This window comes from Neltuma alba, unplaced genomic scaffold (assembly GCF_004799145.2).
Source record: "Neltuma alba isolate B1F8T4 unplaced genomic scaffold, ASM479914v2 tig00003348_pilon, whole genome shotgun sequence".
NCBI classification, from domain to species: domain Eukaryota; kingdom Viridiplantae; phylum Streptophyta; class Magnoliopsida; order Fabales; family Fabaceae; genus Neltuma; species Neltuma alba.
In genome coordinates, this window is record NW_021633247.1 from 20 (window position 1) to 72,108 (window position 72,089).

General features: G+C 32.9%; 3 protein-coding genes and 1 pseudogene across 5 annotated transcripts; all 4 read right to left on the reverse strand.

Moving 5' to 3' along the window:
• Nucleotides 1-2,679: 2,679 nt before the first annotated feature.
• On the reverse strand, nucleotides 2,680-8,611 carry LOC114741306 (glycerol-3-phosphate acyltransferase 9). 3 transcript variants are annotated; one of them, XM_028929560.1, is made up of 14 exons: nucleotides 8,483-8,611; nucleotides 8,169-8,367; nucleotides 7,580-7,733; nucleotides 7,329-7,386; nucleotides 6,588-6,706; nucleotides 6,248-6,347; nucleotides 5,086-5,181; nucleotides 4,630-4,726; nucleotides 4,394-4,481; nucleotides 4,220-4,316; nucleotides 3,968-4,053; nucleotides 3,753-3,872; nucleotides 3,534-3,632; nucleotides 2,851-3,030 (listed from the first exon to the last, which is right to left on the reverse strand). In XM_028929560.1, exons 3-14 carry the CDS (start codon nucleotides 7,699-7,701, stop codon nucleotides 2,982-2,984), a joined length of 1,131 nt encoding a protein of 376 aa, XP_028785393.1. In that variant the 5' UTR covers nucleotides 7,702-7,733; nucleotides 8,169-8,367; nucleotides 8,483-8,611; the 3' UTR covers nucleotides 2,851-2,981. The 3 variants fall into 3 exon arrangements, with proteins under 3 accessions (XP_028785392.1, XP_028785393.1, XP_028785394.1); XM_028929561.1 differs by having other exon boundaries at nucleotides 8,169-8,391; XM_028929559.1 differs by having other exon boundaries at nucleotides 2,680-3,030; nucleotides 8,169-8,611.
• Nucleotides 8,612-10,764: 2,153 nt separating this feature from the next.
• Nucleotides 10,765-11,412, reverse strand: LOC114741318 (histone H3.2). The gene has a single exon (XM_028929571.1). The coding sequence runs from the start codon at nucleotides 11,358-11,360 to the stop codon at nucleotides 10,950-10,952; it is 411 nt and encodes a 136-aa protein (XP_028785404.1). The 5' UTR covers nucleotides 11,361-11,412; the 3' UTR covers nucleotides 10,765-10,949.
• A 20,076-nt stretch (nucleotides 11,413-31,488) lies between these two features.
• LOC114741308 (MDIS1-interacting receptor like kinase 2-like) lies at nucleotides 31,489-42,926 on the reverse strand. Its single transcript, XM_028929563.1, has 11 exons — nucleotides 42,595-42,926; nucleotides 40,662-40,732; nucleotides 40,442-40,513; nucleotides 40,012-40,083; nucleotides 39,579-39,650; nucleotides 39,359-39,430; nucleotides 39,146-39,217; nucleotides 38,713-38,784; nucleotides 36,965-37,036; nucleotides 32,061-33,233; nucleotides 31,489-31,956 (listed from the first exon to the last, which is right to left on the reverse strand). The coding sequence occupies exons 1-11, from the start codon at nucleotides 42,924-42,926 to the stop codon at nucleotides 31,601-31,603; spliced, it is 2,436 nt and encodes an 811-aa protein (XP_028785396.1). The 3' UTR covers nucleotides 31,489-31,600.
• Nucleotides 42,927-53,424: 10,498 nt separating this feature from the next.
• LOC114741309 (MDIS1-interacting receptor like kinase 2-like) overlaps nucleotides 53,425-72,089 on the reverse strand; it is a 21,116-nt pseudogene continuing 2,451 nt past the window's right edge.

Sequence of the window (72,089 nt, forward strand, 5' to 3'; positions counted from 1 at the left end):
TCACTCCCCCCCGACTTTGAGGAGTTGAAGTTCAACCATAGCAAGCACAGCAGGTGGTCACTTTAGTGAATCAAACCAGAGCAAACAAACCGCAACACCAACAACTCCCGACGTCCAATATGATTAAAGAAGTGAAATCCCATTATGGTATGCATTGTGATCGTGATCGCTAATTTAGGGTAAAAGAATCAAAAATTATCGAAGAAGAGAGAAGAACCTTTGAGAGAAACATCGATGTTTTGGTCGGCTTTAAGAAATTATGTGAAAATGACCCCAGCCTGCCAAAGGGAAGGGATAATGGGGCTTCCATGCATAATACTAAGTTGCGAGTTCGAGAGGGAGGCCCCTCCGGTGGGTCTCGAATAAGTACTGTAATCAACTAAACAACCAAAACAAAACAAAGAACATAAGTCTACCTTGGACAGGGATACAAAAATAATTAAAATTATGTGTCGTCCTGGCTAGATAATCAGCAATAATAATGTTTTGTCTAGAAGTGGGTTTAGGGGGGGAAAAATTCAAATGGGATTATAGTATTTGAGTAGGTCGAACATCAAGAAGGAAAATTTCCCAACTTTTTTAAATCAACACTCTCCCCGTTCGGATCTGGTGAAAAGGAATTGATCACAAACAAGTCACTACAGCTCGTCCGGCTTCACAACGGACAACAATCATTGCATAATGAGAGGCAATAAATTAAAGGAGCCAAAAATTAATATTATTAGTTTATTTTTAAGGAGAAAAGCCTATTAAAAATCACATGTAATTGGAAAAGTATAAATATAAATCAATTGATAAATATTCCAAATCCCTAATTAGTGCATGGACGTAATTTGGGATTTGAAAATTTAGGCATTTTACTTCATTGTTTTCTTTTTTTTTTTTTGTCCAATGACACTCTTGTTAATGAGGCAACGATTGGCTGCCACTTCGTCAGCGATTGGAGCTCCAACAACAAAAGATTGAAACTCTAACAATAATGGCTAAAGCTCTAACGACAACTTTATTACAAAATTTTTTATGAATAGCTAATAAAATTTAAATTGTTAAATTGTATTTGCTAATTTTTAAGCCTATATTGTGATTAAATTACAACAAAAGTTTATTAAAGAATTGCAAATATTTTGTTATAAATAACTAATAAGAACTTTGAATTACTAAATTGAACTTATTAATTTCTAGATTGTTTTGTAGTTGAATAACAGCAATTTTATTATGAATAGTTAATGGGGAATTATGAATCTTGTTAATTTCTAAAACAAGCATAGAACAGCATAGTATTCACATTAATGATAAGTACAAATTATGAGCATAGAAAGTAGCTGTTATAATTAAAAAAAATCAATAAGGATTAGGATATTAATTATTTTTATAAAGCAATAAAATCAATTATACTCTTCATTCTTTTTCTTTTTGCTTTTTGTGCTGGAGTATAGATAGAACATTGAAATCAATGTTTTAAAAGCTGGACTGAAAGTCAAGTCAGAGAAACTAGCGAATCATGATTCAAACAGTCGGATCAACCAGACCGGTGCGATAATTAAATAAAAAATATTATAATTTATTGAAAAAGAAAAAAGGGTAAATGAAAAAGGAGGTTTTATTTTTTTTTTCCGCTTTATTCTTTTTTTCTTTTCAATTTTTGAGATGCTCTAGTGCTTTTTGACCTTCCATGGACGCTTTTGGGATTTGTATTTATTTTTTAGTATTTCAAGATACCTCTTCCTTTTAACCATTGAATTAAAACTATCATGTAACATCTTGCAGCCATCGATATATTTTCAATTGAAAAAGTTTTCAACTCCAACCATTCACTTCAGTTTCGGCGACCTCAAGATCCACCTTCGACTGTTCTTTATATCTTACGCTTCTGGTGCAGATTTTTTTTTGCTACTATTTTCAAAGATAGATCAAGGTTTGTGGCTGAGGCTGAGTAGATTTTAGTAAGTTATTTATCATAATTTAAACTGAATTTTCTCATATAACCTTCTAAATATTTTTATCTTTCCTTAACCCTCTTCATCTTCTTTTCCATTTGACGATGGTGACGCATTCCTGTTCCTGTCTAACTCCAACTCCCGGCTAAATGGCCATCCAGAAACGGTCCAAAACGGCCTAACTAATTAAGTAATCAAATCATGAAAAACGAGCCGAAAAACTCTCCAATCACTGACAGGACCAGTCCAACAGTCCGGCTTTTAATTCATTGATTGAAATACAAAGAGAGGCAACGGACATGCAGCAGAAAGGAAAAGATACTACTATTTTTCTATTAAAAACCATAGATGCAGTGTCAGATATTAAAGGTGAACAATTCTTTTGATGAAAATTTGAACATTTATTCCCTTCCGTTCGACTCAACCTACCCCAACTTATTGGTTAATGCAATCAATCTCTCATGTACTATTTAAACAAAAGAAAAAATAACATGACATGTGGCATTAGATCCCCAATATTGGCGCGTTATGCATGCTTCTTCAACCCCTCTACTTGGGCAGCCTTGCTCTTCATGATGCTTTGAAAGAAATTGGAGTACCTACTCATTCATCCATTTAATGGAATAATTATCAAAAAGAGAGCATGGTTATTGGGAGAAAATTGACCAGTCCTTAGATTTCTAAACATCAATGTTTTTTAACAAAACAAAGAGTTTAAACGATAATTCTGGAACGAAGGGAGTATATACTCAAAGCCAGTGACTATATTACATGATAAAAGTCAAATTAAATATAATATATGATAAAATTTTCTAGGATGTCAACGATTTAAATGACATGTAAATAGTCAAAAGACTTTCAAATCAAGCTTGGTCCTGCACAATATAGCAGTTCCAAGACAGAGCAAGCATCATAAGATTAAAGGCAACTTATTCATATCAATCTGTATATATGATTAAAGGTGAATATAAAGTTTACGTCAAGGGAAAAGAAAAACAGGTTGAAAGAGTACGAAAGTAAATGCGATATACAAAATGTTGCGCATCATTTTTCCTCCAGGCGCCGTAGCATTGACTCAGCAAAGTTTTGTTGCCTACAAATGCCCAGTAACCAACCAGTAAATGCCATGACTCAGATTTCTCAAAACCCATATTTTTTTAATCTAATTTAGTATCATGATCCAGCATTTGCCAAATATAGAAAGCACAATCAATTAATTACTCTACAAAGTAACCATTTCATCTGAAACACCAAAAAGCGCAAAGTAAGAAGCAATTTACAAATCTTATCTAATATTTATGCATTCAACACATCTTATCAGTAATACAAATAGATAAAACAGTGCCAAAGCAAGAGATTTGCAACCTAGAAAACCATATAGTGCAAAACAAGATAGAACAACAAACTAACTAAATGTATACCCCAAACTAGGTGGGCCCAATGTATTCATCCACACTGTTAACGACTTATGAATTGTGAGAATTTTCCTAAATTAGATGGTTTCTACTGATATTACTATCAACTATAACACCTAGATTATCGGCCATATGATAGTAAAAGGGTGCGCCCCAAGAGAAACTAAGAAATAGAACTTACTTTCCTTCTTTCAGCTTTGGGCTAGGACGAGAATACTTCAGATATCCATCCCAAGGAACCTTTTTAAGACCAGCTCGAACTGAGATTATGTCTCTCACCCTACATTAAAGTAAAATACAGACGGTCTCAACACATTAAAGATGCCAAGCATAGACTTTCATGCACAACCGTTTGCACTACACAACTTTCTTCTTATAATTAAAGAGGAAAATTATTTACCTCTCAGCAAACTCAATGGCTGTTTCTCCTGGCTTCAGATTCTGTGGCTCCAAGTACCAAACATCACAAACAACAGCCCAAGATGTCATTAGCTGCAGCAGATGCATAGTGAATGATTGCCTGCAAATGAATGAAATCCAACCATTACTCCTCTAATACAGCAGTGGGATCCATGCAAGTATAGAAGTAATTAACATCAAAAGGCATAACCTTACTTTCGACTATTCCAAAAAGCATCCACAAATATTTTATTGTATTTTATTGCGACTGGGCAAACTGTGCAGTCAAGCTCAAATGCACCCTAAACATCAATAAAAAGTTAAATGCTTTGATGACAAATTAAGAATACAACTAGAGTAGAAATCAATGTGGGGGTGCGGGGGAGTATTAGAAACAAAAGAAAGAAAGAACGCCCATTGCATAAGCCTATATGTGTACACAACTGCATTTTTCACAGATTCACGTACCTTCTTGAACATGACTGTGTAGTGATTATTTACACAAGTTCCCTCGGGAAATATGAGAAGAGGGTTATTGTCAATTCCCTGGACATGATCCCTCAATCTGAAGAATGTAAAACAGAAAAGTCAAAACAAATGAAATCAGAGATAGACGTTTCCTCAGTTTTCAATTAAACTCACTTCTTGGCAACAATTTCTCGATCCTTTGCCTCAGAACGATTGAACCAGATACATCCTACACTCTCCAAAATGGTGCTCTGCAATAATCCTACACAAAACAGCCAATATTTATGAAATACATGAATTACTGAAACCAAATTACCCAAATATGGCTTGTCATAATACTATATATGCATAATAAATTATCATATTACATGTGAATAAACAAACAGGTTTTAATTTAGCAAGATGCTTACCAACCCATCCAGGATGCTTCTGCATAATTACAGCAAATGCAGTCATCTGTTCTAAAATAATGAAATCAATCATGGAAGTATGGTTGGCCACAAAAACCTGTTCAAGGAACTCATATTATCAGTCAATAACATTCACATTTACTTAAATACTACCTCCAGTCCTAATTATAAGAGCTAGTTGACTAATTTGAAGAGATTAAGGAAAGAAGTTAAGTTAGTTATTTGTCATAAATAGGTGTTGTCTTTTTTAAAATATCCTTGCTAATCAAGTGTATTGGCTTGAACTACTATTGTTAGAAAGACTATCTTGGAAAAAAATACATAAATATTAGGGACAAAGTAAATTGGGATCTTATATTTAGAACCAAAATAAAAGTCAAACGAGGTCGTATATTAAGGACCAGAGGTAGTATACAGATAAGGTGACATCTGGCAATCGATATATCTTAGACATACCTGCTTTGGTCTTATGCTAGGACGTGGCCCATGATATTTGACAACCCCAGTCCATGATGCAACAAAAAAACTGCACATCATCTCTACCAAAGATCTCTGAAGGACAAGTTCAATTTGCATCATATCCAATTTGATGTATAAAAGTCACATCAGAATTGTACAACAGGGAGAAAATATGAAAGACAGCAATTTGGAGTCTTGAGACAGTATGTGCTATAATATCACAGGTTGGACTACAACTAGTCCCATGCATTCCACTGTATACAGCATCCTTCAAATAGATGAGTTCATGAAAAACATAAAGTATTAATTGAAATTATGTCCGCCAATAAATTGGCCAACCTTTACAGTATGAACGATATATTATAAAAATGACAGCCATTCACTACTTGTGTTTGGTTTTGTACAAAACTTTAGATTAGTCTGATTAGTAATATAATTGTATAGGCACTTGTTTAACAAAATTATCTTCTCCCACTAGTTTAAATTGTTAATGGAAAATTCTTCGACTTCAATGGAAGCAATCAGAAGTGAAGAAAATATACGTGCCATGTTTTTCATTCTATGCGGAGCAAAATGAATTGAAGTCTACCAGGCAATAGGTACTCAAAATTAACAGAAAATTAAACAAATATTCACTAAATATTCCAATAAAAGTAGAGGCTTGTACCTCCTCAAATGAGTACTTTTAAAATATAAGCCAATTGTACATCGTTTCTCATTTTTTGCTAAAAATATAAAGGCATTCCCTCTATTTTCAAAACATACACTTGTCCAATTTTTATTTTTTTTGGAGTTGAATAAAAACAATTTGGACTAAAATAACCTCCATACAAAATAGGTAAGCGTGTCCTTTTGCCAAAATACATGAAAGGATTGATGGAGGACATTTTAATCCAGGAAAACAATTAAAACTGGATTAAAGTGTATACTTTAAGATTAAAGGGGATGCTTCTGCAATTGCAGCTAAACTTGAGATGCCTATGCCATTTATTTTTGAACTATGTATTTTAAGAACTACAAACCAAAAATTATTTTGTGCTTTAAAATTATTCAAAACAACAGTTTTAAGCCTTCTTCGTTCTTTTTATGGTATATATGAAAAACGAGGGAGAAAACTACAAATTGGATGGTATAACATTGCATGTGGGTAAATAGGCACCTCAATCTTTCTCCTCAACTTGTCATGTCTCTTCAATAGGAAATGCACAGGAATGAAGGATGAAAGAAATATTATCCATCCTATTGTCAACACTATGACCCTGTAAGTTCAAATAAGAAGTATCAGAAGGCCAGACGTAATCAACAGTAAACGAGTTTATGAATGAGAGACACAATGGAGATCCATAAATCAGGTTTAAAATGGAAATTTGATGTAATCAAAGTTGAAATTCAAATTTTATAGAATATTTAGCCAAGTGGACTCCAAAATAACAAGACTCATCGTTACTGCGCCATGCATAACATGATTGCGACTAAATATTGCAAAGGTGTACGCTAACCTTGCAGGGAACAGTATCAAATATCGAACGAAGACTCCAAAACACCACAAAGGGAACAGATAAACATTCCAATTCCAAGGTTCAGGAGGATTTGACTTGAAGCATCTTGTGAATGAATCCTATACAACACAGAAATTTCAACTTAGAGCAAACACCCGAATGTAACAAAGGTCAAAAACAAGGGATTGAAAAACATCTCCATTAGTGTGTGCGTGTGCACATACCCACACATTTTATGAGCTTCAGAATAAATTGCAGATTCTTAACGCAAGCCTAAATACCTGAGAACAGAACCCAAAAGAAATCCTAAGGAGAAGCAGTACACAAGCTAGTCCATGTGCTATTTTTTAAGCCTCAATCTGATGTGTCAATCAAAGTAGACATGGGATTAGACTTTTATTAGGTGGTTATGGTAGTTATCAGGTTAAGAGGTAGCTAGTTAGTTATGGTTGTCAATTGGCCATCAGAAAGCTTTGCCTACAAAAGGAAAGCAACTGTAGGTTAGATGCTATGCTTATTATGAGCTATTCAGCACACTATCCAGTTAGAACCCCTCTCTCTCTCGACTCTCTAATCCCATCCTCCCTCTCAAACCCCCCCCCCCAACAAAAGGGCGGGGGCAGCTTTCCTTTTCTTTCCTCGTTCTTTCTACCACACAACACAGTGCCTCATGATTTTTAATATCCGGTAATCATTCATCTAAAAATAATGGTGGGGCACCAAAGAAAGGGCAAATCTTACATCTACAATGGCACCAGCTGCCTCGGATAAAGTGGGAGAAATGTTGAGCAAGTCACGCCTGAAAACCAATAATCAAATAGCAAAATCTAAAAATGTTGAATGAACAGAGAGGAGGAGTTGAAATTTTACATGAGCAAGTAAATCTCAATGCTTCAGCAGCATCAATTGAATAAAAACTGCTCCTATCTAACAACTCGCTCTTATTTAACATCCAACTAAACAGTAGTCACACTAAAGAGAAAGAGGCATACAGGCAAAGCTTGCCATGAGGTTCTTGTTGAATGGTCGTCCCAGAAGGGAGGTAATCTTCGATGTTGGGTCGATCAAGGTCCAATTCAGAACTAGAAGATTTGAGCTTCCCAGTAGTACTCATGGCTGTTTGGCTTTCACCACTGCCAGAGATTTCTGAAAGATAAAGTTAAGGTTAAATCAGTTGATCATTAAATCAGAAACCTTATCAATCGAGTTCACCCGATAATTAAAGATTCTGATTGGATCCTTGAAAATTTTCAATCAGATTCAACTCCAGATGGAACATGTCAAGTGCCCAAAAAAAAAATGCTTACTTTAGAAGAAAAGAGTTGGTAACTTGTTTTGTTGTCCATTTACCAACTTCGACGCTAAGGTGACGAATTTCAAACACACAAAACTCCTTTCATCTTGGGCATAGTCAAAGTTCGAAGTTCGTCACAAAGTTGGTGAGCGAAAAGCACAAGTTAACAACTCTTTTCTAAAGTAAGGCATCAACTTTTTGCACTTAACATATTCCATTTGGAATTGTACAACCGGAAAGTAGATGATGCTAGGAAAAAATTCTGCTGAACAAGTAAACAATTTTACCAGTGCTCAGCCGCAAATAACTTCTACGAGTCAGAAATCTCGGACGAGAATCAAAGAAATGCTACCACTCAGTCGAGCAATCAGGCATCGCATCCCAGAGATTCACCGTCGGAGGAAGAGTTCTGCGAGATGATGATTGTTCGAAGGCAGATCAAAACCCGGCACTTCCACGCACCAACGGATAAATTTGAGAAACAACCTGCAACGAGCCCAAGGAGCGATACTTGAGGCAATGTTTCAGACATCAAAATCACGATGTGAAGCAATTGCTGATCTTAATCATGAAACCATGCAAGGCATTAGGGAAGCCACACCTAAATCCGAGAAACACCCATCCCACGACAAGAAGGCGAAGAAGCAGGTTTGAGAAAGAGTGAGCAGGTACGAAGAGAAATCGTCATGTAGAGGCTGAAATGTCAGACAAGATGATGACAACGGCTAGAGCTAGCAAAGTGGCAAAGGGCAAAGCGAGACGCAACAGATTGAAGAGGATTGATTCAACGAAAGCCTCAAATGGAAAGACCCAAAAGACTTTGTCCAAAGCCACTCACATGAAAATAAACCAACAATTGAACAAACAGTTCTTGATCATAGGCCCAACGTGAGGAAAACGAAGGCTTTAGTGATAGTTCAGGAATTGGGCTCAAAGAGGCCCATTGGATCAAAATAACCGCCAACCAGTAGTGGAGGAAATTTTTTTTCTGGCCCACTGGAGTTCGGGGATGTGGTGGTGTCAATAGCCGCCAACCAGTAGTGGAGGAAATTGTTTTTTCTTTCACATACGAGCAATTTAGCAAAACCAGCTCTCAAATATATAATGGATAAAAACAGTTTAGAGAAAAGTAATTTAGCAAAACGTAAGGAGCTTCTCAAATATATACTGGCGAAGACCAAATCTTGAATATATAGTAGAGAAAACTGATCAAGAAATATTCTTAGGCCATGGTTTTGCTAAAAATTATAAATTTAGAAAATACATTTGTCATCAGTAAAACATAAATTCTAACAATTCATACATATCCCAAATAACAAGTAACAAACAAAGTACATTTCCCAAATCTAACCAACAAAATACATATCGAAAATGCAATTTTGATTCACTCTAACATGGTTACGTTACAAGTACCACAGCATTACTGACTTGAAATGACAAAAAAATAACACCCATGATATGATTAGATTCATTGTTACTATGTTCAGCTTCTTCTTCAAGAGCGCTAGCTCCTTCTGTTGTTGCATCTACACTTTCTTCATTTCACCATACACCGCAATAATACCTTCGTTTCTTTTGTTTAGACTTTCTTCCCTCGCAATCTCTCGCATCGGCATCCTCACATTTTCAATAAGAAGTTCATCTCATGTTCCTCAAGCGCATTAATCACAACCTTCAACCTTTCATCTACATCTTCCTCGTGCCACGCAAAATACCCACATCGGACACAATATCGCAAAAAATTACAACCCATTTTACTAACCCAACAATATAAAACACACATGCATCCCAATAGTTAGGGCACCAGCCACCCATAGAATCTTCTCCCAGGGTTCCTCTCAGTCCATGAAGTCCAGCGTGGAACAGCCAAACCGCGGTGACAGTATCTCTAACCCCTTTTGTATTCCGACTCCGCACCCTCCCTCAGCATCAACGCTCTCGTCCTAATGCTTCTTATCGGGGATGACACAGATTCTTCCATCACCTTTGCCACAAAAGTCCCCCGAACTGGTTGCTCTCCTGATAATATTTCACATTTCGTGTGCCCTCGACTGAGTTTCAAATGGCATCTGTCTCTTTTAATGAATTCATCCGACAAGGCCAACCTTGTGTATTTGCTGTGTCCCCTATTGAATGACGTGTCAATTAGTTTCTTTCCAGCATGGGAGCTTTTTGACACCATTTAGCCAAACCATCTTCTAATAGGCCGAATATTGCCCCACTTGGAAATATGCATGAAAAAAATTACGCCTCAAAATACTTCTGAGTTGAAATTGCGACAAATAAAAATCCTGATTAATCGCAGTTCTACACAATGCTGGTAGAATTTTAATACTAATTCCGTCCGGCCCTGATTACAAACCCTAATTATAAAATCTTTTTTTAATTATAAAACCCTAGATCTTATTACCTCCGATTTTAATTATAAGACCCGGTTTCTAATTATAAGATCCAGTTGACTAATTTGAAAAAATTAAAAAAAAATTAAATTAGTTATTTGTAATAAATAGGTATTACTTTTCTTAAAATATCTTTACTAATAAACTATATTAACTAGGACTATAATTATTAGAAAGACTATCTTGAAAAAAAATACATAAATATAAAAGACAAAATGAATTGAAATATGATATTTAATACTAAAATAAAAATCAAACAGAATCTTATATTAAAAACCGAAAGAGATAGTATTAATTAAAAACAAGTGTGATAACAATCTTCTTCCGCAATTCCTAGAGGAATCTTGAAGATGCACGAATCCCAATTAACTAAAAACAGAGGTACAAGCGAGACAAAATTGAGAATCCTTACCCCGCCTTACTGATTCACTATCACCAGGTTGCATTCCAGTCAACGATGAATCATACTAAAACCCCCAAATTCTTAAATTTTCACATAGCAGAAGAACAGAATAAATTAACTGAACAGAACATCTTGTTTTGATTCATAAGGAAACTATTACACCGGCACTTGCTTACAAAAGCTCCAAAAGGTAAACCCATCTAAGTCAAATTAACTATGCCGATTAAGCATTAGGCAGCCCACGCTATACAAATCTAACTGAATGCTCAAGCACGCTCACCCCTAATACGCCTCGCCAGCTGAATATCCTTAGGCATAATAGTGACTCTCTTAGCGTGAATAGCACAAAGGTTAGTGTCTTCGAAGAGTCCGACTAGATAAGCCTCAGCAGCTTCCTGAAGGGCGGCGACGGCGGAGCTCTGGAATCGGAGATCCGTCTTGAAGTCCTGAGCGATCTCACGAACCAGACGCTGGAAAGGAAGCTTACGGATCAGAAGCTCAGTGCTCTTCTGGTACTTTCGGATCTCACGAAGCGCTACCGTACCGGGCCTGAAACGGTGAGGCTTCTTCACACCACCAGTGGCCGGAGCCGACTTCCGAGCAGCCTTGGTCGCCAGTTGCTTCCTAGGAGCCTTACCGCCGGTGGACTTGCGAGCCGTTTGCTTGGTTCGTGCCATTGCAAGGATTCGATTACAGCGCTACCTTGACAGAAAGTACGATCAATAAGGGGATGGTGGTTCCAATCTTGCAAGGGCGTCCTTTTTATCCATAGCCGTATGCAGAGCATTCGACCGGGAATTTTGCGCGCCCATTTCTAGATGATGCAGACCGTTGATTCCATTGATGAATCGACGGCCTCTGTTTACTGAAGGGCGGATAACTGCGGATCACAGCATTTGCCTGCTATGGATGACCGTTGATATTTCAATGTACGGTTTGGATGAAATCTTGCCATCGACAAGGATCGATGAGTTGGCAATGCGGCCCGCTCGACTCAATCGAGGAATCATTTTTCTAAGAGAAAATCGGATAATCAGCTGGGTAAATGTTAGGAGAAATTGCAAATAAAGGCCCCTAATATGTAAAATTATGATTTGGGACTCTAATTTGAAAAATAGCAAATAAGAATCCAATTTTATTTTTGCAAATATGAAATGTATGTAAAATGTCTGAAATACCTCTTAGCCAAATTGTGATTTGTTCTACTGAAGTTGTCATTCGCTAAAATGAACTTGTCATTTCCTATAGTCAACTTGTCATTTGGTATACTTTCAGTCAAGTTGTGATTTGGTTTATTGAAGTTGTCATTCACTAAAATAAATTTGTCATTTCTCGTAAGTGAACTTGTCATTTCTTATAGTCAACTGGTCATTTGACATACCTTCAGTCAAGTTGTGATTTGGTCTATTGAAATTACCATTCACTAAAGTGAACTTGTCATTTTTCATAATCAACTTGTCATTTAACTGAGGGGTATTTCAAATATTTTACCATGATTTCATATTTACAAAAATAGAATCAGGTACTTATTTGTCATTTTTTAAATTAAAAGTTTCAAATCATAATTTTACATATTCAAGAGTCTTTATTTGTAATTTTTTCTAAATGTTATACAGAGACACACATATATATATGAAAATATGTAAAATCTGAAAAAAATTATCTATAAAAGTTTTTAAAAAAAAAGAAAATTAATTTGCAAGTCCTTCTAGTATAAGTCAATTTTGAATCAGGTCCTTATAATTTATTTCTTTTCAATTAGACCTTTATACTTTGTTCTGTTAAGTCCATCCATCTTTTAAGAGTTTGAACAGTTATAACACCGTTAATGTTAATGAGTTGGAAGCTGACATGGCAGCTAGCTAGATTAATCTTGGTGCTTGGGGATTATTATGTGATCTGGAATGCAGTGAGGCATAATCACTTGAAAACATACACTATTGCGGTCTCGTTCTCCTTCTCGCTGATGGCTAGGGCCTGTTGCAGAAGAGGACGAGGATCGAAGAGACCAGAGTGGAGGAAGACGACCACGAGGAGAAGGGACAACAGTGGAAAGAGTTAGGAGTTAGCAGACCTTCATCTTCACGATGACGAGGACGAGAAAAAAATTGTCTCTCAACTTGATTAAAATAGCTTTATTTATCAGTTTCATGTGCTTCGTGGGAGCTACCTGCATCGTATCTCATTACTATCAATATTTTCACTTTTCCTATTCTTGGTCGTCGGAAGCTATTCCCCATTATTTCTATACCTGCCTTGTTGAAGAATTCTAACTAGCTCACCAGCTCACCCCCATCTATGATTGCTAGAATTATTTTATTTGTAATTTTTTTATAACTTTAGAAAAGCAATTGTGGATTTCATTCTCATCGATTCTGTTATTCCTTTCAAAGCACTGGTTCGGAAATGCAGGAAATTGCAAATTTATTTTCTACTTATTCATTGGAAATGATTTTACTTTGGTTGGCTCCTTTTTCCTGTTGACCATTTTAATTTTGGTGTATATCAAATTATTGATTTCAATCAAAGGTTGACTATTTTAAGCTTCTTACGGGAGCATAACCATATACTTTTACTTGCTCTGAAAGGTGAATTTGCATTGCTTTTGGACAATCAGTAGGAAAGGCTTTATATGCTATGGACTGGCTTTGAAAGGCATGATATAATTGCATCTATATGAAGCAAATTTTTGTAGTCATTTGATCACTTTTGCATAATGCTACTACTCATTCTACCCACTTTGTTACGTTCCAACAACTGTAAATCCTACAACAGCAAAAGACCAACAACACTTAAATTATATCATGCTTCATTCTCTCCTTTCAGATGCTTCATTCTCTCCTTTCAGATGCTTCATTCCCTTGCACTATCTTTCTTCTCATGCTTCATTGCTCTAATTCATTCTCTTCCTTCAAATCACAACACACAGAACCAAATCATTTCTAATTGTGGGAGATGCGACTTTCTTTGGCTTTGGAGTCAAAACAGAGTGCTGTAACAAGTATCAACTCGACAAAGTTAATAGTTCAGTCAAAAACACACAGAAAAGAAAAGTAAAAGAGGTAAAAGGGCAATGTGATAACAAGGGAGGAAACATAATTGTGATAACCATATTCTTAGCCTCAAATGAAAAGGAAGCCACACACTTTGAAAATGAAAAGGACATACAACGAATTTACAAGGACAGTTTTGCAAAAATCAATGCGTTAGCTGATACTATTAATAAAATGCTCGTTGAATACTGCTCGGCTAGGTAATAGGAAACATGACATATTCTACATGCATATAACGCTGACAAAGGGGAAGCCCAAAATACAGTTAACCTCTTTCAGGAACGTTTCATCAAAACAAAAGTTCAACCAATACAAACAAACTGCAATGAAATGTTACAAGAAAAATATTATGCTATCAAAATGTATGATGCTAATGCTAATCAATAACCATACCATCTCAAATAGCTCTTGCTTTTTCTCTTCAAACGAAATCTAGATAGTGAACACTCCTTATTAGCAACGATAGAAATTTAATAAAAGAAGTACAAAAGCCAAGCTCCTTTCAAAACAGAACAGCTTGACATACCACTATTCTAACCGACAACTATTGAAAAATACGACCAATTCTTACCTTCCAATAATATTCAATCACAGAACCCCTAGTATTCTTCTACAACTTCACTAAACTAGTAATATCCTGCAAAGAATCGATATATTAATTCACAAAATCATGAAAGAAAGACTAGCAACTTGGCAGTAGAAAATTAAGACAGCAATATCATAAATATGTTGGTCAAGGACTTCCATTCACTTGCTTTATGGTTTGAGGGTAATCTCATTTTTCAGGAAGGACTTGACAACGCGATTCAAAGGCACAAACGTTTGAGTAAAGTTTCTAGGTGAGGCACTCAAGATCAACATTAATGAGTTTACCATGTTAAAACCTTGAGGACATTTTTCTTAGTGTACATGTTCCTTTTCAAATCTAATAATTTTTTTCCGTATAATTGTAGCTTTTATCACCATCATTTTCTCCAAACACTGAATAGTGGCGGAGGTTTCATAGAAGGGGAGCTAAGTATCTCACAAGCTTGGATAGATTGGAAGTTTTATACACACTCTAACTTCAGCGTTGCGTTCTAATGATTTTCAAACCAAGGAGCACCCAATTTTGATTTTCCTCATCCGCCTAAACCCATTTCCCTCATTGAAAAGAAGAAGAAACGACGCCATAAACACTGAAAGAGCATGAAATTGAGGCTTACCAGATTGTGTGCTTCGATAAATACTTTGAATTGAAATGTACGGCAAACCTCCCCGCCGTCGAGACCTACGGTCTCTCGCTTGCTCCTTTGCATTTCGCTAGGGCTTGGGTCTTTGCTTTGTCATTATTTCTGAGAGCTTCAAGTCTTCTTCTGCTCCTTTCAGCGTCAGTCCTCATTTGCTCGTTCACTCGCCCTAGACTGTTTGGCCTTGGTTCGCTGGTTCATTTTTCAAGGTGTTTGCTCATTCATCTTCTTCCTGAGTCGTGCTGCATTATTTCTTTCTTTCTTTTTAATAATAATAATAATTTTTATTTCACAAGGGTAAGTGAGGAGTCTAGTCACAACCTAATTGGACTTATTTATTCACATATGCGCAAAATCATCTATCGCCTCACTCAAAGCAAACGGTGGTATTACATCTGTTAGTCTTGCATTAGCGGTCTTAAACTGCAGGGATGGATGCCGCCAACAAAGTAAAATATAAGGATCTAATAAAAAGAAAAACAAATTGAGGGACCTGACTCAAAATTCAGTAAAACTGCAAGAATCAGCATATTAATTTTCCCTAAATAATATTTTTTAAATCAAAATAAATTATTTATTTTTTTTACCAGCAAAATAAATTATTTATTTAGCTTCTATATTCAAACGAAATCTAATGGAAATGGGGTGATCACAACATGGGGTTTTGACCCTTCTCCTTCAACAGACACCATGCTTGTACATATGCAAGGCTCTGTTTGAAGCTGAGGCTGAGGACTAGGCGATAACTATATACGAAGTATCTGATAAAGGTTCATCGATCTTTATATCATTTACAAAAGAAGTTATGAGTCCAACAGTTCCGAGTTTTTCAAAAGTTGGCAGGTTTTCTTCCATATGGGAAAGTAAGCGGTGAAAAGTCATGTTGATATTCATCAGCGACGGACAAAGACGATTCAGAATATTGAGCGAAGCCAACACAGATTTCAATATCATCAATCGATTTTTACTCTTTTGATGGTGAAGCGGTCAAAATTAAACCAAGTTGGTCTCTGCTTTCTTTTTGTGTCTTAAGAGGAAATTAAAGAGTTTGGGAACAATTTGGCTTCGGGTTTGTGCTCGGAATATTTGACAAATGATAGAAATATTCATTTGGTTCGTTGAATTTATCGTGACTTGCGCGAGGGACAAAAAAGTTTTTTTCCCCACTTTGAAAACATGCAAGAACATTGTTATTTTAGAAATATTATCAAATGAATTCTTTTTTAAAAAAACTTAACCCTATACTCCTCCGGTCCTTAATATAAGACCTATTTAACTAATTTGATTAGATTAAGGAAGTTAGGTAAGTTGGTTAATCATAAGAAAAGTGACACATTTTTCCTAAAACACCATAATCATCTTTCTTAATACCTCATCTCCCTCTTCTATTTGATTATGATTGAGAGAGTATCCATAGGGGTAGTTTAGAGAAAATTGATAAATATGAGAAATGGGTCTTATATTTAAAACCAAACCTAACTCAACAATTGGGTCCTATATTAAGGACCAGAGGAGTATTATTTTTCGACTTCTAACGATATTATTGAAATATTACAGAGAAGATAGATAAAGCGTGGATAAAAACAGGGTCCACCATATCCTATATACATGAGGCGCCTTCTAGAAAGAAGGCATGGTGCACCATATTATACCTTATACTCGTGTCATTTGACGTACAAGCCCGGCGTAGCACTATATAATTCCTCGTATTAAAAATAGTATCACCTCTGCTCGTAAAGAGGATAATACATGCAAGTATGAGTCGTTTGAATCTCGAAAAACTTACTTATATAAAAAGTTATTTCTTATAACTGTTTCTAGAAATGGATTAATATGACCTAAAGATACCCTGACTCTGCCTAAAAAATGGTATCATCTCGTTTATTTTGTAGGAAAATGGGCCAATCTACCACCCAAGCCCATTAACTTTGGGGCTCTTGTGCAAATAGCATAACCAGTGAGTCTCAAAATGGGATTTTCTCCTTTTAGTTAAAATGAGGATAAGACTGAACGGATACGACGTTTTTTTTAACTGATCAGTTTTTCTATTAAGGAAACAACTTACCAGAATAACGTTGGGTTCTTTTCGTTTTGCTCTCCTGTTCTTCCTTTCTCGCTCTCTCTCTCTCTATCTTTACTCTTTCCCGGTACATTTCCTGTGTAACATCAATCCGAGTTTGTCGTTGTGACTGAATCCCTGTGTGGCTATCTGAAGAGACTTGAGACACTCCAAGTACGTCTGAAAACCCATTACATTTAATTGGTGGCGCTTCAAGATTGAAATTAATAACCATAATCCCAAGGCCGGACTTCTTGCTAAAAGGCCCTTGGCAAGTTTCTCTTAAAAGACAGATTAAGTGTGTATGAAATTCTATGCTCTAAGAATATGCCGGATAACTGGAGGAGAAGCATTTTAGTTCCTATTTACAAGACTAAAGGAGACATTCAAAACTGTGCAAACTACAGAGGAATAAAACTTATGAGTCATACAATGAAGTTGTGAGAAAAAGTGATGAAATATAGGTTGAAGTTGGAGACTTCTATTTTGGAAAACCAATTTGGATTTATGCCAAGGAGATCCACATCAAAAGCAATCTATTTACTAAGGGGGTTAATGGAAAGATATAGAAATAAAAGAAGAGATTTACATATGGTTTTTAATTGACCTGGAAAAGGCTTATGATCGTGTGCTAAGAGAAGTATTGTGGAAAGCTTTGGAAAAGAAAGGTGTACGGGTTGCTTATATCAAAGTCATACAAGATATGTATGAGGAGGTAACTACCAGTGTAAGGACACTTGAGGGGGAGACAAAGGACTTCCCTATTAAGATTGGCCTACATCAGGGATCCTCTCTGAGTCCGTACTTGTTCAACATTATTTTGGATGTTCTAACTGAACCTGTTCAAGAAAGAATCCCTAAGTCCATGCTTTTCGCGGATGATATAGTTCTCATGGCGGAATCAAAAGAAGAGATTAACACTAGATTGGAGTTATGGAGAATGACTTTGGAGTCGAGAGGTTTCCGCTTGAGCAAGAACAAAACAGAATATATGCATTGTGATTTTGGAGGGAGGCAAGGCAATGGGGATTTGGAGGTGAAGGGGGAGCAAATCATTCCTCAAGTATCAAAGTTTAAATACCTAGGATCCATTATACAGAAGGATGGGAAAATTGATGGAGACATTTCCCATAGAATACAAGCTGGCTGGTTAAAGTGGAGGAAAGCTACTGAAGTTATTTGTGATAAGAAGGTACCTGGGAAACTTGAAGGAAAATTTTATCGGACTGCTATAAGACTAGCTATGATGTATGGTAGTGAATGTTGGGCAATAAAGGGAAAACAAGAGCACAAAGTCGGAGTAGCAGAAATGAGGATGTTGAGATGGATGTGTGGTCATACAAGAAAAGATAGGATTTGAAATGAAAAGATCATGACAAGAGTCGATGTGGCACCTATCCAAGAGAAAATGGTTGAAAATCGCTTAAGATGGTTTGGACATGTATAGAGAAGGCCTTTGGAGGCCCCAGTGAGGAGGGTGGATCAAACAAGATAGAGTCCCATAAAAAGAGGCAGAGGAAGACCGAGAAGAATGCTTAATGAGCTCATTCAACGAGACCTCCTAGTCAACAATATATCTAAGGATTGGGTTGTTGACAGAGCACGATGGCGTCGTGTGATTCATGTAGCCGACCCCACCTAGTGGGATAAGGCTTGTTGTTGTTGTTGTTGTTGAATATATGGAGTCTTACATTGGAAAAATGATCAATGCCAGATCATCAATATACCCCACCAATGATGATCCAAATTTAATTATACCAATATTGCTTCTATGATTTTTCAGAAAAGGAAGGGAAATTTAGTCTATAAAAGGATCACAAAATAATTATAAGAAGGGAAATATCATTGGTAAATGAAACTGCATACAAAACTCAAGATACCAAAAGTGTTACAGTATAATGATATCCATAACTTACAGACCTTAAAAATAAGACTGAATTAGGAGCTAATACAATTTTATGAGATCCGACAAAGCCAGGCCACACTTTTAGCTGTATAGATTCCAAAACAAAGTTGCCCATGTTGTGTCGTAGGCGATGAGAAAGGATTCCGAGCATATGCAGTAAAACAAACAAACTACTTAAGATTTAAGGATTTGCATTTTGATGGATCAAGACTTGGCTGATCAATTTCTCTTAGTTCAAATAGGAAGAACCAGTAGGAGCAGTAGCTTTTTTTGCAATTTGTTGCAACTGCAAGACTTTGTTTCTCATCTACTTCCCCTTCTGTTCTTCCTTCAAGTCATTGAGGACCTTGTCCACCATTTCTCTCTTCACATTATTATCAATCTCAATCCCTATTCCCATTCTGCACAAGCATACCTACAGTTAGTTTGTTGGTCTCCATAGAAAGGCCAACAAGCCATTGGAACACCTGCGCAAAAACACCCTATTATGGAGTTTCATCCACAATGTGTTAAAAACCCTCCAACTACTAAGGGGTGGTTTAATACTTTCTCTTGTTACACCAGCTTGCTATAAGGCCTCTTTCCTTGGTCTCACTCAGAAACTCAGAAAATAGAATTACTGAGCCACCATTCATAATGTCAGGCTTTATGATCCACAAGAAGGGTTCGTTACTCTTGGCTAAAGCACAACCAAATTCATGAAGTTATTATGAAGACATAACCGTGACGCTTCCAAAGTTCACATAATAAACTACAGATTTAAGTTTGTTGGATTCTAGCCAATTGATGCATGTGGTTTCTTCTTTCCTTAGATTGAAACCAATGGATTCCAAGGTTGGCTAGGCTGAATTTCAGATTGAAGCAAATTGGTATGGCCTATGGTGTAAATAGGAGGGAAGATGGAGCATAAAGTGTTCAACCCATCACTCTCCAACTCACTGAATGAGCTGAAAATATTATCACTCATTCTCAATGTAAGATTTACTCTAATAAAAAATAAATTATAAAGTAAATTTTATATTAAGAATCAAAGGTAGTATAAAGATTTAATAAGAAAAAAAATTAGTGTGCAAGATACTTATAATAAGTATAGTGACATTAATTTAATTTTATGTAATTAATTGATAATGGAATGCAGGCATTTTGCTTTTCCCCGCTATTGTTTTTTGGCGATCTATGAGGCCACACCCCGCGTACTATTACTGCCTGTGTCCTTCGGTGAGTAGACTGTATAATTCTGCTTAAAAACGGCACACTAATTTATGCATGTGCGCCCCCCAGCACTTTTAAAGATTTTTTTTTTTAAAAAAAAGAAGGAATAAAACTAGAAGAGTTAGGTGTCGGTCACATTATTTAGAACAAAGATACTCCCTGTTATAAGGCACATTTAATTACATCATTGAAATTAATAAGAGATGGTTAAATTATTAATTTTGTTTAAAAATAAAATAAATCTGGCTAAAGTATATATTTGGTCTTTTATCTTTATGCAAAATTTCAGTTTGATCCTTTAACTTTGAAAAGTATACTTTTAGTCATTTAACCCAAAAGTCATTAGCCTTAAATGATTATTTTTTGCAACATTCATAATTGCTTTGAAAATTAACCTTAAAGGAAAATAACACTTATACTTGAAAATCTCAAAATAGTCATTTGAATAAGCAAAATCCGAATTAGGCATAAGTGACCAAATTGGGACTTGCAAATTTACTTTTTTTTTTTTGGATTCACGACTTGCAAATTTACTAAAATGATCATATTACCCTTTAATTTTTTAATTTTTTTTTTAAAAATGAAACAACCTCATTGGCTAGCCAGTCACAGGAGCTCTGGTGCCAGCAGTGGTAGCTAGAGTTTAGGTGGCCACTGTCACTGGAGCTCAGGGAGCCAGCCAACGATGGGTCGCTGGAGCTCTAGTAGCCATCAACTATTTTTTTAAAAACTTTTGCAACTTCACTAACATAGTTAATAAGTTTTGTAACAATATTAACAAGTACAGTATAGTAGTTAATAACAGGTTTTTCAAGAAATTAAAAAGTATTTTTGCAACTTCAATAATCACTACAAAAAAAATGCTATTATCGGCAAAATTTAGCGACGGAATTTTTTATTTAGAGACAAATTAGTGACGAATTTGTTCCGTCGCTAATTCCTTTGTTGCTAATTGGATTAGTGACAAAATTAAAATTATGTCACTAATTAGTCATGGATTAGCTGCGGAATTTTCCGTCACTAATCATTGACAGAAATTTCTGTTGTAAATTAGCGACGGAACAAATTCCGTCACTAACCCGATTTTTGAAAAAAAAAAATTACAATGCCGCATGGCACCTCTATCAGTGGCCATGTCACTACCAGTAATCACCTCTACATGTTCCTATCACCTCGATGATGTTACCACTCGTCGCTGCCACCTCACCTCTGCTTGCCTTGTGTCGATGCCACATAATTCCCTCCTCAAAGTGACTTCTCTATGGCTTCAACCCAAGACATCATCCATGTGTGTGCGGCTTTAGTAGTTGAGTTGCAATGAACCTATTGACTTATTATGCAAAATTAAATATATATATATATATATAATATATTCTTTTACACAAACAATTACGTATACATATATATTATTAAAAACTAAAAATATATTATATGATAATGTTAATCATAATTATTTTAATGACAAAATAATTTTTAAATATTTGTTTTACTATTTATTTTATAACATTTTATTTTTAAAAATTTTTTTAATATAATTTTAATTTCTAAGGACACTAATTTTGAATTTTAAATCATAAATAATTTTTTATAAATATTTTTTAAAATTTATTTTTTATTTAACATTGATAAGAGATACAATTTAATTATATATTACATTATATTATATTATCTATATTTGTTTTATATATTAGACGAAAACCATTTACAATTAGTCAAAAAATCTTGTTATTAAAAAAATAACTACTATAATAAAATCTAATAAATTATTCTATATAAAAAATTAAGTGATTTGAATAAATTATGATAAATAATATTCTCCTACTTATATACATATCCTATGTAATTTATATTCTTAAAATTCTTTGTATATACCATTTGTTTTTATATTGAAGACCAAAATCAATCTATATCATGGGGATTGATTATATCATGATTAAATTTTATTGTTTGATGATTGAAATTCAAAATTCACTTCAATATTATTATGTGTTCATATAAATTTAATTTTTGGTTTTGAATTTCTATCATATATTATATCTTTCAATATATTGTACATATGATAAAATTATTTCTTTCTTATATCAATTCGTATAAGAGAGTTATTATTATTCTTATTATATTTTTTAATTATTATTAATAATCAAGAGAAATTTATTTTAACGAAATATAAACAAGTTTTATAAGAAATTGTCTTCTTATCTTCAATATATACCTAATGATGACATGAATAATGACAATATCTTTATTAATATCAACTCCACAAATATATCAATTTATTTTATAATTAAAAAGTTTTAAAATCATTATATTCTTAATTGTTATTATATAAAGTGTTGTAAGATTATAATCTAAAATAATAAAATTTAAAATTAGTGACGGAATTGCGATGGAATAGAATTAGTGACAAAATTAGTGATGAAAACTTCCATGAAAAACAATTTAGCAGCGGAAATTTCCTGACGAAAAAAATTACATCGCTAGATATTTATTGACAGATTTTTCAACGGATAAGTGATGGAATTTAGTGACGAACAGAAATTTGTTCACTAATCCGTCGCTAATATTTTTTAGTCGCTAAATTTAGCAATAAAATTTCTGTCAGAAATTAGTGACAGAATAATTTTTTGTCGCTAATTATGTTAGTAATAAGCTTTTTTTTTTGCAGTGAATACTGTTAACAAGTTCCGTAACTCCGTTAATAAGTTCAGTATAGCATTTAACAACAAGTGTTTGAAAAATTCAAAAAGTGATAACATAATTAACAAGTCATATAACGATATTGACAACTTTAATAAAAACTGATGTTTTTAATAGTAGCTCCCTATGATGGTTGTAACAAAATTTTCCCATTTATTAGTTAATCATTATGGTTATAAGAGTTGTTGATATCGTTACATGACTTATTAACCGCATTACTAAAGTTGTGAAAATGCCACTTTTAAATTTTTTAGAAAACCTGTTACTAAATGTTATACCAAACTTGTTAATAAAGCTACAAAACTTGTTAACGACATTACTGAAGTTGTAAAAATGCTATTTTTTGAATTTCTTGAAAAACTTATTGTTAATTATTATGTTGAATTTGTTAATAGCGTTACAAAACTTGTTAACCATATTATTAAAGTTGAAAAAAATTTTAAAAAAATAGTTGCTGGCCGTGGAAGCTCCTGCAACTAGTGGCAGCGGCCACCTAAACTCCAGTAGCCGCTGCTGGCACCGGAGGTCCAGCGATTGGCTTGCCAGTGAGGGTATTTGGTTTTTAAAAAGAAATTAAAAAATAAAGAGCAATATGGTCATTTCAGCAAATTTGCAAATCTCAAATTGGTTAACTATATCTAAATTGGGATTTTACTGATTCAAGTGACTATTTTGAGATTTTGCAAATTAAATGTCATTTTTATATCATTTTCTCTAAACTTAATATGTTAATATTTGATAATGTTTTATCAATACTCAATATTCTAATATCATCATTTTTTGTTAATAATTTTAGAGTTAAAGGGCTACAAGTATACTTTTTAAAGTTTAGGAACTAAACTAAAATATTGTAAAAACTTAAAGTACTTAGAGTATACTTTAGCCAATAAATTTTTTATTCTACTCATTTAAATAGAAAATTTTTATATTTGCATTACATTCTCTCTTATGGTTAATAATAGTAATTTTAAAGATATTGTGAAAACTTGTAATTAATACTCCGTCAAGTAACATATAATAAGAACATTTTTTTTCCTTTAAGAAAGTGCCTTAAAATTTGACCTAAAACAAGAGGGAGCATAAACCCAAAGCAAACTATTTTGGTGCACAAGATAAAGTTGCTTTTAGAAGGATAGTCTGGTCCAAAATATAATTCACTTTTTCCCCTGCACAAAATATTATTTATTTAAAGAGTAATTAATGTTTATTTATCAATTTTATCTCTATAATTAATGTTTAAATGTAACTTCTTATATTTTTCTCTTTCTTCTGCATGATCTCATTTATGGGAAAAGTTAGAAAAAAATTTTCAATTATTTTTTTTCAGTTCATAAAGAAATGGCCTAAACCCAAAACAAACTACATACTTCTCTCATACCATTTGTAAGTTACCCCAACATATTTCACACAGACTAAGAAGAATTTTAAATTTTATTAACTCTCATTTAAAATTTAACAAATTTTTAATTTTATCCATATTTAATATATATTATACATTATATAAATAAAGTCAACATAATAATAAATAAATAGTAAAATTGTATATCCATATAAATTTTTTTTCTCAATACTCTATAAATAGAAAAAAAATGTTTTTTTCTCTTTACTTTGTCAATAAGACGAGAGGAATATTCCTCAAACGTGGGGATAAAGACCTCAAGACGTCATTCGTCACATATACAATCCAAGGGGCATAAAAGAGGCAATAAGATATGACTAATATATTTAATTATTTATATTCAATCTACTCCTAGGAATTCAAATTTGGCTGCTTTGACCACATCTTCGCCTTTGATCCTCCACCTTCAACAAAATCCAATGCAGAATGAAAGTGGGTAGTCAATAATCAATTATGTTTTTCAAAGGAAATTAAGAAGACAACAAAAGTAGTCAAGCAATTTATTAAAAAAATCGTCGGCTAAAATAAAAATTAAAAATCTTCATTGCACCTGATGCGCGGATCTCAAGCCGCTGGTTTTGCTGAGTTTGATTGCTGCATTGGAATGGTTTTAAATCGAAAATCTGGGAGGCCATCAAGAGCTTGAGCTCCTCTTGAGTTGAGCAAGCGCATGTTGTTGTACTCAGTGTTGACATATGTTATGTGAAAGCCTTTATAATGAATTTGGAGAATGATTTGACAGTGTTCTATTAATTGAACATTTGGATCTGAATCAGAATGGTCGTAGAACAATTCTGTTTGTATGACCTGAGTGGGGGGAATAGATTTCTGATTAGGATTAGATCTAATCTTTGCCATTGAGGTAGTTTTTGAATGGTTTCTTATTAGATTGAATGATTCTATGATAATGCACAGCTGTGGTTATTGACAGAAAATTCAAAATTGTCGTACTAGTGTCCTTACCGATTGAGTCTATCTACTTCTTGGATTACATTGTTGTGATGATCTCACTCGAGTAGTTGCATTGGTCTCTGGATTAGGAGAATTAGACAGTTGTAAATTCTATTCAGATATGTGTAAGAAGACTACATATAATTCTAAGTGAGCTAGGAAAGTAAGGTGAATTGCTAGGGGAATGACTCATTCATAGATGAAATTTTGTGTTTCTGCATTTGTAGTTAAGAATCGTAATTCTGAATTTAACCACTCAAATTCAAAATTAGAAAGGGAAAAAGATAAATACTTTCACCTTGAGACATTAACTTGGTAAATCAGTGGATTAGCTAGGAAGTTGAGACATTTCATAGGTTCCTTAGATAGATTGACCTAGGTTATGTGCATCATTAAATTATATTAATAAAGGCGACAATGAATAATATATTGTTCAATCTTCAAATTTTATCCATAAGCATGATCAACTTTATGATATGCAATGTATGATAAATTAAAAGTAAGCTTTACATGATCGTGTACAGGGATGGGTAATTTACATTTTTCACTTTAAAATAGAATGTTCCATTCTTCAACAATTATAACATTCATCATGAAAAAATATTAATTTATGGACATATTTAACAAACTTTATAGCCATCCAAATAAAAGAATGTTTTATTTTGAATCAAATTAAATATCAATAAAGACCCATTTCAATCTAATTAATGAAATTATTGAAAATATGGATCACTAAGATGTAAATTGGATTATTTTTTTTAGAAATTAAAATTTAGATGTCAGTCTAAAAGTTCTTTGCAATCAAATCCTGTGAATATGACAACTTTTTCTCAACTTTTAGCAAAATAAAACAGACAAATATCAGTAACAAAATATTAAGCATATGGCAAACTTCAAAATTCGTCATAACAAAACGGTTACCGTTGAGAGAGGGAAGTTTGCAAGAGTTAGCATGGAAGTGGATCTTAATAAAAAATTGCAGTCAAAATTCGTCATAAGGAAGAGAATCTTCACGGTGGAATATGAGGGCTTATCCACAATATGTTTCAACTGCGGAGAGTACGGTCACCGGCAAGAGATTTGCCCGAAGAAAGAAAAGGAGGAAGAATCCGGCCAGCGGAACCCCCAAGCTCCGGCAGAGCAGAGTGAAGTAACCTCGGGGAGGGTGTCCAACGGGAAACAAACATTGTTTAGTGTGCCGGGGGTGACTCTGGAAGAAGAATTCGGCGACTGGATGAAAGCAAAACACACTTTTCGACAGAAGCAGCAAAAGGGAGAGACAAGGAGGGTTGAGCAGATGAAAGCAGGAGGAAATAATCAGAAATATGGAAAGGAGTTTAAGAAAGTACCTGGGTCACGGTTTGATATTCTCGAAGAGGAAACGGCGCGGCTCACATCAACAGAACGATCAGAGAAGAAAGAAAGCCGGAAAGGGAAGGGGATAGCGTCTGAGTGGCGAAAGAAGACTGTGATACCAAACCTTCAGACAGAGGGGTCTAATGAAGTAGGAGGAGGTTTAGGCGCTGGAAATAGCACCTTTGTCTTTGGAGAGAGTAGCAAACTGGCCAGTAATGGAAAGGAGACAAGAGAGGAGGTGAGAGGAAAGGGTAAGGAAAATAAAGGGAGTAACAAGGCAGAAGGAGTGGGTCCCTCGCCCATCCCCACGGACCCAGTAGCCAAACCCGGCCCACAAAGGGGGTTGAACAGTAACGAAGGAAGGACCAAGGGTAGGAAAAGAAGTGTTATACAAAGGCCCAAGATAGTTTCCCCAATTCTCAAAAGAAAACAAGTGCAAAGAGCCCATAACCTGGTTTTTGGATCAATAGTAGAAAATGGACGGGGGCATGACTCAATTCCGGCAGAAAGACATGTGGACGATAAAATGAATAACTCATATCCAATAGTCGAGAGGAACACGTCACTTAGTGAAGTTCAACATCTCATAGTGGATCAGATTGAGAAGTTGCCATCGCCATGTAAGCCGCCAGACCCAACTTCTATCATTCGGCAATTAGAGTTTGGAATGGACACGAGTGAGCCAAGTGATCATTGGTTTGAAACGTCGGAAGAAGTCGGTGAAGAGAATGGGGCTGAAGAAAAAGGAAGACCGGACACTCAGGCCTAGTAAGACCGCTAGTCCTCTGCTCTTTCCCGTTTTAGTTTTTTATGAATTTAATTGCTTGGAACTGTAGAGGCGCAGCCTCAAAAACTTTTCTGTGGAGAATAAACGATGTTCTAAAAGGCAGGGATGTTAAAATCCTAGTTCTCTTAGAAACAAGAGTAAGCGGAAAGAAGGCAGACACTATCATGAGAAAGTTAGGCTTCAATAGATGGATTAGGATTGAAGCTACAGGGTTTGCAGGAGGAATCTGGTTAATGTGGAACTGTGAAGATGTGTCAATCAATTATGTCTCCTCTAGTACTCAACTCCTTCATGTCTTCGTTCAGAGGACGAGCACTAATGAGGAATTTTGGCTAACTTGTGTTTATGCTGAACCTTGTCGAATTAAACGGCAACGGCTTTGGGAGGACCTTATTGATCTTCACTCGGGTATAACAGGTAGCTGGTTGGTTCTTGGGGATTTCAATGCTTATCTCTTTGTAGGAGACAAGGCAGGAGGAGGCACAGCTAATATCCTCTCAATGAAACAGTTTTCAGATTGTATTGAAAGGACGCAACTCATGGAGTTAGTCTCGGTGGGTAGTCATTTCACTTGGGAAAGGAATTTTCTTAAGGAAAAGATAGACTGGGCTTTTAATAATGATCACTGGTCAGAGAAGTACCCTTTGAGCAAGGTTTACCATTTGCCAAAATTTGGGTCGGACCACTGCCCACTGTTAGTTACTTGCAATCAGCTGCAAGCCCGGCAACGATCCAAACCCCTTTTCAGATGCCAAGCTGCGTGGTGTTTGGAGGAAGACTTTATTGATCTAGTCAAAGCTGCCTGGAATCAAGGTAATTGGCTAGATAACGTGAAAAAATTTACAGAAGACACCGTGTGCTGGAACAAAACTAAAGTGGGGAACCTTCCTAGGAAGAGGAAAGAAATTCTAAACAGAATTGAAGGAGTGACTCGAGCTAGGGGAAGAAAGGACAACCAATATCTGGCCCAAGTCGAAAAGGAGCTGTGGTCAGGATATAATAAAGTAATAGCACAAGAGGAGCTCATGTGGTACCAAAAGTCAAGATGTAATTGGCTCAATTGGGGGGACCGTAATACAAAATTCTTTCATGCCTCAGCAGTAGCGAGAAGGAGAAAAAATAGAATTGATGGTTTGGTAAATGAAGAGGGAGCGTGGGTTTTTGATCAACGACAACTCAAACAGCTAGCAATCTCTTATTATAAGAAGCTGTTCACTTCTGAGGCGCCTCATCTGGATGGATTCAGCACAATGACATCATTCCCCGGACTGAATGCAGGGGAAAGATGCTGGCTCTCCAAAGCGGTTGAAGCTGAGGAAATCAAAGCAGCGGTTTTTGATATGGGGCCTTTCAAAGCGCCAGGACCTGACGGAATACAAGCCTTTCTATATCAAGAATTCTGGAATGTGATAGGAAATGGTCTCTGTGGCCTAGTGAATTCGGTCTTTGATAACCCAAGTAAAGTTGCCGAGATCAACAGTACCAATATTGTGTTAATTCCAAAAAGGGAGGAACCAGAAACTATCAAGGACTTTAGACCTATTTCCCTGTGCAATGTCAGCTACAAGACGGTAACAAAAATAATCAGCAGGAGGTTGAAGACGATAATGAATAAAGTTGTGGGATCTCACCAATGTAGTTTTATTGCCGGGAGACAAAGTGGTGATAATATTGTTGTTGCACAAGAAGTAATTCATGCCATGAGAATGAAGAAAGGAAGTGAGGGCTGGTTAGCGGTGAAGGTGGACCTAGAGAAGGCTTATGACAGGTTGGAATGGCCGTTCATTAGGGACACGCTAAAGGAAGTTGGTATAGAGGAGGAAATGTGTGAGATTATTATGTTCTGCATCTCCACTGCGTCATCCCGGGTCCTTTGGAACGGTGAAGCTACAGAAGAGTTTCGGCCAACGAGGGGCATTAGACAAGGGGATCCGATATCCCCTTACATCTTTACGTTGTGTATGGAACGTCTAAGCCATATTATTCAAGATGCAATTGAGGAGGAAGCGTGGAGACCTATAAGAATCAGCCCAAATGGTCCTCCAATATCCCACCTCTTTTTTGCAGATGATCTCATCTTATTTGGGGAGGCGTCAACCGGACAAGTTGAGGGGATGATGGAGTGTATGGAGAAGTTTTGCAGTGCCTCTGGTCAAAAAGTGAACACAAGTAAAACAAAAATCTGTTTCTCAAGAAATGTGCATCACTCTAGAGCATTGCAAATGAGTCAACTTATGGGGGTAGGACTCACCGGCGACTTGGGGAAGTATCTGGGTATTCCCCTTTTCCACGGAAGAGCTTCTTACTCCCTTTTTATGCCCCTACTTGAGAAAACAAGGAGTAAGCTTACGGGTTGGAAAGGAAAGATGCTTAGCATGGCGGGAAGAACAACCCTGGTGAGATCAGTTCTCTCTGCTCTACCGACCTACTACATGCAAACGATGCTCCTTCCCCAACGTCTTCTAACAGAGATGGAAAAGAAAAGCAGAAGTTTCTTGTGGGGGGACGATGAACAGAGGAAACTCCACTTGATATCATGGGCGACAATAACAAAAGAAAAGAAGGAAGGAGGCTTGGGAGTTAAAAACTTGAAAGCTCAAAATGAGGCCTTCATAATGAAGCTTTGCTGGAAAATGCTGGTAGGCAGGAACATGTTATGGGTCGATGTACTCAAAGCAAAGTATAGTTGTGGAACTCTGAGTATGCCCAAAGTGGAGAAGAAACGTAACTCCTCCTTGACTTGGAGAAGCATAAGTAAGATCTGGAAGAAATTTCAGCAAGGGGTGGGGAAGAAGATTGGTAACGGGGCTACTACCTCCTTTTGGTTTGACAACTGGTCTGAATTGAACACTCCCCTGATCCATCTTATTCCGGGCAGAGAAGGCTACATTAATAGAGATGAGTCGGTTAGGGATTATGTTGACCAGAATGGGAATTGGAATACCGGAAAACTAAGGCATTGGTTTCCTTATGATGTTGTTGAGCGAGTAACGCGTGCGCACCCACCAAAAGAAGAGAGAGGAGAGGATATATATTACTGGAAACCATCTACTGACGGCCAATTTTCTGTTAAGTCTGCCTATAATTTCATTTCTGCAGGTACACGAAGAGAAGGAGAAAATGTTTGGAGACTCATATGGAAGTGGCAGGGACCAGAGAAGATAAAGACATTTATTTGGCTTCTTGCACATGGAAGACTGCATACGGCCTCGTTAAGAACTCACCGAGGTTTGCTGGAAGTAGCTGCTTGTCCGTTTCAGTGCCAAGAAGATGAAGATCTCATGCATGTGGTCCGAGACTGTAATAAGGCGCTGGATCGATGGAGAGAGGTGGTCGATCCCAGCAAATGGGACATGTTTCAAAGCCTTCAGGGAGCTGACTGGATCAAGTGGAATCTCCAACAAGAGGCAGGGAGGAACTATACCAAGAAGATTCCGTGGAACTTGCTTTTTGGTTACATATGCTGGGATATCTGGGTCACACGCTGTGAAAAGTTATTTAACCCAGATCAAAATCCAAAAAACCAGACGGCCAAGGACAGTTTTTTTAGAGCTTGTATGGATAGAGACCTGATGTAGAAGTACAAATGGAAACACGGCGAGGTACCTACTGCAGGAATTCTAAGAACTCGGCAAGATGCTGATTTCCACCTGGAGTCAGACGGGTCAGTTTTAAAGGATGGCAGGAGCGGCTGCGGAGGAATGCTACGCTCGCAAGAGGGAGGCTGGATATTCGATATAGCTGTAAATTAATTTCTGTCCCCCCTGTGATTGCGGAGATCTTCGGTATCTTCTATGGATTGCAGATGTGTTGGGACAGAGGGATCAAGGATATAGCAGTCCACTCAGATTGCATTGAAGCCATTAACCTTCTGGTTAGAGGCTACGACTTGGATCACCCGTTTAGAGACCTCATTGAAGAAACCCGCCTATTACTTCATAAAGACTGGCAAGTTTATCTGAGCTATGTCCCTAGAAGTAATCTGACCTTAGTTGACTTCTTAGCTAAGTCTTCCCATACTATGGAAGGCTCATTTCGTATTCTCGACTAGCCTCCTACCGTCAACAATGAAGTTGATCACGAACAAAGCGCTGAGGCTGTAGCATCGGCGTGAGCTTGTTAGATTGTATTCAGTTTTCTGATTCAAAAAAAAAAAAAACTTCAAAATTCAAATCTAGACTTTATGGAACATCCTAATTAAAGGTTACATCAACCTAAAAAATCAAATATAAAGCGAAATCTACTAGCTTTTTATTAGACTACATGGTTTACACATTTTGATTCATTAAATGTTGGATCGAAATATCATTGAAAGGAATGGCTAATGGCATATTGGAGGATGAAAACCTTCGAGACACTTGTTGCATTGATGGTCGAGACTGGGGAGATGGATTCAAGCATGCTAATGCTATTGTGACCAAAAGAGTCACATCTCTTGCATCTTTCCGTGATGGCAATGGGATACGTAAGTCTAACACATCTTTTAGCCAAATGCTTCCAGAATATGTCTTTGACAAAGATGATATCAAATCTCCAGGATGTCTTCCCATGATTGTTTCCATTGTCACCACTCCAAAACTATAAACATCACATTTTTCATTTACAACTAAGGTGTATGCGAGCTCTGCAATGGAGATAAATATAAAAAAAATTATGTGATTGTATTGTCTAGAGGTAAGTAAATGTAAAAAATGATACAATAGAAACAAGAGAATCGAAAAAGCTGACCTGGAGCAACATAACCATAAGTACCAACTAGAAGAGTTTGATTAGATGTATTTGGATCAATGATTCTAGCAGTGCCAAAGTCAGATAGAAATGCCTCCATCTTTGAGTTCAATAACACATTACTACTTGTTATGTCTCGATGGATAATTGCAGGGGCACATTCATGATGAAGGTAAAACAAAGAATTTGCTATTCCTTTGATGGCATCTACTCTCTTACTCCAATCTAATTCTTTAGCTTCATCATCATTATTCAACACATAAAAAAGGCTACCTCTTTCCATGTATTCATAGATGAGAAACATGCATTGATTATGTAAACAAAAACCATAAAGCTTTACGATATTGCGATGTCGAATTTCACTCAACATCTTTACTTCATTGTGAAAACTCTTGGCAAAAGATGTGTTTCCATATTCTCTTTTGTGAAGTTTTTTCAATGCCACAATTTTGCCGCTAGGAAGCTGTGCTCTATAAACACTTCCATAGGCACCGGTTCCAATACAATACTTGATGTCAAAGTCCTCTGTTACTTCAATGATATCTTTATATGCAATGTTTCCATCATAATTCCATATGGAAAACAAATCCCCATTTTTTCCCTCTCTTGTCTCACTTATGGATTTCTTGTTCCTTTTGAACCATTGAAGTAAAATGAAACCGACAACAAATATGATGACAAGAAAAATTGTTGAAGGAATAAAGATTTTCAATAATAAAGACTTTGGAGCCTTAAAAGAATCATGAATCTCTGGACCAAGTAATTCTTCATTCCCATCTAAAATGTCATGGGGGAAACAACAATAAACTTCACTTGGAACATAACTGCTGAGAAGATTGTATGACAAGTTGATGTAGTGAAGTCTACCAAGTTCTCTAGGTATAGTACCAGAGATATTATTGTAGCTCAAATCAATGCTACAGTCTGATGGGGAAGTGCATATGTCAGATGGTAATATTCCATCAAATTGGTTGTGACTAAAATTACCACAAAATTGTAGAAAATTTGAAATGTATGGCACTTTTCCACTTAGATTATTTTGGGAGATATCTAGATTAGAAAGATGATTGGTGAAATTTCCAATTTGTTCTGGTATGCTGCCACTTAACTGATTTTGAGAAACATCAAAGTATTCTAAACTTATCAAATTAAAAATCAAAGTGGGGATGGCACCTGCAATGAATGAATTAGAGTTCAAATATAAGTTCCTGAGATTTGTCATAAAACCCAAAGTTAAAAGAGAATGACTCAAACTTCTCCACCAAATTCTTAATAAGTTTGGCAAGAGTGAAATGTAACATACCTATAAGGTTGTTGTTAGACAAGATCAAGTGATTGAGATTCAAATATACTAGTTTTCATAGATTTGTGAATAAATTTGTGCACAAATGTAAGTCTTTGATATTTGTCATAAAAGCCAATGCTAAAGGAGTGGCTCCAACTAGATTGTTTCTATTCTATTTGCATGAAGACAGAATGTAAGTAAGATTATTGCAATAAAGTGTAAGTCCACAGTCATTATGGAATCCTTTGATCTCTCAAAAGATGAGCTAGAAAGAGACATCTCCACCAAGGGCTCATTTTAATTGTTTACTCAATTCATGTTGTACTATTACAAAAAGTAGCTTTAACAATACCCTTTTACGGCAGTTATAACGAAAAACACCATGAAAAAAAGGAAGTGGCAATTTTGTAATTATCTGGTAGTAAAAATTACTTTTCACGGTAGTTATTTAAATAATCGCTATGAAAAGTGTGTCCTTACAGTGAAAATAATAAGGCTGACGCTTGGATTTACCACAACATTTAAAAAAATGCTATGGTAAATGCTTTTAATGGCAGTTACATAGTTAACCACGACAAAAAATCTTTCTAACCATAGTCTCAAAAATTTTTTACAATGTTTAAAGTCCATAATGTCAATGACAAGTTCTAACTTTTCACAGCAACAGTTCATAGTCCCCCATTGTCATTTCCACTCTAATTTCTTTCTCCTCCCACCTTTGCGAGCTTTTCCCCTTGTTTTTTTTCTTGTCTCTGTCGTGTTCCTCTATTGTCGCCTCCTTTTCTTCATTCTTATTTGTGAGTTTTCTACCCTTTCTTCTCTATTCTTTCCATGACTTTCATATTTTTAGTGTTTTGGTTTATTAAAATGTTGTGGTTAGTGTTTTCTTTGATTAAAAGCACGATTTTGACATTTTTATGTAGTTTTGGTGATTAATCTCATTTGTGTTCTTTCTGTGTGAATTTGGAGCATGTTGGATTGGAGATTAGAATGCTTTGATTGTTAAATGCATGAAATACATTAATTACTTGCTCTCCACGGAATGAGATGCATGTTGAAGCTTTTATAGTTAATTATATTTTAGGTTTGTCATTTTTCCTTGAATTTGCAAATATTTATGTTGAATTTTTGATAAATTTTTATTATTAATCTGTCGAGTATTTGGCCAAAAAATTTTTTGTTAGTAATTTTGATTGATGATGAAATTTCTTGTCAAATTTCATGGTAAATGGATATTATTTGGGTTCCTGATTTGGATACAAAAGTTTTATGCAAAAAAAAAGTTCTATTCACTGGTTTAAAATTGTTGTTGTTGTTTTGTCGGTTATAATTGTTGAAATTTGCCTCTTCTATTAGTTAGTTGATTTGAACATTATTGGTTACTTAGTTGATCGACTTTGTTCCTTTTAAGATAGTGCAGCATATGAACGTAAGAAATCAACTCAAAATGAGGAATGGTTTTTCATGAACATTAGTTAAGATTATGGGTTGACAAACATTTAGTGTAGTTGAAGTTTAAAATTTTGGTGCTAATAATTGAATATAGTTTTTCGAGTTGATTGTCTATTAAATTTAGTTGAACTATGATTTTATTAGTTGTTAATTATTAAGTTCAGTCGAATTAAGATTGGAAACTTTTGTTATCTTAGTATTAGATTTGAGTTTTAGTATTAAATTTATTGAATTTTAGTTGAATTTAAGTTTACTAGCAATGACGTTTTACCTTTGAATTGGTTTTGCATTATTTCGGTTTGTTATGCTTGTTAGAATTGGTTTGCTTTCATTTGGTATTACAAGTAGAGCTGATAATATGAGTTAGACCCATGGTTGGCAAAATGCCAACCTGCCAAAGTGTAGGCTGTTCTAACTTGTACCGCTTTGAGCCCGCTCCGCAACAGGCTAGCTACTTTTCTTTCTTTTCTTTCTTTTTAAATTTTTACTTTCATGCAATTTTTAATATATTATACAACATAGTTGGAGGATTTTAACCCTCAAATTCCACATTGATATTGCCTCATTCATGTAACTGCATATGTAATACACACATGAAAGATCTACTTAACTAATTTAGATTAAAAAAAGTCAAATTAATATTTAAAAAAATGTGTTGATTTTTCTAAAATATCTTTTCAAATTATAAATTAATCCTCATATTATTTTATTATAACCCACTACTCAAATTTAAAACTCCAAGTCCAATTTCAATATTTCAAACTAAGTTCAACCTATACAAATAAGAATAATTTTTTTAAGAAAATATTTAGGCGAGCCAGTGAGCTGTGTGAGTTACTTTAACCCGCACCACTTTAGCCTTACATCATTGTGGGTTGACCCATATCCGTAACGCTAGCCCATATTACCAGTTCCAATTCTAGGGAGGTTATATACAAATTAAAATAAATTTGTATTAAAAAATTTAACTTTCTATAGAAGTTAATAAAATAACCACCATGAAAATTGAACTCTTTAATCCCATTTATTGAGATCTTTTTATAGCTGTTACTTCCCAAGAATTGCCATGGAAAGTCTTTTCATGGCATTAAGAACTGCCATAAAATTCTTAATTTTTTATGTCGATAGTAATCACTTCGTCACTAAAACCACTGCAAAAGATGTTTTTTGTAGTAGCATTAGTGCGGGGGATTTTGTTTATTTCTAATGGTTACTAAGGGCTAACATATCAAAATTCTACTAATCACTCCATTCCATTTAACAGATTTAGAGATAATAATTTTCATTTGAGACAAGGTTTTGCCAACACTTTGAGGTTTATTAATGTCTATTATGATAATAAATTAAATTGGTAGAAGAACAACTCCACTTGAAAGGTTTAATAGTCAGTGTAGTTTTACATTACAGTTAACTTATATTTGTGGCTAAACATAAATTTATCTGAATTTTCTTCTTACAAGAGTGATTAACTGGACCTCACATGTTGGCCAACCATGTGTTTTCATACTCATATATATCATACTAATGCTAAGGGAATGATGAGAGTGGGTTGAGAGTTATTCTGTCCATGCCAATATATATAATTTCCTTTATTGCTTTCACGGACAAAAAGTATACAAGGAAGGTGGTGGGGTAACAATGAAGGAATATGCTCACCAGTTCTTGATAGAAGTGCGTCATCATGTTTACAAGGTATCCTTATTCATCTACTCGAAACTTTTTTATTGAATTTTCTAAGACGACGAACAAATTAGTATTGCTTATGTCTTATAACATCTACTCTATTTTTTTTTATTGAATTTTCTAGCAAGATGAACTAATTAGCATTGTTTGTGTCTTGTAACAATTTTACTGAACAGTTAAATTGCAAATGTGTTGTAGGTTATTTGAAATCTAAATTGAGTAAATTTGAAATGTGAGAGCAGAAGGTGCATAACTCACAAATAATATTGTTGTAAGACAAGTCTAGATAAGTGAGACTTGGAAGAGCTCTAATTTGTGTCGGAATAGTACATATCGAAGCTAGTCATTTGAGTTGTAAATGTAATGGAGCTTATTTCTTATCAAATAAATATTAAGGGTGAATTTCCTCTATTAAGTTATAGAGGTAAATAAAACTTTAAATTGAGCAAATTTGCAAGATTAGAGTGAAAAATGCATAACTCACCAATAAGATTGTTGTTAGACAAGTCCAAAGAGATAAGACTATGAAGAACTCCAATTTGAGTTGGAATGGTACCTGTCAAAGCAAGTCATTTGAGTTCAAATGTGCTCTACGTTATTTCTTATCAAGATTAACGTATTCTATTAAGTTATAGATGAAAATACAAATCTAAATTGAGCAAATTAGTGAGATGAGAGTGAAAGACGCATAACTCACCAATAATATTGTTGTAAGACAAGTTTAGATAAGTGAGATTTGGAAGCACCTCAATTTGAGTTAGAATGGTACCTGTGGAAGCCAATCATTTGAGTTGTAAATGTATTGGAGTTTATTTCTTATCAAATAAAAATTAAGGGTAAATTTGCTCTATTAAGTTATGGGGGTAAATAAAACTTAAGCAAATTTGCATGATGAGAGTTAAAGGTGCATAACTCACCACTAAGATTGTTGTTAGACAAGTCCAAAGAGGTAAGACTATGAAGAACTCCAATTTGAGTTGGAATGGTTCCTGTCAAAGCCAGTCATTTGAATTCAAATGTATTCTACGTTATTTCTTATCAAGGCTAACATATTTTATTTAAGTTATAGATGTAAATACAAATCTAAATTGAGCAAATTTGCGAGATGAGAGTGAAAGGCACATAACTCACCAATAATATTGTTGTAAGACAAGTTTAGATGAGTGAGATTTGGAAGAGTTCCAATTTGAGTTGGAATAGTACCTGTCGAAGCCAGTCATTTGAGTTGTAAATGTATTGGAACTTATTTATTGTCAAATAAAAATTGAGGGTGAATTTGTTCTATTAAGTTACGGAGGTGAATAAAACTTTAAATTGAGTAAATTTGCAAGGTGAGAGTGAAAAGTGCATAACTCATCACCAAGATTGTTGTTAGACAAGTCCAAAAAGATAAGACTATGAAGAACACCAATTTGAGTTGGAATAGTACATTTCAAAACCAGTCATTTGAGTTCGAATGTGTTCTATATTATTTCTTATCAAGGTTAACATATTCTATTAAGTGATAGATGTAAATAAAAATTTAAATTCAGCAAATTCGTGAGATAAGAGTAAAGGTGCATAACTCACCAATAATATTGTTATAAGACAAGTCTAGATGAGTGAGATTTGGAAGAGTTCCAATTTGAGTTGGAATGGTGCCTGTTGAAGCCAATCATTTAAGTTGTAAATGTATTGGTGCTTATTTCTAGTCAAATAAAAATTAAGGGTGAATTTCCTCTATTAAGTTATAAAAGTAAATAAAACTTTAAATTAAGTAAATTTGCAAGATGAGGGTATAAGGTGCATAACTCACCAATAAGATTATTGTTAGACAAGTCCAAATAGATAAGACTATGAAGAACTCCAATTTGAATTGGAATACTACCTGTCAAAACCAATCACTTGAGTTCAAATGTGGTCTACATTATTTCTTATCAAGGTTAACATATTCTATTAAGTTATAGGGTAAATACAAATCTAATCTAAATTGAGCACATTTGCGAGATGAGAGTGAAAGACGCATAACTCCCCAATAATATTGTTGTAAGGCAAATTTAGATGAGTGAGATTTGGAAGAGCTCCAAATTAAGTTGGAATGGTGCCTATCAAAGCCAGTTATTTAAGTTGTAAATGTATTGGAGCTTATTTCTTATCAAATAAAAATTAAGGGTACATTTGCTCTATTAAGTTGTAGAGTTAAATAAAACTTAAGCAAATTTGTATGATAAAAGTTAAAGGTACATAACTCACCATTAAGATTGTTGTTGGACAAGTCCAAAGAGATAAGACTATGAAGAACTCCAATTTGAGTTGGAATGGTGCCTGTCAAAACCAGTCATTTGAGTTCAAATGTGGTCTACGTTATTTCTTATCAAGGTTAACATATTCTATTAAGTTATTGGGTAAATACAAATCTAATCTAAATTGAGCAAATTTACGAGATGAGAGTGAAAGACGCATAACTCCCCAATTTGTTGTAAGAACACTTTAGATAAGTGAGATTTGGAAGAGCTTCAAATTGAGTTGGAATGATGCCTATCGAAGCCAGTTATTTAAGTTGTAAATGTATTGAAGCTTACTTCTTATCAAATAAAAATTAAGGGTAAATTTGCTCTATTAAGTTATAGAGTTAAATAAAACTTAAGCAAATTTGCATGGTAAGAGTTAAAGGTGCATAACTTACCACTAAGATTGTTGTTAGACAAGTCTAAAGAGATAAGACTATGAAGAACTCCAATTTGAGTTGGAATGGTACCTGTCAAAGCCAGTCATTAGAATTCAAATGTGTTCTATGTTATTCCATATCAAGGTTAACATATTCTATTAAGTTATAGATGTAAATGCAAATCTATATTGAGCAGATTTGTGAGATAAGAGTGAAAGATGCATAACTCACCAATAATATTGTTGTAAGACAAGTCTAGATGAGTGAGATTTGGCAGAGCTCCAATTTGAGTTGGAATGATACCTGTCGAAGACAATCATTTGAGTTGTAAATGTATTAGAGCTTATTTCTTATCAAATAAAAATTGAGGATGAATTTGCTCTATTAAGTTATAGAGGTAAATAAAACTTGAACAAATTTGCAAGATGAGAGTGAAAGGTGTATAACTCACCATTAAGATTGTTGTTAGACAAGTCCAAAGAGATAAGACTATGAAGAACTCCAATTTGAGTTGGAATGGTACCTGTCAAAGCCAGTCATTAGAATTCAAATGTCTTCTATGTTATTCCATATCAAGGTTAACATATTCTATTAAGTTATAGATGTAAATGCAAATCTATATTGAGCAGATTTGTGAGATAAGAGTGAAAGATGCATAACTCACCAATAATATTGTTGTAAGACAAGTCTAGACGAGCAAGATTTGGCAGAGCTCCAATTTGAGTTGGAACGATACCTGTCGAAGACAATCATTTGAGTTGTAAATGTATTAGAGCTTATTTCTTATCAAATAAAAATTGAGGATGAATTTGCTCTATTAAGTTATAGAGGTAACTAAAACTTGAGCAAATTTGCAAGATGAGAGTGAAAGATGTATAACTCACCATTAAGATTGTTGTTAGACAAGTCCAAAGAGATAAGACTATGAAGAACTCCAATTTGAGTTGGAATGGTACCTGTCAAAGCCAGTCATTTGAGTTCAAATGTGGTCTACGTTATTTCTTATCAAGGTTAACATATTCTATTAAGTTGTAGATGTAAATACAAATCTAAAATGAGCAAATTTGCAAGATGAGAGTGAAAGGTGTATAATTTGCCACTAAAATTGTTGTTAGACAAGTCCAAAGAGATAAGGCTATGAAGAACTCTAATTTGAGTTGGAATGATGCCTGTCAAAGCTAATCATTTGAGTTCAAATGAGTCCTGTTTTTTTTTTTTTTAATCAAAGTTAACATACTCTATTAAGTTATAGATGTAAATACAAATCTAAAATAAGCAAATTTGGAGAATGAGAGTGAAAGGTGCATAACTCACCAATAATATTGTTGTAAGACAAGTCTAGAAAAGAGAGATTTGGAAGAGCTCCAATTTGAGTTGGAATGATACCTGTCAAAGCCAGTCATTTGAGTTGTAAATGTATTGGAGCTTATTTCTTATCCAATAAAAATTAAGGATGAATTTGCTTTATTAAGTTATAGAGGTAAATAAAACTTGAGATAATTTGGCAGATGAGAGTGAAAGGTGAATAACTCACCATTAATATTGTTGTTAGATAAGTCTAAAGAGATAAGACTTTGAAGAACTCCAATTTGAGTTGGTATGGTACTTGTCAAAACCAGTCATTTGGGTTCAAATGTGTCCTATGTTATTTTTTTATCAACGTTAACATACTCTATTAAGTTAGAGATGTAAATAAAAATTTAAATTGAGCAAATTTGCAAAATGAGAATGAAAGGTGCACAACTCACCAATAATATTATTGTAAGACAAGTTTAGATGAGTGGGATTTTGAAGAGCTCCAATTTAAGTTGGAATGATACCATTCAAAACTAGTCATTTGAGATACAAATGTGTTTTACATTATTTCTTATCAAAAAAGGAACTTTAGAACAATCATGATCTCCTCTTTTCCAACTATTTTTGCACTACCACTAAAAATATAGTGTGGAAAAGAGTTAGAAACTTCATTCGAATATTGCTACTGAGAAAATTGTATCACAAGCTGATGTATGTATTTTAGCTTTAATTTCCTTGTTTTCTAAGATCCTATTTGAATTGGAATCATACCTATCAATCCTATTTCTCTAAGATCCTATTTGAATTGGAATCATACCTATCAATCCTATTTCTCGAGGATCCAATTTTGTAAGATTAGTAAATGCACTGATGTTGAGATCTGCTACCTAAGACTAGCTTGAAAAATGGGTCCATAGATGGGTGTTATCCGAATAACACTTCCATTATCATTGCAATATACTTAAAAGGGTCGTCTGAAGGGTTTGTAAATATTCCACCTGTTGATCAGAGGGAGTACTATATATTTTGACTGGTGCTTTTAATTTGATATCACAAAACTCACACGACCTTACCACTTCTTTTTCTATGTTCTAAACACCTCTATAAGCCATCGTCAACATCAAAGTTGCAGTATGCCTAACGACAAAATGACATAACCATAACGTGAGTGATGGGAAGAGGAGATTTCATTAATATTTTCCTTTTGACAAAACCATGTCAAGTAATTTTCAAATATTTAAAAATTTAATTAATTTTAACTAAATTTTTAAATTTATACAAAGTTGTTAATAAAGCCTTATAAAAAGAATCAAATAAAGCAATACATGCTGACGAATTAATGGATAAATATAGGTAACTCCTTTTATAGGGCATTTAGTTTGGAAATTTGGACCGTTCAAAATAACATTGAATGATCTAGATTAAATGTAATTTTATTTTTATGTTTTAAATAATTTTATATTTCTATCTGTGCAAAAATTTAAAATGGAAATAATAACTTAATTATTCACATTTTTAAGAAAATAATTTTTTACGTACTTAAAATCATTGGTTAAAAAACTATAATTTAAATAGTTGAAACTATATTTGTTCACAATGTCATTGCAGTTATAAGCATGATGGCGATCATCCTTGCAATAAGCACTTAAATTGGTTCCTATTACAAGTGTCCCAATTAAAATTGCGAGCAAACATTTGGGACAGTCAAAACCCAATAACTTGGCTACAAAAAATTAGCTTGGTTTTCAGTCTCTTCTATTAATTTTGCTTCATCCTATTTTGTATTTTTCTGAAATTCCACAAAAAGGAAGTGATAGATCATCAATATTTTAAAAACCGGATAATCGAAGTTCACAAACACAGTTCTCTTAATCCAACTGATGCATAAAAGGTCACTGGCAGAAGCTAGAATAAATGTTAACTTGCAAGTATATGAGTGAGTTTTGGTAAGACTAAATGTTATTAATTTACCAGCAAGATTGTTTTGAAATAAATAATGGTAAAATTTTGAAGAGCTCCTATCTATGTTGGAATGGTACTTGTCAATAGATGTATTAGATTATGAGGAGGTAAATATGACATTTCAAAATTAAGTGAGTTTTACAAGGTAAGAGTGAAAGCAAAAGCTATATAACTCACCATTAAGATTATTATGAAACAAGTACAAATGCCTGAGATTATGAAGAGTTGCTATCTGAGTCGGAATAGCACCTATCAAACCCATTCTACGAAGACCCAAATGTTGTAGATTGGGAAATGTAGTGAGGTTTAAATCTGCTAGCCGAGGGTCATCTGGAGTGATCATTGGCTGACTCATCCCAATAACGCTTCCAAATTCATTGCAATATATGCCTTGCCAGTTACAAGGGTCGTCTGAGAAGTTATCGGTAAAATCCCACCATTTGGTCTGAAACAGAGCTCGTTTCTCCTCTTCTATCATATTAATCTGCTGCGAGCAAGCTATAGCAAAGCATAGTAACAATACCAATATCATCACACCCATCTTCCTTTAATTATGTTTGCACAAAGTGGTGATCACACAATAATGAATGCACCCATCATAGAGTCTTTATATGGACAAAAGCTTAACCACTATGGCCTTGGAAGTATTGTTTACACCGATGTCGTCCAATGACACCATAATAAAGACATAGAAAACGAGTGATGCATATGCGGGGCGGCCTTTTTGGGATGAAATTATGGTTATATATTCTCGACCACCCAAGTCAATATCAAAGTCTTCCTCACCTGTACTCCCCTGTCGGATTACTTGTTAAGTGCATATAGATAAAGAGAGAAAAAGAAGCAAAATGAAAGTTAACTCATAAATTTACTATAATAATAATAATAATACTTTCCGGCATTGTTCTTATTAAATTTAAAGGGAAAAATTGTAACAAGGTCCCACGTAGAGGAATTAAATAGAAAATGTCTCTTGAAACCATCAATTATTTTGAAGTCCCAAGGAACCGTATTGCAAGAGAATTTATTTGTTTAATTACCCAATTGGCTTTATTTTTTCCTTTTAAAGTTTATATTGACAACTGAAAGAGCAGTCGTTGACAACTTAGGTAAGGATTGGCAACATCGCGGCAGGTATTGACAACTCATATGTTACATTTTGTGATGTGTTAAGAAAATATGTTGTCAATACCTATCATGATAGTTGTTAATCCTTACACTTTAAGTTGTCAACAACTGCTCTTTTAATTGTCAATGCAATTTTTTTAAAAAAAAGACCATTTGGCAATTAAACAAATAAAATTTATTACAATGAGGTTTCTTGAGACTTTAAAATAATTTGATAATTTCAAGGGAGTTTTTTATATTTAATTCTCTTGGTTGGGACTTTATTGCAATTTTTCCAATTTAAAGATATCGATGCTTTGCATTTGCAAGGGACTACATATTTTCAAGCAGGACTAAATTGGAAAAATACATTAATATCCTAAGTGAGCTTATATTTTGGGATGGGAAAGCTTAAATGAGCTGTACAGGTTGGATACACCCCCTAGTGATGTGGTGGATACTTATCTGAAGAAACTTAGTGAACATTTCTTACCCACGTTTTTGTTTTGTTGATGAATACAAGTTTATAAGGCTTTTTGCCCCGTTTCTTACAAGAAAAAAGTATTTGAAATAATTAGAATTGTAATTAGTTGAAAAACATTCGAATTGTAATTACTGTTAGTAAAATTATAGAATGACAATTAATACAACTATTCATCATTAGTTAATGAAAGATTCAAAATGATATGCAAAAATTAGCATCGAAGCCGATCTAGGAAGGTTGCTATTCTAATAAGGAAAGCTCAGTGCATTTACTTCCCATAATAAAAAATAGTAGAAGAAAGAAATAAACGCATTTGCGCTTTTTTTTTATTTTTTTTAGGAGTGTTTAGTTTACTTAAAAAAACACTTTTACAAAGTAAGACGCAAGTTTATATAAAACTCTTTTCACATTATTACCTCATATATGGCATTGATTTTCACTAAAACACTTTATTAGTCAATGTAGTCGGCTCTCGTTCACATGGCCTTTCAATATATTATCTATTTTGCTGCCTTTTTTTAGTTTAAGAAAAATCTATTTTGGTGCCTTTTATTTTGATAGCAAAAATTACATAATGTTACACTTTTTTCCTAGATTTTTAAAGACCCCCTTTTGTATATGAGGCACCGTCGACGTCAAAATCGCTGGAGTACGCGTACGCCTCCTCAAGATGAATGGACATAATCATAACATGTGTGATGAGAAGACTTGATTTGGTTGATATTTTTATTTATTTATTTTTTGACTAAAATTATTTTAGATAATTTTAGAATTTTAAAATCTTCAAGTAATTTTAGGCATTTGTTGAAACCATTTGCCACATAATTATTTTTAATGCTATTAAGCCATATCAGCACAGTTAATTATTAGCAGCATGAGTTTAAACTACAAGGATCCAAATCCTAAAAGATAAACTCCACAACCTTAATTAAGTTTACTAAGTTTAACTGATACTACAAGGAGTAGTCTTCCCTTCTATCTTTTGTTTTTTCTCTCTTTATACCATGTTGTTAATAAAGTCTTATAAAAAGAATGGCCATTAAAAGCCCAATAACTCAGCCACCAAATTAGATTAATCTTTTACTGTCTGTATGGAATGGTGATGGTTCATTAAAAAAACAGTTTTTTTAATTAAGATTTACATAATACAAAATAAGCATACGAGGAGAGTTTTATTTCGTCTTACATAAATTTGCTTATAAACGCTTAACCAAACAGGGCATTATTCTGCTCTTTGCATCCTCCTGTTTTGCATTTTATTGATTTCCTGTATTTTCTTATTCTTAATGCGGTTTTGGTTTTTACCAAAAACCTCCCCTAATGCTAGACAAAGTTAAAGATTGTTTTTGTTGTTGTTATTGGTGGCACCACCTCCTCCTTCTCCTAAATCCTTCATAATCATATTATACACATGCACACACACACATATATGTGTAGGTGCCTAAAGTGTCAAATGTGTCGCAAATCTCCATATGCCATTTGAGTATGACATTTTTCTTAATCAGTTACGTACAATGCAAGTTTATTGAATTATTGTTGAGTTTTTATTTGATGCTTCTACGTACAGATTCCATATAATGCCAGAAAGGTTGGAGGCATTCCGCTAATCCGCCACTTGCCCTAACACGGAGCATGTTTTTGTTTCTCCTCAGCTTTCATGGTAGTGACAGCAATGGGGAAGAAAGGAGCAGCATGGCGTAATAGTAATATCACGGTGCTTATTGTTTGAGCAGTGCACATGAGAGTGAAGAGGTTCAGCCTTTTTTTTTTTTTTTTGAATGAGGTTCAGCCTTTATATAGGAAGATAATTTAATTTTTATTAAAGATAATACTTATTTAAAATATAAGAGCTAATAAAAAAGTTTGTTTTGATTTGTCCTTTTCAAGACAAATGCTTAAAATAATTACTTTATAAAAAGCAACAGATATTCTTTTATAAATAACTATTTTTTAATAAAATTTTACAAATTAATTATTTAATTTTTATGTTCAAAAAAATAAGAGTTAATATACAAATTTGTCTCGAAAGTTTTAACTTAAGAGCACTGAGCGTCTAAAAGCTTTTTTGATTGTAAATTTGTCCTGAAAATTTAAAATCATAGCAAATTTGTCCCCTTTAATATTACTGTTTAACCAATCAATGTTAGTGTTTTAATGGTGCGAAAAAAAATTGTTATGATTTTACACTTTCAAGGCAAATTTATATTAAAAAAAAACAAAGAAGCTTCCTGGTGCCTACTGCTTATAAATGAAAATTTACAGGACAAATTTGTACTTTATATGACTTTACTAACAAGTTGTTAGTTGAGATAGTAGTAGTCTCACTTATTAAAAAAAAAAAATACAAGTTCAAATTTTAAAAACTGTACTTATTAAAAAATTATTCCTTACATGGCTCTTGGCCCACTCAAGTGTAATGTAGCTTTGAGAATATGCTAATTCTGCCTAACTTCTTAAATAATTCTACAGACATGTGTCAAGAGATAAATTAACCATGAGGGCTATGGAAAAATAGAAACAGGGAAAAAAATGATAAATAAAACGTGTTGCTAGGGCAGCCCACCCTATTGGAATTCAATGATCATTCTCAATCACCAAGTCAATGTACTATAAAGCCTTTTCCTATACTCTTCCGTTTCTTATTATAAGATTTTTTAATTAAATTATACGATTTAAAAAAACAGTTAAAATTAATTAAAAACAATTAATATGTAACAAATACAATTTTTTTGAATATATCCCTTTATATAAATGGGTAAATGTGAGAGAATAATAGGAAAATACATGAAGAAAGATAATGTATTAAATGTATTAAATTAAGAGTAAAATAAGTAATAATATATTAAATGCTTAGATAAATTTAAAAAAGATCTTATAAGAAAAAACATATTTAAAAAATTAGATTTATAATAAGAGATGGAAAAGTAGTTGTATTCCCCTGTCAGAAAAATGTACTCACCATTTTCTACGTTTTATTAAAGACGTGTTTCATGAGTCATCGTCAATGTCAAAGTCATTGGAGTGTGCATGGCTCCAAACGAGTGGACAAAATAATCATAAGGGGCTTTTTTACCAAAATATAATAAACAATAAAACTATATATATATATACACACCAATATACTGTACTTTTAAAAATATTTACTAATATGCTGCATTTAAAGTCGTTTTTGACAAAAACAACTTTCAAATTACACACAAATCGTTCTTGGCACAGAATGATTTCAGAAATCATTTTGGGCGTGAACGATTCAGAAATTGTTTTTGGCGTGAATGATTTCACTTTTTGATTTAGTTCACGCGAAGAACAATTTTACTTTTTCCTATTCGCTCACCATATGAGAGAATTTCTGCCAATTAGACGTGCAAGTATGCATGCAAGAATAAGTATGTGTGCAAGACCAATTATGCGTGCAAGAATAAAAATCTCTAACAATGCATGCGAGAATTTCATTTCTCTCGTGAGGCTACAACATCTATAGCTTTATATATATTACATGTGAATTACTTCATGTCCTCTCTTCTCCTCCTACTTCATCTCTAAAATCTAAGCTTTCTCTTCTTCTTCTTCTTCTTCTCACTTGTTTCATTTTCATTGTTCTCTTGCTCTGTTACTTTTTTACTCTTGCTTCTAAACAAAACAATTTTTTTTTTACTGCTGGTGTGGGTATGTTGTTTCTCTTCTATTTTTTCTTTTAAAAAATTTACAGTTGTGATATACAATTTGAATTTTCATCCATATTACCTTTGATGAATTAATATTTCATTATTCTAATTTTCAGGAGGTGAGTGGTGGGGTCAACTATCTAGAATATTTGTACTCTTTCTAAGCTAGGTGCCTCTTATTTTAACGATAAAATTATTATTTTAAGATGTTAAGATTTTGATATAAGTTTCATATTTTTAGTATATGATTATTATTTTTTTCTTATAAAAATGTACTTCTGGAGAAGTTTAAATTTGGTAAGATAAAATGAAAAATAATTTTATATACACCCTAAATATCAAATATGTGGTATATATTAAGTTGGTAAATAAAAAAAAAAAAGGTGTTCTACCCACTTCTTATGAACTATTGCTTTTATATATTTTTTAGGTAAAAATAAGGTGTAAGTAATAAAAAATTGAAAGGAATGAAAGGCACTCATAATTTCTTTTTTTCTTTTTTTTCATTTTGCCTTTTCCATGCTATTTGTTATGTTGTATTTTTTAATTGGTGATGACATGTCATAATATGAGTGTTTTGAATCAAGAATAAAATACTCTCATTATCCTTCTAGTTTGTATCAATTACATAGATCTTTTCTTTATTTTTAAAAACATACAATTTAGTCCAATTAGTTAACACTATTAGTAGAAGTATTCTAAAAAGATTCTAAAAATATTATGTTTAACTGAAATTTATATTAAAATAAAATTTATTTACTATTGTACTTCTGATTCTAATAAATTCCTAAATTATATTTTTATAATTATATTAATTTCATTCAATTAAGGCAAACATAAAAGATTTGATTAAAATTTTAACTAATTTTTTTAATAAATATATATTTAACTTAAATATATTCCTAAATTATGTTTTTTTAATTATATTAATTTCTTATATTTTTATATATTTACTTAAATGTATTCCTAAATTATGTTTATAAATCTTTATAATAAAGAAGAGTTTAAAAGTTTTGAATTATAAATTGAAATAACTTATAAAACCTTTTAAACTTATATCATTTAAATTCTATGATAAATAAAAACTAGGAATTTGAAATACATTTTTACAATTTAAAAGAAATCAAAGTAAAAATACCTGTCGTGTAGCATCTGTTCGGTTTGACCAGAAATTAAGTATTGAGCATAGGCATTTTATGCCTGTGACCAAAATAATAATAATAATAATTTAGTCCTACAACTTAATTGCTACAATTAAAAATTTATAATCAAAGCATCACTTTTTTTGTTATTTATTGTTTGGTGTGAGAAAAATAAAAAGAAGAGGGAATGATAGAAAATTTCATCGAACTCTATTTAATCCAATATAAGTCTCAAATGAAATCATTCACGCCAAGAGCAATTTGGGTATAATTTGAAAGTTGTACTTGCCAAGAATACATTTAAGTACAGCATATTGATAAATACTTTTAAAAATATAATATATTGGATATAATTTGACTGTTTATCCTATTTTGATTAAAAAAAAAAAAGCCAATCATAACGTGTGCGTGGGTGCGGGGGCCGCTCGCCCTGTTGGAGTTCAATTATTGTTCTCAATCACCAAGTCAACATACTGTATAGTCAAGTCTTCGCTTGTAGTGTTTATGAGATTAAAAAAAATTTATCCTATTTATAAAATATTTTTATTAAATGTTAACATAAATATACTATTTTATTATTTATTTATTATAGTATAAGTAATTATTTTTAAAAAATATATTTTAAATAAAAAAATTAAAAATTATTATATTTTATAAAAATATTAATATAGTTTAATATTTTTTTAATTTATATGAATATGTGGAGAATAGCTTATAAATAAAACAAAAGGAGTACTCCTCTGTCAGAAAAATTTACTTACAAATTCTAATGATGAAGCTGGGCCAGTTTAACTTCAATGCGATGCCTCATAGACCCTGCATTTCAATATATATAATATATTTTGGTCCTTTTAATTTGATAATTACAATAACCAGACAACTCCTCAGCTTCTCGTTCCATGTTTTATTAAAGACCTATTTAATGAGTCATCGTCAACGTCAAAGTCATTGGAGCATGTATGGCTCAAAACGAGTGGACGTAATAATCATAACGTGTGCGATGGCCATTGCCGAATTCCTCATTAATAAAGCCAAATGAAAACAACATCAATGCGAGTAATATTCCTCTGATTCTTTCAGCTCAAAAAAAAATTCCTCTGATTCTATCTGCAGGAAACTTTCAATGTGTTCCTCTGATCTTATTTATAAGATACTTTTAGTATATTTTACACAAATTAAAAAAACTTTAAACTTTATTAACTCTTATTTAAAATTTAATAACTTGTCAACTTTATTCCTATTTAATATACGTTATACCTCATATAAACAAAGTTAACACAATAATAAGTGAAGGGAATCAGTTGCATAATGCATCCATTAATGCTGAATGAAGTCTTTCAGAGGCTCTAAAGATCCTACAATATGCCTCTACTTCTGCGGATAGAATCAGAAATGTTTTCTCTCTTTACCCTATAAATAGAATCAAATGAGTATTTTATATGGACATAATAATCATAACGTGAGTGTTGGGCATTGCTGACTTCAATGATATTTTTATTTTTATTTTCGGAAAAAATCACTTCGGGTGATTTTGAAATTTTAAAAAATTTAATTAATTTTAACTAGATTTTTCAATTTATACAAACTTGTTGATAAAGCCATATGAAAAAAATGCCGATGAGAGTAATATTCCTCTTATTCTATTTATATGGCACTTCGCACATATTTTATATAGACTAAGAAAATCCTTAAGCTATATTAACACTTTTTTAAAATATAATAGTTTTTAACTGTATTCCTATTTAATATATACACATTTTCAAAAAATAAATATCTACACTATAATAAAAAAAGGACAAAATAATATATTCACACTAAAAATTTAATAATGTGACTTATAAATAGGACTAAAAAACCTTCTCTTTCTACCTTATAAATAAGGCTAGAGGAGTACATGTTAGAGAATTGATGGCAAAACCAAAATATATACTAGAGAATTACTCACTGTACTCCTTATTATAAGTTTTGAATAACTAATTCGCGGATAATAAATAATTAGTTGAAAATAGTTAAAAATAATAAATAAATTAAAAATACACTTTTATTTTTAAATACACCCTTATAATAAATAAGAAAAAGGATAAAAGTAAATATGTGGGGAAATATGAAATAGAGAAATAATTAAGGGTAACATTTAAAAAAAGATATCAAATGTTAAGACAAACCCTAAATTGAAGCTTATAAAATGGATCACACTCCTTCCTAAATTTGAAACTTATAAATAGAAGATGGGGTATTAGGTAAACGCAAATAATCCCATGTTAGGGGGATTCAATTTCAAGATCAGAACTGATCAAATTAAGAATTAAACAATTAATATTTAATCTAATTTTTTATAATTTAATATTTTAATGTGTGGAAAGTCTAAAATAAAAATTATCTCCTAGTTGTCAGTTTTTAAGAATCATTTTTTACTTAAAAACCATTGGTTAACAATTTTAAATCAAGGCTGTTAAAAACACATTTTTATAATATAAAGCTCACCATAATGGTTATCATAATATTGGTCACAAAATTGATTCCTAGTACAAGCCATTCTGATAAAAGTGGTCAATGGGTATTTGAGCCATCAAAGGCCCAAGAACTTTGATCCCAAGTTAGCTCTCCTTGGTTTTTTTTTCAAGTCCCTTTTTCTTTTAATTTTTAGCTTTCTGTTCTGAATAAGCGCCATCCCATGTTACTTGCTTCTTTATGTATGGTTTGTAGTTGCCATAGAAAAAGATGATGAAATTTTAGCTTTAAGTCTGCAGTCATTAAGAATAATAATAAGTGCAAGCTTACCATTTGAATTGGGACTTTACTGGAAGGTGATTGGTTAAGGGAATAAGTTAAGCATCCTTTATCCCGATAGTTTGATTGAAAAGAACTGCACATATTTTAATTATTACTATTTACATAGGAAAGAAAATTTATAAAATAAAGATAGATCTTTAGAATTCACCTTCATATATTGGAGATTATTCAGCTCAAAAAAAAAAAAAAAGACGATGTCTTAAGATTAGAGGGGTGGTCGTTGGATGGACTAACACACAAGATATAATGAACTTTCCTTTATCAACCATTAGGATCAAGAGGGCCTTACCAAATTTGGGCTCATACTCTGTCACCACATAACTACTTGTTGGGAGTTTTCTTTTTGCTCAAATCAGAATTTTTGTTCTTTTCTATTTTAGGGAATTTTTTAGTGACAATATAACTGGAAAAATCCTAACTGAATTTGGATATTTGACAAATTTGGTGAGCTTGGATCTGCACAGGAATCACATATCTGGTAGCATCCCGGAAACATTGAGCAAGCTTCAAAAAGTACTGTACGACATTTTGCTTTTTCTTCTTAACATCGGATTGTTATAATTCAAATGGCTATTAAGGCTTTCAGCATGCCTAGTTGAGGGCGAGCAACAAGATGATTAAAAAACGACTTTAGTCTTCTTGATCTTTTTCCATGTGAATTTAGCTTATCACAGTAAATTATAAACGGGGACTTTTGTTTCTCTGTCTGATATATTCTGGGAAGTATGAATAAGTGAGCTTGAAATCAAATGATTGTTAATTTTAAGATACATTAATGGTTGGGTTGCAAGCTCTATTATCTATTATCCTTTGTAATAAATAAATTGATTGTCTTCTAACTGCTTTCTCTTGCATCCCAAAATTTCATTAGCTGCTTTTGTATAAAGAGACAATATAAGTTATTAATGTTGCATAGCATAAATAAAGTTAAATTTTGGAGAATATTTATGATAAGAACTTTCAATTTCAATAGTGGATTTTCTTGCTTTAGTAAATTTACTTTCTCAGGAACAAGTCATATGTTACCTGAACTGGAGCAACACATTCTATAGTTTATTAAATGATAAATTGTTTGCCCATTACTTTCACATCTCTCTACATTAGCAAGCTATTATTTGCAAACTAATCCTCCATGCTCTTTGAAATTGGCGTCTCTACAATAACAGCTTGATAGGAGTTATTCCCATGACCTTAACTACCTTTAATTCACTGCAAGTTTTGTGAGTATTTTTGCTAAATTTCAATGGCCTTGTGCAAATGTAGAAATTATCTATAAATATATATAATGATGAAGTGTAAACTCATAGTTATTAATGAGTGGGAACATATCAAAATTCTGCTAATCACTCTATTCTACTTGGCAGTTTTAGGCAATAGTGCTACTGGAGCTGTCATTGCTCTAAATGTTTATTCATGGAAGAGAAGACAACAAGATTATTTGTTTGATGTTCCTGTTATTAAGTTGAATTATGGAAAAGATGCTATATATAATGATTGATGCTTTGTCTGACAACCATATATGATTTACTAACATTTTGCCCTTATACTAGAAGCTGATTTGAGGAGGCCCTTGAAAGTCACTTTGGTTAGCTTGAAAAGTTTCAAGTTACAATAGACAAGTTTAGTAAGAAAAACATTATGGATAGAGGCGGGTTTGGTAAGGTTGCTTTTGTGTATACATTTCTTGTAATTTAATTTTCACACCTTATTATTTAAACAGAATAAGACAAATATCAGCTGCAAGAAATTAAAAATATGGCAAACTTCAAATCTAGACTTTGAAGCAAGTTTTTAAAGGTTTCATCTGAGGTACAAAACAAATACTAAGCCAAATCTCCAAGCTTTTTACTATATTATTGGCATATCTTCATTCACTAAATGTTGGATTGAGATATTATCAAAAGGAATGGCTAATGGAAGGTTGGAAGATAAAAGCTTTTGAGACACTTGTTGCATTGATGATTGAGATTTGGGAGATGGGTTCAAGCATACTAATGCTATTGTGATCAGAAAAGTTACGTCTTATGCATCTTTCCATGATAGCAAAGGAAGATGTGAATTTAAAATATCCCTTAGCAAAATGCTTCTTGTATAGGTCTTTGACAAAGATAATATCAAATCTCCAGGATGTCTTCCCATAATTGTTTCTAATGTCACCACGCCAAAACTATAAACATCATATTTTTTAGTAGCAACCAATGTGTATGCAAGCTCTGCAATAGGCTAAAAATTAAATAAATTATGTATTTATCTTAAGATAAGTAATATACTGTAAAAATAAAATACAACACAAAAGGAGCAATAGTAGAGAATAAGAAAAGCTCACCTGGAGCAACATAACTATAACTACCAACTAAAAAAGTTTGATTAGAAGTATCTAGATCAATGATTCTAGCTGTTGCCAAGGTCAAATAGAACAGCCCCCATGTTCGAGTTCAACAATATGTTACTGCTTCTTATATCTCGATGGATAATTGGAGGAGCATAATCATGATGCATATATAACAAAGCATTTGTTATTCCTTTGATGGCATTCACTCTCTTACTCCACTTCAACTCTTTAGCTTTGTCATCATTATTCAACACATAAAAAGGCTTCCTCTTTCCATGTATTCATAGATGAGAAACATGCATTGATTATGCAAATAAAAACCATGAAACTTTATAATATTATGATGGCAAATTTCACTCAACATCTTCGCTTTATTGTGAAAACTCTTAGCGAAAGATGTGTTTCCATATTCTCTTTTATGAAGTTTTTTCAGTGCTACAACTTTGCCACTTGGGAGTTGTGCTCTATAAACACTTCTATAGGTGCCAGTACCATACAATATTTAATGTCAAAGTCCTCTGTTGCTTCAATGATGTCTTTATATGCAACTTTTCCATCATAATTCTGTATGGAAAACAAATCCCCATTTTTCGCTTCTCTTGTCTCACTTATGGATTTCTTGTGCTTTTTGGATGATTCAAATAAAATGAAACCCACAACAAATGTGATGACAAAAAACTTGTCAAAGGAATAATGATTTTTAGCAAAGACTTTGAGCCTTTATGTATCTTCTCTAGCCCAAGTAATTCTTTATTACCATTTAAAATGTCATGATAAAAAGAGCTATAAACTTCACTTGGGACGTAGAGACAAAGAAGATTGTATGACAAGTTGATGTACTGTAGCCTACCAAGTTCTCTAGGTATGCTACCAGAGATACTATTGTAGCTCAAATCAATCCTACACAATGATGGAGCATTGCATATACTAGATGTTAATCCATTGAATATGGTGTGACTAAAGTTACCATCAAAATGAAAGTAATCATTCAAAATGTATGACATGTTTTCACTCAAACTATTTTAGGAGACATCTACATGAGAGCGATTATTGAAATTTCCTAATATACTACCGCTTAATTGATTTTAAGAAAAAACAAAGTGTTGTAAATATCTCAAATTGAAAATCGACGAAGGGATATCACCTGCAGTGAATAAATTTGAGTGTAAGTGTGTGTGTGTGTGTGTATAAGTTGAGGAGATTTTTCATAAAATCCAAAGTTTAAAGAATGAAATCAGCTATTTTGTTTCTACCCAAATCTAGCAATTCTAGATAAGTTTGGTAATGGTGGAAGGTAGCATACCTATAAGGCTATTATAGGATAAATCCAAAGAAGTGAGATTTTGAAGAGCTCCTATCTAAGTTGGAATGACACCTTTCACCATTCCACGAAAATTCAAATATGGTACTAGTTTTTATAATATAGTGAATAAATTTTTGCACAAATATAAGCCTTTGATATTCGTCATAAGACATAATGCTAAAGGAATGGCTATATTCATATTGAACAATTCTAAACAAGTAAGGTCCATATAGGTAGAAAGTAATTAAGTAAGACTATTGCAAGACTATTCCATATTTTTCTAACATGCTACCGCTTAATTGATTTTGAGAAACATCAAAGTGTTGTAAATCTCTCAAAGCAAAAATTAAAGAAGGGGTATCACTTGCAGTAAACAAATTTGAGTATAAATATTAAGTTGTAGAGATTTGTCATAAAACCCTAAAGTTAAGAAAATGACTCCAACTACTTTGTTTCTACTCAAATCTAGCAATTCTAAATAAGGTTGACAATGGTGGAAGGTAGGACACCTATAAGTTTGTTGCAAGGCAAGTCCAAATAATTGAGATTTTGAAGAGCTCCTATATGAGTTGGAGTTGTACCTATTACCATTCCACAAAAATTTAAATATAATATTTTTATAATGTAGAGAATAAATTTGTGTACAAACATAAGTCTTTGATATTTGTCATAAAACACAATGTTGAAGGAATTGCTCCATCCATATTGTTTCTATTCAAGTCAAGCAATTTTAAACAAGCAAGGTGGCATAGGTGGAATGAAAGTAAGATTATTATAAGACAAATGTAAATGTCAGATGGATGAATGAAAAGCTCTAATTTGAATTAGAGTGGCACCTGTTATCCCCATTATAGAAAGATTTAAATATTCTAGTTTTTCTAATACAATAAAATTAAGATTTGTTAGTTGAGGTTACCGTGAATGAATTCTTGGTTAGTTAATTGAGATAACTCTTCCGAAGACATTGCATGATATGCCATCCAAGTCGTAATAGTAGTGGGAGCCACAATTGCTGAAGTTCCACCATTTGCTTTGAAGTAGTGCATGCACATCCCCTACAGTCATGGCAGTAGTAATATTATAGTCATGTATTTGAATTACAAAAGCTTACACCATCACTTTGGAAGTCTTGCTGAAGGACTTCCTATTACAACCAAAAGCTTGTTTATACTTGTTCTTTAATACCGTGATTAATTCATAGGGCATTCAGTAAATTATTCTTTTTTCCTTATTACATTTGAATTATTCATATCATAAAGCTTGAAAGTGACTTCTTGATAGTTTTTTTAAAAAAAAAAAAACTCAAAACATATGCTACATAGTGCATCTTTCTCTTTTGTGGTCTCTGTAGTAGCATGAGCATTAGAAAACAACATAATGGCATCACATCATCATCATAAATAATTAACAGAAGTGATCATGGATTGAGTGCAGAGTGGTTATATATGAGAAGATTATTGGATGTTATTATAGTAATATGCTTAAATGACAAAAGCTTACTATCACCTTAGAAGCTTAGTTTTTCCCATTACAGACAAAAGCTTGTCTATGCATGTTCTTTATTATTGTGGTTAATGTATAGACCATACAATATTATTATTTTTTCTTACTACAGTCGAATTGTTCATATCGTATAAAGTTTAAAAACGGCTTTTTGACAATATAGATTGTTTTTAGGGAAAATCCCAAAAAAATGACTATTGAATTTTAAAATGACAAATCAGGAATTATTACAAAAATGTGTTGTTATTTGCTTTTTGAGTATAGTTATTTTCTTTACAAATATAGTAACAAATACTGATTTAAAATTTTAAAATTCAACAGTCATTTTTTTGAGATTTTTCCTTGTTTTTATCCAAGACATGCTAATTATTTTCATCCTTTAAAACATATTTCATAATTTTTTTTAGTTGGGATAAAGATGAGAGGCAACTCACTTGAAATAATATTATTATGTGACAATTTTACATTTATGAGATGTTGAAGGCCTTCAATTTGAGTTGGAATGACACCTATCAAAATACACTCAAATGTATTAGAGGTTTTTCTTCTCATCAAATAAAAATTCAGGGTAGTACAAGTGGAAGAGAACTTACTAGTAAGATTGTTATCGAATAAGTTTAGATCAATGAGATTATAAAGAGATCCTATCTGTGATGCAATGATTCTTGTCAATAAACGTATTAGGTTTTGTAGAGGTAAATACAACATTTTCAAATTGAGTGAATTTGCAAAGGAAGAGTAGAAATGGAAGATATATAACTCACCAGCAAGACTGTTATAAGACAAGTTCAGATAAGTGAAACTAAGAAGAGCTCCTATCCGTAATAGAATGAACCCTATCAATAAAGGTATTAGGTTATGTGGGGGGCAAATACAATATTTTCAAATTTGCAAGGTAGGAGTGGAAGTAAAAGTAACATAACATACCAGTAAGATTGTTATATGACAAGGATAAATTAATGAGATTATGAAGAGCTCCTAACTGTGATGGAATGATTCTTGTTAATAAAGGTATTAGGTTGTGTGAAGGCACATATAGTATTTTCAAATTGAGTGAATTCGCAAGGTAAGAGTAGAAAAAGAAGATATATATAACTCACCAATGAGATTGTTATAAGACAAGTCCAAATAAGTGAGACTAAAAAGAGCTCCAATTTGTGATGGAATGATCCCTATTAATATAGATATTAGGTTGTGTGGGGGTAAATATAATTTTTCCAAATTGAGTGAATTTGCAAAGTAAAAGTAGAAATGAAAAATATATAACTCACCAGTAAGATAGTTATAAGACATGTCCAGATAAGTGAGACTGAGAAGAGCTCCTATCCAGGAAGGAATAATCCCTGTCAATAGAGGTATTAGGTTTGTGGAGGTAAATACAACATTTCAAAATTTAGTGAATTTACAAGAGTAGAAATAGAAAATACATAACTCACCAGTAACATTGTTATAAGACAAGTCTAGATAAATGAGATTTTAAAGAGCTCCTATTTAGGATGGAATCATTACTGTCAATAGAGATATTAGGTCATTTGGAGGTAAATACATTGTTTCAAAATTTAGTGAATTTGTAATGTAACAGTAGAAATAGAAGATATACAACTCACCAGTAAGATTGTTATGAGACAAGCCTAAATGATTGAGATTTTGAAGAGCTCTTATCTGCGATGGAATAATCCCTATCAATAGAGGTATTAAGTTATGGGGAGGTAAATATAATATTTTAAAATTTAGTGAATTTGCAAGGTAAGAGTAAAAAGTAATGCACTTGTCAGGTTACAAGACAAATCCAAAAATGTGAGATTTTAAAATGCTCCTATCTATATTGGAATGGCACCTGTTAAAACCAGTCGTTTGAGTTGCATGTGTCCTGGATTATTTTTTACTAAATAAAAATTGGAATCCAAATGCTTTCATTTTCTTCTTAAATATCATTTCTTCTTTTATAAATAATAAAATAAATGGTTTAGATTTACTATTTCATAAAAAAAATTATTGTAATATTTCATAAATGATTTTTTCCTATTTTTTCTATATGCAATTATCAACTATATATAAAATTCAAATTTTAACAGTTTAAATTTATCTATTCAATTTTAAAATAATAGTTTTATGACATAACATTAATTGAAAAATGAATTGAGAGAGTATGCAAGGTATGTAAGAGATGGAAGTTACAAAACTTACTAATAAGATCGTTATTAGACAAGTCTAGAGAGATTAGATTATGAGGAGCTCCTATCTAAGTTGAAATGGTGCCTATCAATCCCATTTTTTCAAGTATCAAATCTTCCAGGTTGGAAAACATGGTGAGGTGTGGAGTCATCATTGGTTGATTCATCCTAACAACCCTTCCAAAATCATTGTAATATCTGCCTCCCCAGTCACAAGGGTCAGAAAAGTTGTCAATCCTATTTCTAAAACCCCACCATTTGATCTAAAGCAGAGCATGTTTCTCCTCTTCTATCATGATAGAAGTAGCACCATTAATCTCGAAGCAAGTTGTGGCAAAGCATAATAAAAATAGCACTATTATTGTTGCCATCTTTAATTACTTTGCTTAGACAGAGTGATCACCAAATGAGTGCAGCCATAGAGTCATTATACTGATCGTGGAATATTTTTCTCTTGGCTCGCATCGATTGAGGAATATTCAAATGCCAAAGGCTTAACTATATCATCATGGCTTTGAAAGAATTGTTTACGCGTTAGGAGCATAAATTGACTTTTATAAAAACATATTACCAACTTTTAAGTGATATATAAAGAAGCATGTTAAATGACTTTGACTATTATTATAAATAAAAAAATAAAGTAAGGAAAATAAAGGCCTCTTTGAACAAGTTTGTAGTATTTTTTTTGGAATAAGTATTGAAAACAAAAACTTGAAAGAACAAGTTTGTAGTATTTTTTTGGAATAAGTATTGAAAACAAAAACTTGAAAAATATATGTTATAGTCATTGTTTTGCAATATATATCTGTGTGTGTAATTTTAAAGTGGAAAGTGAAAGAGTAATTTACTTTATTACCACAATTATCATTAATGAAAATATAATATTTTCCACCTGTTTTCTAATTTTGTAGGACAAAAGGGAGCAATGTATAGATGTTCTGAATAACAAAAATTAAATTTAACTTTGTTTCTTTATTAGAACACTACCCAAAACATATAAATGGTGGGCCTATGAAACTCCTAAAAAGGAGTCAAAGAAGTGTGAGATGGGCACACATTAGAGTCAAAAGTCTTCGAGGAACATCCAAAAGGCAGTGGACATAAACATAACGTGTGAGACAGGCACAATTAAATATTACGTTCAATCCTTAGGAGAGAGTTAAAATTTTAATTTGGTTTTAAATACAAGATTCAAGTTTACTTTGTTTTTAATATTTATTCATTTTGCCAAGTAATTATGAACAAGTTACTGAAAAAAGCTATAGAACAACTATAAGGAGAGAAATATCTTACTTAGCTATCTGCGGATAACACAGTCTATTAAGTTATCTAGATAAATTCATTTTCAAAGTGAGTGAATTTGAAAGGTATATAACTCACCTATAAGATTATTACAAGACAAGTTTAGATGCCTAAGATCATCAAAAGTTCCTAGCTGATTTGGAATGTTACCTCTTAGATCCCTTCCCTCGAGTGTCAAATAGTGTAGGTTGGGAAATCTAGGGTGGGTTGAGATCTGCTAGCCGAAGGCACTGTGCAATGTTCCTGGGTTCATTCATCTCAATAGCGCTTCCAAAGTCATCACAATATAGGCCTTTCCAGTCACAAGGCTCTGAGAAGTTGTGAACAATATTGCCAAAATTTCACCATTTGGTCTGAAGCAGAGCAAGTTATAGCAAAGCATAATAAAAATGCCACTATCACACCCATAGCAATGTAGAAATCACCAAAGCTTATCACGGCTGTGCATGTATTGTTTATATATGCTTTTTATAGGCTTCTTCTAGTGATTTTTAATAATTAATATTTCAGAGTTCTGATGTATCAAGGGTTAGAGTATAATTTTAATTCCAATCTTAGTTTTCAGGTGCAATTTCAAGCCTGATCTTTTTAGTGATGCAATTTTGACCTTGATTTTTTTCTTTTGATGTAATTTTGCCCCTCATGGTCAAAATTGCACCTAAAGATCAGAGATAAAATCGCACCCGAGAAAAAAGATTAGAGGTAAAATTGCGCTTGAGAAATAAGATCATGGGCAAAATTACACTCCTAAAAGATTAGGGACAAATTTGCACTTGAGAAATAAGATTGGGATCAAAATTGCACCTTATCCCAAGTATCAATAACACAAAATATGAGGTAATGGGTAAAAAAACTACTACTTGCTACTCTTAATATAAGATCTAACCGACTAGTTTAGAGAGATTAAAAATGTTAGTTAAATTAGGTTTTTTAATAAATAGACATTGTCTTTATTAAAATACTCTTATTAATCATGTGTGTTTGAATACCCATTGATAGTAATTTATTAATATATGCAATTACTATTGGGATTATTTGAAGGTAAAATAGATAAATATTAAAAATAAAGTGGATTGGAATCTTATATTTAGAATTAAATTGAATGTCAAACTAAATATTATGTTAATGACTGGACGGAGTATCAGAGAATTCCATTCTTACTGGTTAATGGAAGGTTGGTAAATAAATAACAAAAAAAAAACGTCACTCCTCTTTTCTTTATTTTGGGTTTTTTTTGGATGAATTTATCAGCGCTTGTTCTTTATTGCCTTGAACCACGTGATAGGGCAACCAAAATACTACACTAGCTCTAACCCTTAATATACGATCCTATTTAAGATTTATTTTGATCCTAAATATAAAACCCTAATCTACTTTGTCTTTTATATTTATGCATTTTTTTTTCAAGGTTGTCCTTCTAATAATAGTAATTTTAGCCAATATACTTGATTACCAAAGATGTTTTAAAAAAAACAACACCTATTTATTACAAATAACTAACTTAATTTATTTTCTTAATCTCTTCAATTTAGTCAACTAGCTTCTATAAATAGGATTGGAGGTAGTATGTCATATTGGGGCTTAGAGAGAATGCTATTGGAGAGAGACCTACATATGTTTATTCCGAATTTGACAAACCTCACGGACGAATTCAAGAAGTTCCATCGTTAATGATCAAAGTTTTTACATGGACTTCGAAAACTTCTAGATAGACATTCTACACTTAAATTCAGAAGATGAGGAAGTAATATTTCAATAAAAAGCAGTAGAGAAATTTAACTAATTAATTAGTAAAATTTATAGTTAGTTAAGAGCATTAGATGATAAAAATTAATATTTTAAACAAAATATATTACATTATGAAACGAGTTAAAAATCCTTATAATAAGGATTAAAGGGAGGATAACTTTTCAAGTGACATATAAAGACAATATCAAACACTTTTTGGCTATTAAAAATGACCAAGCACAATTTAATTACGTGCGTATAGATAGAAGAAAATTAAATAAAATTATTACTCATTAAACCGATAAAAAATTATTACGTACTATTACCAAATTTTTTTTTAAAATTATAAAATTGCAAAATGGGCACTTGAATTAACAAAATTGTTTGAAGGGACTGGATCTGAAATTGAAATTATAAAATTAAGCATAAAAGACCAAAAAAATCCTTCTATATTTTGAAAAACAGGGTGATGATCAAGTGTTGCTGGGTGAGCTTTTACGCTCTTTGTAACCATGAGATTCCACGTAATAATATAGGAAAGATATATACGGAAGCAGCTGAAGTGTTTCGATATGATTATGGGTTTACCATCAGAGCTTCGAGTTTATGAAAGATTGGATCCATATCACCTAAGCGTCCAGCTCATGATTAAGAGTTTTAGAACATGATTAAGTGCCTGTTTAGAATAAAAATAGCTTACTTTCAATTTGATCTATAAAAAGGTTAAACTAGGTAAAAATTAGATTGGATAATGTTATTAATATTTAGATTGGCTTTTGAAAAAAAAAAGTTGTTTAAATTGTGATTGGATAATTAAATTTAGTTTATAAAATTATCAAAATGGGTATAACATTTATTAGATAATGTGAAATGAAAAAAAATGCCAATTTACATAATACAATAATTTTAAACTATTTTAATTGAAAGAAGTTAAATTTAATGAAATAAGTGTATTTGGATTAAAAAATTTACATAACATATTTTTCAATACAAAAATAATTCCCAAATTTAGCTTTTAATTCAACTAAAAATTTCCTAGCATATCAGAGAAGTAAAACGCCAAAAGGAAAAAAAATATCTCCAAAAAACTCCAAGCAAAAAAGTGTGTATTCACTGCCTCTTTTATTTAATTATTTTTTATTTATAACCTTACAGGCCCCAAATCTTTTTGCCTTGTCTTCATCTCCCTGCACGCTACCCAACTTGCAACGGTGCCTGTTCTCTTGATGGTCCCACGACGGCCAGGAGATGGAGATGGCGAGCACGACTTGGCGGCGGGAAGGACGAGTCGGACAAGAAGAGGGAAGGGGTAGATGAAGGAGCAAGGAGATGGAACCAAAAAAAGTGAGCGGATAATGGGGGAGAAGAGTGAGAAAATTGTTTTTTAGAATAATTATTGTTTTAATAGTACCAACCACCTATAAGCACAAGCATGATGAAAAAGTAATAAGTAGCTCTGAGATACTTAACCAAATTGTGCTCATGAATCCAATTGAGTAGGATAAGGAAAAAAACTTGTCTAAACATAATAGAATTTTTAAGGAAAAATGACATTAAGGTCTCACACAAACAAATATACAACAAAAAGGTCGTCAAAAATCTCATAATTCTTTTGAAGTCCTAAAGGAACTTTGTTGCAATTTTCAGAATGTTAAAATGACTCTCTTGCCTTAACATATCAGAAACAAAGGCAGTGAACTAGATGAGCTGAGTTTCCCGTGCAGTGGCTCTGGTATGGTTGAGAGAGAGGACATAGAGAAAGAAGGAAAGAGTTATTAATGATAAAGTATCTTTCATATTACCATTAGTGAACTCCAAAAAGCTTCTATTTGAATTTCCACAAATTTTCAGGTCTGGAACTTTCTTTCCTCTCCTCTACTGCCTTTCTTGACTGATTGATTGTGCTTAGGAATGGAAAATCAGAAAATCATTTTTGCCTTTGGTACCGTAAAGCTTTTGTTTTTGGTTTAAAATTCACAAGTTAATTAATAGAAAAGCTGTGTTTTTGGTTGATCTGCGTTGGTGATTTAAGTTGGGTGTGTAGGATGATCATGTGTGCTCTGTTTTTGGGTATATTATGGGTTGTTTTGCTTTGTTTTGACATTAGTTTAGTGGCAAAGGAAGAAACAGATGAAGGTTAGTGTGGGTAGAAACCATTAGCACAAAACGGGATATTGTGTTGTCAATCAGGCTGTAATAGTTGTCAATCTGTGCTACGATAGTTGTCAACATAGCTACTTGACTTGTTAATGACAGTTGCGTGATTCTTGATTCAAATTTATATTACTGATAGCGAATACGTTTGGAAAGCATTTATTTTACTTTGTTCACATAGGGAAAAATTTTATAAATGATGGAGAAAATGATATGAGATATGTGGGAAGTAGTGTAAGAAAAACAAATATAAATAAGGGTACAAATTATGAAGAATTGAAGGAAATTATATCATCAATAATTGAAAAAGAAAGTAACTTATTTCTTTTGAAATTCTCTTTGATTCAAAAAAACATTTGTGGAGTTGGTAGATGATCATGGGGTAGAACATTTGATAAAGTTCAATGAAGAAAGTGATCATGTGTATATAGAAAAGAATAGAAATAAGGACCACATAAAGGCAACAAGGGATAATGCAACAGAGGGGCAAAATGTGCAAGTTTAGTTTAACAAAACTGTTATTGTCATTTCTTAGTATGTTAGTTGTTATTGTCTTGCTCCCAACTTGTTAATGCATGCACCCTAATTTGTCATTTTTTACAGGATTGATCAATCATTTAGAGGTGCCAATAGATTGTCTATGTCTCTACTTAACTTATTTGATGAGATTAGAGAGCCACCATCAATTCTTTGTGTTGCTGAAATGATCCCAACACTTACACCACAAATGAATTTCACAAAATGGAAGGATTTGATTATTGGAGAAGGATAAATATTTCCAAATGCCACAACCTTTCAAAAAATAGTATACAACTACAGTTTATCCCAGAAGTTTTCATACTTTTTTATTAAGAATAATCAGTAAAAGATCATTGTGAAGTACAAGGTTGATAGTTGTCTATGGTATATGGGTGCATATTCAATGGGAGCACATCAAGATACTGAGTTTTTAACAATCAAAATATACAAAAGTGAATATATTCATCATGCACAAGACAACTTAATTATTTCTCACTAAAGAAGGTCAAATTTAGCTTCTTCAGTTGTGATTGATGACTTAAGATGCAATATTGATAAGAGTCCTAATGAAATTAGAAAGGACTTCTGTAAAGAATATAGAGTGCAATTGAACTATACTTAAGCATATAGGGTTAGGAAGAGAGCATTAACGGAATTACATGGTCAAGTAGAAGATTCTTATAAGGTAATCTTTTGGATGTGTGAGAGACTAATAGAAACTGATTCCGATACAGTTGCAAGATGGGAAGACTCAAATAACAACTAATTTGAGAGGCTATTTATTACATATGGATGCTAAATTAAAGGCTTTGTGCAAGGTTACGACCAATTATTTATATAGATAAATGTCATTTTGGTGATTCTTACAAAGAAACTTTATTATCAGCTTATGCGTTTGATGCAAACAATGAGTTGTTTCCTTTAGCATATGGTAATGTTACGGAGAAACAAATGACAAATGGGCTTGGTTTCTACAGAATCTAAAGGAAATAACCATATTAGCACAAATGACAATTGTCTCAGATCAGGGTAATACTATTATCAGTGCTATCAGGGTAGTATTTGATAGTAAGAGACATGCTTTTTGCTATTGACATGTGAAAGCAAATTATAGTGCGCAGTATGTGAAAATCAATAGAGTTATGAGACGAAACTCAGAAAATAACAAGGAGAATGCACTTAATTTACTTGATGGAATCGCATATGCGAGGCATGATAATGAGTTTAATATTGCAATGGGAAATTTAAGATTTTTTGTTCACAATTGGCACAATGAGTTGAATCTCATGGAGATGTAGATAGATGGGCACAAAGTAAATTTCCTTTTAAGAGATGGAATAACATCACTAACAATTTTGCCGAGTCTTTCAATATATAGATGTTGAAAGAAAGGAAGAATGTCTTGCCGGTTTTAATACAAAAGCATCAAGAGAAGTTGGCCAAGAAGATGGTTGCTAGCAAAATAGGGATGAGAAGCTGAAAAAATAGTGTATGACCCCATATTGAATCAAAGTTGTTGAAATAAATAGCAAGAGGTATGTATATGGAGGCAATATATTATAGTGATGACCATATTTCGGTGCAAACAATGCTTGAGGGACGCATCATATACATGATTGTTGATCTTATTTCTCACAGATGCACATGTTTGGCATGGCAAATGAGTGATATACCTTGTCCACATATGTGTGCGGCAACCAAACTAGTTCACCGTAGCGTGTATGATTATGTAAATGACTGGTATAAATTGTCCACACAGGAGAAAATATATACAAATAGCATGAGGCCAATTGCAACGCATGATTGCCCGCAGCCTGGTGCACCTACTGTGACTCATATGCTGACCAAGTATTCTTGCATCTACCCATAACTAGAAGGCTTCCAGAAAGGCCAAGGACTAATAAGATAAAATCTTAGTTCCAAAATAAGAAGGTTTATCATTGTGGAAGATGCAAAGAGCCTGGACACACTACTAAGACATGCAAGAACTCAAATCCCAGTTGAGAACATATTGAAGTCAGCTATTTTTTATATATGGATGTGAAGGGAATATTTTGTAAATAGGTGTGAAGGGGATTTTTTGTAAATAGATACACATTAATAGTTAGTTTCGTAATGACATGCAACCCCTATTTTTTTTTTTTGGATGAGTTGTGAAATAGGTGTAATTTCATGTATATGAAGATGTAAATGAAAGTTAACTAGGAATTGACATGTTAGATTCTGTTGTCATTTCAGTTGTCATTACCTGCACCCTACATTGTCATTAGAACCATTATGATTTGTCAATTAATCTGTTGATGTAAGTTGTCAACGATATGAATTCAAGTTACATAACCTGTTTTAGTATCATATGATATTTTCAATCACTTCATCATATTATATTTTGGTTATGTTGTCATATATAATCATTATTAATAAAGTGTCAAAAACTGCACTGTTTTTTGTTAATGGTGACACTGTGACTTATCAATAGAGCATTGTGACTTGTTAATGGGAGCACTGTCCTTTGTCAATGGCCGCACTATGACTTGTCAATAGAGCACTGTAACTTGTTAATGAAGGCACTGTCCCTTGTCCATGGTCACATTATGACTTGTTAATGGAGTACTATAACATTATAAATAAACGACACCTTTAGTTATAAAAATTTTGAATATCAATTATTAATATCCACACATTCATTTGTTATAAAATTCTTATATCACTTGTCATTAACTCCTATTATATTACTTGCTATTTTGGATAACTCTGATTATTAATTTCAACATTGGGTGCTATTGATCTATACACCCACCTGTTGATGTCAATAAAGATTTAAAACATATATTGTTAAAAATGTAATAAAACTCTAATAAATTGGTATTATAACATGTGATGACAAAGATAATAATATTATAAACATAATTTGATCAGTTTGTTACAAAATGACCTGTTGACTATTAAGCTATTACTACTTATTGCTAATACCCTTAGTTGCCAATGATCTTACAACAAATATCATGACCTAACAGAACCAAAAGTTAATTGACTACTCTATCTCTTCTTCTTGCTCTTGTTGTAGTCCGATAGTAACAGCATCACTTCATCCCCATGTTCATTATTTGGATAGGTAACCAGCCATTACAAACAACCAACTTTCAACTCTTGTAGTTCATTATTGGAGTATTGTGGCATTGTATATCCTGTATCATCACGAACAATGCCATCCCACTCTTGTAATCAAGAGAGGACATGAACTCCACATGAATCACTACTAAGAAAATTGAATATGTAAGCACCATGTAATTATTATTGTGAACAATATCAAACATAGCACAATCAAACAACTACACTCATGTATCATTCTGTACATAAACTTTAGCTCATTTCACTTTATTAACAATTTTGTCCTTAGTGGCAAACAATTCTGGCTTAACAGCATGCAACATCGTATGGAAACAATTCATCTGAGAAAAAAAAAAGCACATAATCAAAAGGCATTACTAACAACAGAGGATCTAGTGCCAAGGGACAGAGCATGTATTGACAATTAACACAGCATCCAGTGACAAGGGACATAGTATCAAGTGACAAGGGACAGAGCATCTAGTAACAACTAACACAACATCCAGTGACAAGAGACAGAGCATCTAGTGACAACTAACACAGCATCTAGTGACAAAGGACACGGCATCCAGTAACAAGGGACAGAGCTTCTAGTGATAACTAACACAACATTCAAGGACAACTAACATAACATCCAGTAACAAGGGACAGAGCATATAGTGACAACTAACCAGCATCGTGTTACAGCTACACAAGCATTTAGTGACAACTAATTTAGCATACAGTGACAATTACGCAAGCTGCTAGTGATAACTATAAGTGTAGCTATTGACAAGTATAATAACAGTAAATAACTACACACAGTATGTGCTGCCATAAATTGTTTAAGATTGAAGTGCCCTTTATTTGTCCTCTTTTTCTTCTTCTTTACATTATGTTGTTGCTTACCCCCTTCTTTGCTTCTTCTTCCTCTGCTTGTAATCTCATGAATGTGATGCTATCTATAACATCTCCTTCATTATCCTATTATATGTCAATTGGAATCATTACAACGCATTTTCTAACTTTTCTAAGTGAAAAATTTCAAGTTCAAAACCTTGCATTCAGGTCTGTCCGTACACTGTTCATCCAAATTTAGGTCAATTTTGAAAATTCATAACTAATTCTAGAAAAATTGAAATGAGGTGGTTCTAATTTTTCCTTGAAGCTTGCTAAGAGTTCTTTAGGGAAAAAATATACATTGGACGCAATTCCATCTAGAACAACACTAGAAAATTTAACAAAGTGTACTATTTATATTATCAATTTTTAAATTTTCAGTATTTTAGCCCAACTTTAGAAAAACATAACTCTTAGCACAAAACTCCAAATTTTATGGTTTGCCACTTGTTTTAAAGCTAAAAATGAGATCTACTAGCCTACAAAATTAGGTCTAGATTCCATCATTTGCTTATTATTTCATGTGTCACAAGTTTAGCCTTATTTAGGGTATTTTTTATCCCTTCATTTCATTTTCTTGAATTTATTTCCCTTTTTCCTCATTTTACATCCTTTTGACATTTCACCATTTAATATTCCAGCATTTGGGCATGTCATACAAATATAATTACATCATAACATCATTCAAAATCCATTACAACTCAACATAAAGTTCACTAAAGCATTACATAACCTTTCAAAATATCATGAATTCTATAATGCTCATTCACCCCAATACCATTTCCTTGCCCTTGCCATTGGATGAACCATTCCCTATTTGGTGCATAAATTAACATAAGGGGAATGAGATTTCAAAGAAATCTCAGTAGCAATTGAACTATTATTATCATGTAAATCAAGCAAGCTACAATATGACATGTTATAAACTTCAAGACATCCTCAAGCTACATAAACTCATGCTTATCATTATGCTAGGAGAAGAACACCAACACTTTCACAATAATATGATTTAATACATTTGGCCAAAGCATAACATAAAGTCATCTAATCAACTAAGACCATAATACAAGTTCGTCGATCCAAGTAAACAACATAATCACATTAAACAAGTAAGATGAACAATCAAATTATAATTTAATGCTACCTTCAAGCTTAATAGGTTTCGGCCTCCTTGAAGTAATTATCCTCTCCTTGTATTCCCTTCACAAAACCTATTGATTCAAGTATAACTATAAGCGAAATCAACAACTAAACAACTTAAACATAACACTTCAACTTTAACCTAACATTTCCTCCCCTTTTTCTTGATTTTTAACAAAATGATTTCTCCTTTAGAATCAATGATCTCTTAGCTCAATCCTATACAATTTTTCATGAGGAATTCAAATATCCAATCAGATTTTTAAAAATCAAACTCCTTCCTCCTCAAACTATGTTGGTCGCATAGGGTTATATGTTTTTCAAAATTTTTATTTCTTATTCCAATGATTTTAAACACTTCCTTTTAGTATATTCCTACACAAAAAATATTGTAAACCCATTGAAATCATCAAATCAAGGTTAAACAATTTCCTACACCATGAACAGTACCTAGCCGAAATGATCATATAAGACCCTAGGTTGATTTTCTTTCAGAATCAATCCATACACCATTTAACCATGCTTATTCCACTTGATATTTAAGGTTTCAATCCTTCCCTAAACATCACATGATCATACCAAAAATTGGGCAGCATCACCACTTGGATTTTCAAGCCAAAACCTTAACTAAACTAGTTTAAAACTTAGGGATAGGAAGGCTTGAACATAACTTGATGCTTTTTTGGTAAAAACTGAATGATTCCTTGCCCAAATACCTCTCAAATTTTGGTCTCCTTGGTTAGGACACAAAGTGGCAGCACCTCCCCCCTCTTTTTCTAATTTTCTAACATTTTCTTGTATTTTAGGGAGGGATATTTATCGACAAACCAAACAGCCTCCTTCTCTCTCTTATTAGTATCTAGCAGCCATCAACAGCAAGAGAGTCCAGATCTATCCATGTGTCCCATTTATAGATTTTTCCAACAATTATCCACTAATTTTTGGAATTTTATTTAATTAAAATGGCAGGGTTCGAAGCTACACGAAATTGGGCATGAATTGGGCCTAATTTGGACCCCAAAAATGGTTTAGGCTAGCCCAAAAAGATGACCCACAACTCAATTCAAAATCCCAAACTATTTTGAAACTTTATCGGTTACTTTTCAGTAGTAACATTTCATAATTTTTTTAGACCTCTAAAAATTCATTTCTCTCCATGATAATCCACCTTTTAATATAATAACATGATCTAGAAATTTTTATAATTTTTTGCCACCTCTAGATATTTATTTTAAATTTTCTCCTAATCAAGCCTTTATCGGTATTACTGCAGAGGAAATAAATTTCCTAAAATTAATTTCTAAGCTTTCAAGACCTAAAACTAAATTTATAAATTCAAAAAATATTTATATAATTTTTTAATATTTTTTTCATATTATTGAGGCCTCTAACTAATTAAAATAATTATTTTTCTCTAATTTCTAATATTTTTTCCCAAAAGCCTCTGTTTATAGGAAATTCCATAACAATTTATTTTCACAATAATTTCACCTTTTGGGCCTCAACTGGGTTTTCAAAACTTTTAATTTTTATTTTTCCCATTTTTTGTGAATTTTTTAGAATTTTTCTCAAATTTTTTCTGTTTTGCCTTTCCTAGATTGATAATTACAAAAATGCCAACCCGGACCTTATTGGGGTTTCATGTCAAAAATTATTTCATCTTCCATCTAGTTTCTATATTGTCCCTCATCTCAATTTGTAATTTCTTATACTTAGGTGAAAATTTTTTGGATGTGACACTATCAACCAATGATTCGAGGTAATATTTTGTTTCCAAAACATTACAAAAGCAGTGATCTTCAAATAGCATAGGACCGAAAATGAAATTGCAATCCCTGATATTGTATCCAATATATTTGGTAATATTTTTCTTTCATGCTCTTGCCATTTTCACCTCAAAGGATTTGCTACTATTTTTTGTGTAAATCTGTAGAAAATATATTAAGGTGCTCACCTATCTTTTTCCTTTGATCTCTACGAATGTCTTCGCACCATATCATAAACTAAAATTGCAAATACAAAGAAATTACAACTCTCTAGTGTCAAATAACTCATTCTGATGTTAACTATATACATGTGACTCACCCTGTCGTTTATCTATTTTCTACGTTGGAGACATTGCAACTCACCATAGGTTAAGAAGTATCCATGCATCGATACAAAGTATCTAACGCAAATGAAACAGTTATCAACTTAGTAAATTTTGTAACATAATACAAATTTGGTCACCAAAACATAATACTTACTGCTTTTGCTCCTCTTCATCAACCTTGTTGTACAACATATCAAATAAAACTTGTCTATCATCAATTACCCTTTTTTCCAGCCTTACTTTTAATTTTTCAGAAATAGAGACCTAAGAGCCTTACCC

What these genes read in the sequence shown, in the direction of transcription:
- LOC114741308 (XM_028929563.1), bottom strand. Translation starts at nt 42,926, where the DNA reads ATGGGTGTGATGATATTGGTATTGTTACTATGCTTTGCTATAGCTTGC. An exon ending in GCAACTCTTCATAATCTCAG is followed by an intron (nt 40,733 to 42,594) that starts GCATTTGTACTT and finishes GGTTTTGACAAG; the next exon opens with TACCATACCAACTCAAATTG. An exon ending in ATCTAACAACAATATTAATG is followed by an intron (nt 40,514 to 40,661) that starts GTGAGTTATTCA and finishes TGGCTTTGACAG; the next exon opens with GTATCATTCCAACTCAAATT.
- LOC114741306 (XM_028929559.1), bottom strand. Translation starts at nt 7,701, where the DNA reads ATGAGTACTACTGGGAAGCTCAAATCTTCTAGTTCTGAATTGGACCTT. An exon ending in CCTCATGGCAAGCTTTGCCT is followed by an intron (nt 7,387 to 7,579) that starts GTATGCCTCTTT and finishes ATTGGTTTTCAG; the next exon opens with GCGTGACTTGCTCAACATTT. An exon ending in ACACAGTCATGTTCAAGAAG is followed by an intron (nt 4,054 to 4,219) that starts GTACGTGAATCT and finishes ATTGATGTTTAG; the next exon opens with GGTGCATTTGAGCTTGACTG.
- LOC114741318 (XM_028929571.1), bottom strand. Translation starts at nt 11,360, where the DNA reads ATGGCACGAACCAAGCAAACGGCTCGCAAGTCCACCGGCGGTAAGGCT.